General features: G+C 40.1%; 1 protein-coding gene across 5 annotated transcripts; it reads left to right on the forward strand.

Annotated features, from left to right (window-relative positions):
* Nucleotides 1–14998: 14998 nt before the first annotated feature.
* Nucleotides 14999–60383, forward strand: ZNF507 (zinc finger protein 507). 5 transcript variants are annotated; one of them, XR_003791205.1, is made up of 8 exons: nucleotides 15017–15172; nucleotides 16652–16745; nucleotides 22527–24661; nucleotides 26306–26423; nucleotides 30040–30154; nucleotides 31752–31849; nucleotides 57939–58073; nucleotides 58210–58446. XR_003791205.1 is itself a non-coding variant. In XM_029206226.1 (7 exons), the coding sequence occupies exons 3-7, from the start codon at nucleotides 22529–22531 to the stop codon at nucleotides 58574–58576; spliced, it is 2868 nt and encodes a 955-aa protein (XP_029062059.1). In that variant the 5' UTR covers nucleotides 15017–15172; nucleotides 16652–16745; nucleotides 22527–22528; the 3' UTR covers nucleotides 58577–58772. The 5 variants fall into 5 exon arrangements, 4 of the variants coding, with proteins under 4 accessions (XP_029062067.1, XP_029062059.1, XP_029062087.1 ...); XM_029206226.1 differs by lacking the exon at nucleotides 31752–31849 and having other exon boundaries at nucleotides 58210–58772; XM_029206234.1 differs by lacking the exons at nucleotides 16652–16745; nucleotides 31752–31849 and having other exon boundaries at nucleotides 14999–15172; nucleotides 58210–60383.
* Nucleotides 60384–60948: the final 565 nt, after the last annotated feature.

A 60948-nucleotide genomic window follows, 5' to 3' on the forward strand; every position in this document is an offset into this window, starting at 1 on the left:
GCCACCTCAAGGTCACTCACTGAAAATGAGACGGTTCACTTCGGTCTAATGCACTAAAGCACGTAAGTAACTGAGGGCTTTATGGATGAAAATATCACATTGTGGTCACGTCACAGTAAATGTAAACTTTTATTTGCAATGAAACAATGGGTTTTATATTCAATTTGCAATGAAAACATACTCCAGTAATGCTAGGACGGCATAGTGAGTACCAGGTCTGTTAGAAGAAAGGCTCTTATATCACAGTCCAGGGGAAGAAATGTCAATCCATCAAACTAAAGAGCCATCTGTGCATAACTGGCATATTGACAGGGCATAATCCAGATACAGTGGTTTCTTTAGAAAAAGAAACAGTCCCTGAGTTTATTTTTCTTTCATAAAGCTCACTTGGCTCTTTTCCTCTCCTTCTTAAATCTTTCCCAGTTGGTGACCTCTCTGAACCTGACTCTCTTCCAAATGGATTTATCGAAACTACCCTTAACACGAACGAACAGTTTACAGAGAAGGAAATGCCAAGGAGCCGACTCACTCAAAGAGTTACATGTTTTGCCTAACAGATTGTCAAAGATCAACTTCTGATCCCACTGGTTTGGCAAGGTGGTACTGTAAATTAGAAAAGAGGGAAATGTGGTGATATTTTTCAAATTTTAAAATGCATATACCCTCTGACCAGCTATCTCATATCTAAAGATTTGTTTTTCAGATATATACATACAAGTGCACCAAATGTCTGTACAGGGAAATTCATTACAGCCAAAGATTGGAAACAAACTAAATGTCCATCAACAGAAGACTTGTAAATTACAGTAAGTGCATAAAATGGAATACTGTGCAGCCTTTGAAATCAACAAGGCAGCTTTCTACGAACCAATATGGCACAATCTCCAAGATCATGTGGGGAAGTAGGGAAAAAAAAGCAATGTGCAAAACAGTGTATATAGTATGCTTTGTATGTATGTATTTGCATAGAATCTCTTTGCAAAAATTACAATAAACCATTAACAATGGTTCCTTTGTAGAAGAACTGGGGGACTAGCAATCTAGGTGGGGGAGACAGTTTTCCCTGCATAACCACTTTTGTCTTGAATTTTATACTGTATGTATGTGTTAACTACTTGAAATGTGTAAATAAAAATAAAACATTAGACTGTAATTCAAGGGGAAAGCCAAAATTATGAAGAGATAAAGAAGTTCCTGAGGGGGGAAGGGAGGAGGGACAGAGGAGGAAGGGTAGTCAAGGGAAGGTGCTAGAGGCACACCTCCCCCTGGATGCTTCCTCTGCTCTGATCCAGCCTGAGCTTGTATTTCTTTTCTGGTCTCCACATTCCTTTCATTCTCCTCTGACTCTTTCCCTCGCTGTCAATTATCATTTCAATTCCTCTGCAACTCCTTGTGTTCCGTCTCTCCCTCTAGGGATCCTCAATCCCCATAGTCCCCAGTGTGAGGAGGACGAGAGCCAGCCCTCCTGTTCCTGGTGCCAGCACGTGGCCAGGCTAGCCAGGGACACGCCGAGTGCACTCTGGACATACACAGCATGGCGGTGGACATCCCCATCGGCCATCGGCCATCTGCCCTCGACTGGAACTCAAAGTTCCTCAGAGATGGTGTGCATTTCGCTTCTTCTCTAAGCCTAGATACCACAAGGATGACCACTAGATCTGCGCACTGAACAGCACTAGCCAGGATGCAGAAAAATACACTTGGAACAGAATCTAGAAACCTGGAGCTATTCGCAGTTTGGGAGAAGGCGAGGGGTGAGCAGTCCTCCCACCATTTCTCAGAAATGGACCAGGGTCACCGGGCACTCATTGGCTGCCTGTGCGGAATACCTCAGTAGGGGTGGTGAGGGGCACCCAGCAGAGAGAAAAGGTAGGTGAAGAGAGGAAATGGATGCTTCCAGCTGCCCATCTTCATTGGTTTACTGGATTTCATTTGAATTTCTGCTTTCACCTTTTATTAAAACAAATCTTTTGCTATTTTTATAGCTCTTTCAATGACACATCATTAACAGCGAAGCCAAAATTCTGTATGACATTGCTTAATAGTTCAAATTCCATCAAACATCCACCAAAATACTAAGCCACGGATAGGCAGCATTTTAAAAGCACATGCATTTTGAAACTTTTGAAAACTGTAAAGCACTACAGAATTTAAAGAATCTTTCATTCAATAAAAAAATTTTAATAAAAAAATAAAAAATGGGAAATAAAAGCACATGCATTTCCCACTGAACCCACACTTGGGCTGGTTAGTTTCCTCTTGGTTATTAATTTGAAATGTTACGGCTGAAAAGATTGAGTGTTCCTGCACTGACCCAGGGAATTTTACAAACTTTGTCCATTTGGAAAACAGACACCATCATTTTTATTATATTTGGAGGTCATGGAAAAAGTCAGAGGCAAAACAATAAATTGGGACTATTTAGTCTTAGAGGGATACCTTTGTAGATTTCTGACGTATGTAAACTCCTCTCCCTTTTTCTCATAGAAAGGCACCAAGGGAAGGTAACGTGCTAAGCCCTGCCTCACCATGTGAGGGGGACCCCCCAGAAGGGAGGGTGGTGCAGAAACTGGGCACACGGCAGGACTGCTGAGTCCCTGCCTCTGCTCTCCGGGCCCCTCGGTCGCACAACCTCACTGATCTTCCCATTCCCTAAGATCCTTCCAGCCTTAAAATCCTATGACATTCATTCTGAGATAAACAGTGAAGGAAGAGAAAGAAGGTAAAAATGGGAAGCAACGAAAATGGAGTTTGGAAAACTTAAATCAAGCCTTGCACCTAGCCAGAGTCAGGCAATAAGCTTCCATTGTCCTTCCTCCCCCTACCCAGGGTTTTACACAGATATAAGTTAAGATAGATTATATTACCGAGTACTTCTGCTCCCAGGTCCCTTCTTCTACCTTCTGTGTAATTACCTGCAATCATCCCAAACATATAAATAGACACATTTAAAAATACCCCCACCTCGTTAGGTGTTCCCAACTTGGTTTTGAAATGGCAGCCTAGAAATCCAAGATCTCCTGAAACACTAGGCCTGCCACGAGTTGAGGAGGAAAAGGGCCAGATCAGGTCTCTGAAGTAGTGGCTGGAGCCTCAGAAATCCAAGCCCTTAACCAAACAAGCCAACATGGTGGCTGCAGAATAATGGCCCACAGGAGAAGGGAAAGGCCCCTAAAGACAGAACTTGGGGCTGGGGGAAGGAATTCTCTAGAAGAGAGGCACTGAAGACAAGGACTCCATGGTGAGGTTCTGACCTCGTCAGCAGAGATGTTGAGGTGAGGCTCGCCGTGAATAATACCCGTGATCACAGATGTGATGGGTGGTTTCCCGCTAACTACATCCCAGCATTGTACAAAAGTGGGTTGGGCAGGATTAATTACTACAATTGTTGACGTTATAGAGTTTCAAGGATTTTTATTTTGCATTTAAAAGATTTACAGGAAATCTCCAAGCAGTTAAGGCAAGGGGCTGAGCTTGTCTCTCAGCTGGCTTGAAGCCAATCATTCGGAGGGTAACTTTAATTCCTGGGATAGGAGTCATACAGTCAGGAAGCAGCCCTGACCCCTGTAAGGTCAGTGTCGTGGCCAACTACCCCGGGCTCAATTTAGAGACATAACTATGGCAACAACTGTGCCCAATCGGTTATTAGAGGAGATTTATTGACGGATATGCTTGAATAGCAGAGCCATTAATTGCAATTACCAGACAAGACACTTTGTTCATCTCGGGGAACTAGATGCCAAAATGCCCTAACAACTTTAAAATCCCATTTGCTCTTGAGCTCCCGGCTGGCCTCACTGCACCTGCCTCAGCTTCCCAGTACTGGGAGGGAGAGGAGAAGGGGTTCAGCTTGACCTGGCACCAGCCGCAGAAAATGGCAAGTGCTGGGCTATGGGGCACAAGCTATAGGAACCTCACAGAGTCCCAACACCCTTCACAACAGTGAGGGCGGAATAAGCAGCACTTCTCCTGCTGGTGCCCCTTCTCTGGGTCCCACCAACAGAATAGAGAAATGCCTTCCTCCTTCACTCCCCTGGTCCCTGCCCATCATTTTCTTCAAGACTCTCTGGGTCGCCTCTTGGCCTTCCTGTGCCTGGTGTAGCTCAGCCCAGGCTCTGTCAACCTTGTGGTCCCCCGAGCCTGAAATAATCAATTCCCAGATTTCATCCTTCTGGTCTACCTCCAGGCAGCCTCTCCTGAACACTCCATTTCTCTACAACAGCGACTGACTCTCACCTCCTCCTGTACTTTCTAGCCTCTCATTTGCTCTTGTTTCTTCATAGATTGCAGTCATGCTATTTATTGGTCTGCCTGTTTACATGTTTATTTCTATCTTCCCTCACTAGATCCTAAGGTCCACGAGGGCAGAGATTTGGTCTGTTCTTTCCCCCGCAGTACTCCTCGTGCCTAGAATAACACCTGGCATACAGTAGGTGCTCAAGAAATATTTGTTGACTGAATAAATGGATTCGGTACATTCTGCAATTGTGCTTATAGGGCTCTTCTCTCTCCAACTAGGTCATAACTTTCCTGAAAGCAGGGATGCTCCCTATAGCATCTTATTTAGCACCGCACATACCTTAGGTGCTTTAAAACAAAGCAAGTGGATGAGAGAGGTTGCAAACCACAAATTCTGTCCGTGCATTGAAATAGGCAAAAGCACATCTCCCTCCACTTCTCATGGAAGAATAATAGCTAAGGCTGAAATATGCTTTCTACAGGGGCATGCTCGAAGCACTCTCTAGAGTATTCAGTCATAAAACCCACATGATACGACTGACTGTGAGATCTGGAATGTTATTCTCTGCATGTTAAAAGCAAGGAATTAGGATACAATGAAGCAAAGTGATGTGCCCAAGATTATACAGCTGGTGAGTGATGGAGCCAGGAAATAAACCCAGGCATGGCCCAGAATCTGTGCCCTTAACCTCTGTGCTTGCCATTTTTCTTGACTTAGAAATCTAGGATAAATGCAAAAACAATTAGAAAATGCCCCAAGAAAAGCCTTTGGGCGCTAACACTACGTCCCCTTGAGTTTACTCCTATTTTTTTCAAAGTAGATTATAAGCAACAAATCTCTGCTCCAAATTAAGATGTTGCCTGATCATCTTTCCCTTATAAATAAAACATCAAGACTCTATCTACCTGAGCTTAGTGAGGCAAAGGATTTTTAGAAAATTCTTTCCAAGAGAGAGTGGAATGTATTATAGTTCTTCCCTAGAGCTGTGAGAATGCAACTCCCATTCTTGGACTCTGCCTGGGTTTGGATCACAAGAATTCTCAGCTAACATAGATGAACTTCATCAATGCAAAACTGGCCATACCAGGTGCCTCTTTATTCTACAGCATCTCAGTGTTAATAAGCAGGAGGACCTTTGATCAATGAGGCTACTCAAGTAATTGGAATTTTCTATACTCAACACTGAGACCCCATGATGTGAAGTATTCATTTAAATCAAATTTTCCTCAGTGGGTCTTAGAACTCACATAAATTTAACCCATATTGTCTATCATCTAGTTCTCTATTTTGCACAACCAAATGGAGTGCTATAGACTGAATATAATGTTCCCCCAACATTCATATGCTGAAACCTATCCCCAGTGTGATGGTATTTGGAGGTGGGATTCTTGGGAGGTACTTAGATTATGTGGGTGGAACCCTCATGAATGGAATTAGTGCTCTTATAAAAGAGACCCCAGAGAGCTCCCTCGACCCTTCTGCAGTGTGAGGACACAGCAAGAAGGTGGCTGTCTATGAACCAGGAAGTGGGTGCTCACTAGATACCAAATCTGCTGGCACCTTGATCTTTGACCTCCCAGCGTCTAGAACTGTGAGAAATCAATATCTATTGTTTATAAGTCCCCAGTCTATGGTTTTCTGTGATAATAGCCCGGATGGACTAAATCAGAGTGATTTGATATTGGACTGATGAATCTGAAGCACTACAAGAATCTCAGTCACTCAAGACAAACTCCACCATGTTTATCATTCATTCATTCATTCATTCAATGTTTGTTTCTTCATCAGCATCTACTAGTCCCAGGCACTACACTAACACAACATGTTGGCTGACATCACAACATCCACCGTTTATGAAGGGCGGTTGACATGGATGCTATAACCATACAGATAAACTACAGCGATGGCAAGAGCTGTGACCAAAGGCTCTAAGAAAGGGTAAAGGGATTTAACCTGGTCGTGAAAGTCAGGGAGGGACTCCCTGAGAAGACAGTACTTTGCTGAGACCTAAGGAAGAGTAAGAGATAATCACGTGGAGAGGAGTGGGAGGAGGTAGGAGGACACCAGGCTCGGTGCAGCTGGGAAACAGAAAAAAACACACCTAAGGGTGGGCGGTTGTGATGGGGTCGATGCTGGGGCAGTGGCCAGGGACATCAGGCCAGACATCGAAGGCTGGGTAAAGGTCTGGATCTTTATTAGAAGCGTTGGAGATTTTTAAGCACCACCAGAAAGGGAAAGATTTGAGGATTATTTGGAAGGTGAAACTGACAGCCTGGTGATGCATTGGTTCTATACACTCAGCTTGCTATGGCAGAAAACTGGACAAAGAGAGAAAAGGCAAGGGTTGGAACAAAAGGATTTCCAGGCCCATCTTAAGATAATCGAAAAGCTAAACGATCAGGGTGTGCATTCCCAGAGTGGTACACTTGGGCCAGGTCTCCCAACACTCAGCTCATTCTGCACAGTTCTGCAAACCAGAAACGAGCCTCACAGCTTGATAACGCTGAGGGTCAACTCATACTCACCGATGGGGATGAGTCCTATTTTGCATTGCTCTCACTAGAACATAAAAAAAAAAAAATTCTGTAATTCTTGTGCTGCTGCCGACATCATTATGCACCAGTATAACAGAGTACTAATTTTAATCTGCACAAAAATCAGAGAATTTTCATGCTGTGAGGAACCTTAAACATTATCTGAATATTTGTGAATTTTTGCAGTATGTTCATAGATGTTTTCATGTATAATTTATTTCCTATTAACATGTATGTTTGGTGTCCTCTAAATAAACAATGTTTTTCATAGACTTACCAGGTGTATTGCCTCTGGGGCCCCTATCAATCCCACCTGAACCCCATGGGACACACACACACACACACACACACACACACACACACACACACACACACAATGCGCACATGCACATAGATAGGACTGTACCCAGAAGATGCTCAGTCACCACTGTTAGTTGACTATCTGACAACAGACCAAAAGCTCCCTCTGAGTCTGACGGTCAAAGCCGCAAAGTCAAGAGAATGGTCCATTTAAAAGAATCTGGTAAAATCATGGGGTAGAGAAGAGGTGAACAGTCAGACTCCCTCCACTGGCTCATCAAAGAATGGAAAAACCTGGAAGGAGCTAGAACCTTGGTCCCAGCCCTTCTCCATGCAGGGAAGACAGTTCTGTCACCCATAGGAAGAGTGGTTGAGGCTCAAACAGGAGAGCTGAGAAGGATGCCATATCGCTGGTTAAAAAGTCGGGGGGGAAATGAGTATATTCAGCAAACTGAGAAGTGCTGCAATTTTAGAAGGAAAGTCGCTTTCTTAGATGACAGCAGAAGTTACTTCCAGCCTTTTCCTTACTTTGATCCATCAGTGTTGCCCTGGCCACCGACCAAGTTCACATGGTCCAGACATTTTAAGTGGAATCAATGTGTTAGCACCCCTATTTTTCAAAACGTAGAGGACATATATCTAAGATTAAACCTGTACAAATCAACCCCTAGATGTCATTGTTGCTGCTAAAATATCAAATCTTGAGTCTTTGAAATTCTAAATCTGAAGAGATAGCAGTGTTAATCTGAATAAACCACTTAAATAATGCAAATTCAATTCACTTTCAATTTTTCAAAGCCAAGTCCAAAGTCTTCTGGACTTCTTAACCAAAATGTAACTAAATCTTAGGGTGTTAGCACGCATTCTGATGCCAAAAAAATCCACGTTTAGGAAAAATAGGCTGGAAACGCACATAGTCATATGTAACGTGACTAACTGGGCTCACATCAAATTCCACGACTGATGAGCTGATTGTAGCGTAGCTGGGTGATCCTGGCCTCTTCTTTTCTGTGTGTCCTCTGACTTCTGTGCTTGCCTCTGCCATTGGTGTTGGAGCCCAGAGCTGTCTGTCCTTCCCACCCAGGACACACTGAAATAACAGAGGTGCTCATTGGCTCTCCACTGCACACCCTAGTTCCAATTAGCCTCAAATGCTACTTGTTCTCTGATCACAGTCTCACCTCCATCTCTTCCTTCCATTTCATATCATTCCAGTCTGAACCTTTGCAATAATAATACTTGTTGTTTATCGATCGGGCATATCAGTGCTTCCTATACATTATGTCCTTTAAATTTTTCAGTAGCCCTGCAAGATAGGTATCACTATCCCCATTTTACAGATGAAGTAGCAGAGGCACAGAGAGGTTAAGTACCTTGCCCCAGATCACATAGCCAGTGAGTGCTAATAGGTTTTGAAGCTCAGGGTGAGACCCAGTCCACAGCCTGGATTCTTAGAGCCTCTCTGAAGTCAACTCCCAGGTCCCTAACCGGACACCGTCTTTATTCTCTCTCCCAAGCCCCCAGCTCTCAATCAAATTGCTGCGATTCCCCAAAATGGTTTTCAAGTAGCTCCTCAAATAAAGCCCAGATCTGGGAGCATGTCTGCTGAATGAAATCACTTCTTCATTCAATCAACGAGTGTTTACTGAGTGTAACTGCATTCGGGGTCCTATTCTAGGCCAGGGGGAATACTGATGCACAAAACTGCCAAGCTCCCTGGGCTCTTAGAGCTCGTTCTCTGCCAGGGTAGACAGTTGCTGAGGCAGGGATTACACACATAATTAATGACTGCAGAGCCGAGTCCACAAAGATGTGTGAAACAAGATAAGCAGAGCCCCTAACACAGGGCCCTACACCACGAGGGCCCCCAGTAGATGCTTGCTGCCTGTCTCTGCTCGGCCAGCCTCAGCCCCAGTGTGCCTTTCAGGGCAAAGCTCTCCCTACTCCCCACTCCAAGCCCTCCATGCCAGGCAGAAGCATCTTCACACTCCAGACAAATGCCTTGTGTTCACTCTCACCGCACACTTCCATTCATGTTGGTCCATATTCTTCCACATACCAAGCTGATTTATTCAAGACCTTAGCTCAGGCTTCTCCCCTCCCATCAGCTGGGCACAGGGTTCTCCCTCCATGGGGCCCAGAGGTGTGAGCTGAGGGAGAGGTGCTAGTGCTAGAGGGGTAGATGACATGGGAGCCTGGCCCCCTGCTCATGAAGCTCACATGTGCCCTGCAGCAGGCCCACGCATGCCTGATTCTGGATATACCACTTCCATCTCACAATAGACCTAAGCTGGATCCTCCCAATCTTATGTCTTGCTGGAGCCAGTGAAGACTAGTTTCGGCCTCATGACCAGAAAAGGCATGACAATTACAGTACAGACCGTCTCTGGGTGTCATATGCATTTTCCCTTCCCTTTCTCACTCATGTCTCTTTCTCAATGAAAGAAACACCCCAGAAGATCAAACAATGTTCCTCATGCCTGGTCTTCCATAGTATATGAAGAGCTCAGACTGGAGGACCTTAGAAGGTAGTCTACTTACTGTCTGTGGTTATCCATTTACTGATGTCTTAAGGAGGCAAGAGGTGGAACTCCCAGCCGGCTGACGATGCTAGCAGCTTCTCCTAGTCTATCACCTCAAGAGGAGCTGTCAAAATAACAAACGACACATTTGGAGGTCACAGGATTACCCTTTAGCCAGGCCCTCTTGGTTTGATTAGCAGTGACTTTTCCTCTTAGTGTTTTTCTTCATCTTCTCCTTCTTCTTTTCATTTTCTTCCTCTGCCCCTTCTCATCAATAAAGGTCACTGCGTTAAGGAAACCGTTTCTGTGAGAAGAATTTAACGGTACCCTATTAGAATCACACTGTCTTGTTCAGAAGCAGGTGGTATTACCTGTCAACAGGATTTTGGACATAGCAAATAGCCGACACCCAACTCAGCTGAGGCTCCTGGGCAGATAAAGTGGCCCAAGGAGACAGCCCTCTGGCGGCCTCAAAATCTCATTTTCATTGCCCTAGTAGAAAAGAGACTGACTTTATTGACAAAGACGACTGAAAATTGCTTGAGCGCTCCAGTAACCAGTCTGCGTTGAAGCAGAGAGACAGTCTGGCGGAGACCAGCTCCCTGCTCCCCCGTGCAGCTCTGCCCAGCCCTGAGTCTGTGGCACATGCAGACCAGACTGAAGGGAGCCTGCTGACACCCTCACGGGCAGCCCCACTCCACCTCCACACCCAGCCTGCTGGTGCCTTTCTTGGACCCCAACCATAAATCAACGTGAATTCAGGACAGCTCTGCCAGAAAGCAAACTCTTAGACTGATTCAGGGACCCGGGGGTCAGGCCTGAGTTAGCTGGAGAAGGCAAATGTCCTGCTTCCCACTGGAGTGTTCTGTGGCTTGACTGCACATCCCAGGTCGGCCACTAGATGTCACCACCATTGATTCTTGTCCTTACTCCCAGGTGCTGGTATAAGACAGAGTCCAGGGACCAAGGGAACTCTACAGAATTCCATCACCGCCAGGACTGCAGGGCTGCTTTAGGTCCTCTGACAGTCTGAGCTCCTCGTGGGCCTCTCCTAAACCAATTAGCAGCTCAGACCCAAAACAGCTGAGCTGAAAGTTAAGCAAACCCCAACTCTGAGAATAGACACCCCCTGCTCTTTCTCCAATTCTTCCTGGTCACTATCAGTTGTGTATCCTTCTAGTTTATTCTGGCCCTCAATAAGAAACAAATTAATATGTGTGCCTCGTAGTACCAGAGATTTTAGATGTCAATGTGCTGCTGAAATGATGTAGGTCTGTGGCTTTTAGCAGAGAATGAATGACAAATGGATAATTTATGATGATTCTTGAGACCTGAACTATAATTATGAAGTATTTCTAGGTGTACATTCAGATGCAAAGTGTAAGGAACCTAGCGCTAATATTAATTTATTACTGACAGCAGTATATATAATAATATATCATGTCTTTTAATCTTACATTCCTTCTAACTTACATCAAGCAATCTTTTCATTCATTAATAAAATCAAGCCTTGCCATTATTCTTAATGATGAAGTCCCCTTTTGAACCCAGAGGACTCCTATAATTAAACTCTGTACTTCCATGTACCAGACATTTGAAGCTAAAAAAAGAGGATAAACTGAACTTCTTGTCTTACAGGCAGGATGAAAACGTCAGAAAGATGCAGCCTAACTGCCCACAGTCCCACAGGAGCTAAATAGAAAGTCAGGGAAAATTTTTGTGTTTATCTTCTCCACTCACACCACCACATCCTTTTCTTTTCCCCTTTTAGTCCCCTGCCTTCTCTGACCCTTCCACAATCTTTCCTTTCTTGTGTGCTTTTTTTTAATTGAAGTATAGTTGATTTACAACGTCATGTTAGTCTCAGGTGTACAGCACAGTGATTCAGTTATACATATATACATACATATATTCTTTTTCAGATTCTTTTCCCTTATAAGTTATTACAAAATATTGAGTATAGTTTGCTGTGCTATACAGTAGGTCCTTGATGGTTATCTACTTTATATATAGTAGTGAGTATATGTTAATCCCATCCTCCTGATTTATCTCTCCCCTCCCCCCTTCTTCTTTGGGAACTATAAGTTTGTTTTCTATGTCTGTGGGTGTATTAATCTTTCCTTTTTTGAGGCAGCATATCCAAAGAATATTTTTTAAAGGTCACGATAAAAATTACAACTAAAAGAAATGCAGGTTAACACGTCTCCTCCAATTCTCTGTGCTGTGCCAAAAACCTACATGATTAGTCCCTTCAAAAGAAATCTAACCTAATCCTATTACACCAAAGACGAGGTGTCCTTCACGAGTATCATGTCCGGGAACAAGTTGGTCTTCTCCACAAGTTTCAACAGGTTAATGTCTCATTCAGTTTATAACCAGTCATTGCCTTGGCAACTTATTCACTGCACTGTACTGAATGTTCCCCAAATTTAAACAGTGCTATGGTTTAAGTTGTCAAGCACACACCATGTATTATCAGGCAACCTGGTCACTTTAGAAGATACAGACCCGTGACACTTGTAGAAGTGAAACCTTTAAGCTCATCAGCTAATTACTGATCCCAAAATAGAATAATGAGATGTGTGGAGATAAGCATTCAGTTATCTGGGTCATCTCTCATCTGGAGACAAAATCTGATTCCACTGAGTAGGTACTGGATAACTGAGTAAGCAAGTTTCCTACCTATAATGCTAAATCTTAATATGATTGGTTAATGAAATCATGACAAATGACATTCTGTGGCAAGTGGAAGGTGCTTAAAAGAGATTCGGTGAGATATCCACAAGTTCAGTGGAACTATACCTGAATGTCTTTGTATTCCCCTGACCTGAAAACGTTTACTGCAATTTTCTGGAGACCTTCTGTGTAGGAAAGAGAAATACTGAAGTTTTGCTCCACTGGCTTTTTGAAGTTGCCTAGGTTTTTCTATTGGATTCTGTGTCTTATACCTTCTCTGTCTTCAGGAATGAAGGTCTTAATTCTTTTATTAACATTCCTATCTGCCTGTAGTGGTTTCTTCTTATTGATTCTGTCTCTTCCAGTTACTTCAGTGTAGGGAAGAGGAGTGTCAGTCAGCAGTGGTTATGTCATGGTGCGGTAACAAACAGCTCCAAAACCTCAGTGAGGTTTACATATATTCATTGTGGGTCAGCTAGGGGCTCAGCTCATCACCACCACTCTAAAATGTGGGCTGACAGGGTGGCCACCATTTCAAACATTGCTGGTTATCAAGCCAGCAGGGAAAGGGCACTCTGGAGGGCACTGCCCTGGCAAATAACCGTTCCAGGATGGAAGTGGCACCCCTCACTTCTTCACACAATTCATTAGCCAACACCAGTCAGAGGCCACACCTCTGAGCCAGGAAGAGGGCCAGGAAGTTTTGTCTAACCTTGTGCTGGAAGAGGTACATTGCAAAATAGCTGGTGAATATTAGAAAAGACAACCACAGGAAGTTCAGACAGAGATATACTTAACCTCTCACTTGTTTTAGAACTCCCTTATTTTCCCTAGATTATAGTTTCTCCACTTTGTTTTTGCACTCTGCTCTGGTAAAATAATTCTCTGATTCCTGTTCTGTCAACTTTCATATACATGGACATTACAGTTAAGACAGTACTAAAGAAAAGCCTCTCTTCAGGTAGCTTTAAACAAGGATTGTTTGTGTCAGTAGCTCAAGAAGAAAAAAGAAATTTGCACATTAATTGTTTGTTCTCACATTCTTCCTTTTATGTATTTCTGGTTTTCCTCAATTTTTTTCCTTCCACCCTTCCATGCTAGTCTCCTGCTCAATCTCTTTTATTGAAAAAAATTATTCAACCCTTTATTTTTCCTTCTTCTTAGCTATTTGGTCCAATTGGCAAAGAATTCTGTGGAATAGCAGAATTCTAAATTTGCTGGTTTCCCAACCCCCCAAATTCAGGTGAATTTGTATCCTGAGATATTTACTGTATCTCAGGAATTACTGACCTCTCTGAACAATGACAAGGTTTTGTTGGATCTTTCTCCCACTTGATAATTGAGAGTCCAGCCTGCTGCAAAGGTCTCTAAGGACACCTGGAAGTCCCCGAGAGATACAGGCATAACTCATTTTATTGTGCTTCAGTTTTTCTTCTTAATGAACCTTGCAGATATTGCATTTTTTGCAAATTGAAGGTTTGTGACAACCCTGCATCAAGCCAGTCTATCAGTGCCATTTTTTTCAACAGCATTTGCTCATTTCACGTCTCTGCATCCCATTTTGGTAGTTCTCAAAATATTTCAAACCTTTTCATTATTATTATGTTCGTTATAGTGACCTATGACCTTTGATGTTATTCTTGCAAAAAGATTATGAATGTGAAGGCTCAGGTGATGGTTAGCATATTTTAGCAATGAAGTATTTTTTAATTAAGGCATGTATGCTGTTTTTTAGACATAATGCTATTACACACTTAAGAGATTACAGTAGGGTGTAAACAAAACTTTTATATGCACTGGGTAACCAACTGATGTCAAATTCATGTGACTCGCTTTATGGCAGTGGTCGAGAACCAAATCCACAATCTCTCCCAGGTATGCCCGTATCTCAATGAACAAGTCCATTACTATGACTGGAATCTTCAGTTTTACTCCCTTCCTACTGTTCACGGCCCACATGCTCAGTCCGGATCCAAGCACCCTGCTGTGTAGTTCCCAATACACCAAACCTGTCCAGCATTCCTGAAGTTGGGTGGAACGCTTAACTAACATTGCATTTTACTCTGTCAGCAGAGGGATGGAAACAGGACTGCTTATAAAGCTGGCATGTATGTCATAAAACAGATCCAAATAACCAACACCATGGTGACCTCAGAGGACTGAGGTTGTGCTACCAGGTGAAGCAAGCTACCAAGTCTGGTCCTACAACTCTCAGGATGACTTCTTTCCCTCAAAATCCTCAATCTCTCCAGCAAATAGATTTCCCAGGGCCAGCTCTGCCCCTCACCAGGCACACTTGAAGTCCAGCCATGAACCTAGGTAGCACCTCTACATTTTAGCCAAGAACCCCACAAAAAAGTATAGCCCAACCAAAAGCTGTAACAAATTCAGAAGCATAGGGCTGTAAAGAATGTCAACGCCCACTGCTGAGAGCCAATGAGGGAAAGGAAACCTAGCCCACAGCAGGTTTGGGCGACGTGGGGAGACTCCAAAGTGAGCACTCACTGACTTCTAGACCCAACGACCACTCAGAAGGCCACGCTTGGGCCGTGGCAGCCCAACAACCCGCGCCTTAACCTCACCCAGGAGCCGGGGATTGCAGTGAGCTGGCAGGGTATCCTCTTTGCGCCCGCCCAGCCGGCGTCCCGAGATGCCCATGGGCGGGGCCTGAGCATCGCCCCGCCCCCTCCGCCCGCCACTCGGGTCACCTGACCTACCCGCGGCTCACGTGATCCGTCCCAAGCGCCGCCATTTTGGAGCTCCGGATGAGGAGGGAAAAGCGGGGGTAAAGAAGGAAAAGAGCAGGGAGAAAGGTGGGCGAGGACGAGGGTGAGGGCACGGCTGGGCTCCTAGCCGGCCAAAAGAGGCTCGCGGAAGCAGCAGCCGCCGCCCGACCGCAGGTACCGCGCCCCGGGGCCGCCCCTCCGCCCGCTGTTAGCGCCGCCGCCGGCCATGTGCGTCCTCCCCTCAGGCCTCTACCGGCGCCGGCTTCCTCCTCAGCCGGCAAACACCCGCCCGATGCTGGCCACATGCCCCAAGTTCCTTGTCCCTTTTCAGTCCTCTGTGCCGCCCACAGCAAGGCCTGTGGAGACCCCGGGCTTGCCCTGCACCTTGGGGGTGGGGGGGAACCCGCGTACTGCACCTTGGGGGTGGGGGGGGAACCCGCGTACTCACCAGCCTGGCCCGCAGGCAGGCCCGCCGGGTGTCGCTTCCCTCCCCTTTGCACGTGTGAAACCGCTTAGGCCTGTTGGGATGGAGCGAACGACGGTGTCCTCACCGCGTCTGTTGATTACTTTTCTCAACCCGCATCTCCCAAGCCACTGATGGGTGTAGGAAAAGCTAGTACATAGACGCTGTTCTGGTGTTCTGCACCTATTTCGAACCTCCTCCATGAAGTGGTCTCCCCAGAGATCACGGAGATCATTGGGAAAAGCTCCCACCGTGTAAGACCTGGGGGCATCCGTAGTGAATGGGTTTGTGTGTGGAAGGCCTGGACGATTAATTAGGCAGAGGCCACCATCCCACCCCGTAGGCGATCTTTTTAGTACTGCAGTGGGCTGTAATTTGCTGCCAGTCTGCATCTCTCCTATCCGGCAATTACTGGATTTATCAGTAATTGAATTTGTTCTTTGAGTTTGTACTTTCTTCAGTACTCTGCTCTGATTCAGTGTATGGGTTGCATTACTGATTAAAAGAGAAAGCCTGGCCCTTCATTTCTTTACTTCACTAACTCGTTTAAAATTAATTTCAGGGGAAAGCCAAATACGTGCTTTCTGCCCTGGCAGTAAACTATTTACTTAACCATAATCGATAAAGCTGCATTCTAGGTGAAATGAATACCATTCTTTGATCTTTTAGATTCATTCTAGGTAGTATAAGAAACAGTAGCAAAGAAATGTAGGACCAGGGCAGGAAAGTGCCTTAGAAGATACATAGGTCAGTCCACTGTGCTTTATCTTTCATGATGCCGTTCAGTTGTAGAACTGCTGGAAGTTTGCAGTCACCCTTTAGATTGTAGTTCTGGTTAAGATTAAAATGGCAATATACAATTTATTGTTTCTTATTTATTAGAAAGTGTTATCAGTAAAACCAATAGTATTTTGAGTTAATTAGATAAATTCTGAGCCAAAACATAAAATGCACAATTATTGGAGAAGTTTCCAGAGCTATTTTTTCTAACTGGTGCAAAATCCTGAAATCTGCTTGTTAGGTAAATTATGTAAATTTGCGTCACGTAATGGGTTGCATGGACATTCCTCTGAATTTCTTTTTGACATGCAATATTGGGCAGTTTTTCACTGTCAGAAAAAAAAATCATTACTTTGTTTCACCAAGAAAGAGAAACGTTTGATACTATATACTTTCGTTCTTGGCCACAGCTGGATTTTGAAGATCGATCCAGGGGACTGTATCAATTTCAGGAATTGACTTGAAAGACACAGGCTCTGCCACTTAACAGCCATGTAACCTTGGGTAAGTCACTTAAACTGCACTGAGTGTTTCCTTATTTGTAGAATTGTGTAACACCCACCTAGCCTGTCCCAAAGACTTAATGAAGCTCAAACATACATGTTTGATACTGCCTAGCTGTAAGAGGCTGTTGCTCTCTTCATTATTTATACTTTATACATTTTTTTGTTCACACTGAGAATTAAGAGGAGAATTGGTGTATTGAGAAAGGATGGATTTAGAATCAGATAGGCTTGGATTCCAGTTCTTAAACTAGCTATTACTTTGCATCTGTGAACCTCAGATTCCTTATCTGCAAATAAAGAGGCCAGTATTACCAGGAATTTCATGAGTAATACACAGAATCTACACTGGCACTACTCTCTGGTCTGTGAGCACCTCAAGGGCAAGGGTTCCCTCTTATTTTGGTAGTCTCCCGCACATTGCTTGGCACGTTATAGGTGCTCAGTAAATGTTAAATCTGAATATTGGTTAACATTAGTTAGACCTTGTGTCTTAATTGCAGCTGTGAAATTCAAATATTCTCTCAGGCTAGATGCCAGCTAAGAAATTTTATACTATGAAATTCATATACTTTGATATTTGCACTTGGTTTTTTCCTGGTGGGCAATTAATAATTAAGCTAAGGAGATTTTAATTCAAGTAAATTACAGCTGATGTTAGTAAGATAAATCTATAAATAACGTGTAAGCAGTTTCAAGGTAACTTTTTATAGACAGTTTATAGGACAGGAACATGAAAGTTCATCCAGCACAACTCTTGTTTTACATCTGTAGAATGTAAAACGCTCAGAAACAGTGACTTGCCTAAGGTCACACAGCTGAGGTTCCTCTAGGAGAGGGACCCATGAGCTATGTCCCCTGCCTTCTTTTGGCTGGAGCAAAATGAACATTTTATATTTTACAATTACGATAATATGGAGGAATGAGGAATTGGCCGTTACTTCTATAACACAATTTTTTTCTAATTGGAAAGAACAAATTCTTAGTCTGAAAGAAAAGGTTCTTTATATAACATACTGAACTGTCTTTGTACGTTCACAGAAAATTACGGCCTTTCTCTAGTTCTACCCAAGCCCCCATGAATTGTTTAACTTGATTTTACATATGATAACCATACTGCTGTAACTGAAAGGAACTAATTAGATGTACAAATAAACCAAATAGCAAATTGTAAGGAAATAAAGACAGCTGAAATAATTTGGCTCTATTTTTGGGAAAGACATTAATTATAAGCTTTTGCCTATGGGATTCCGTTGTTTAGGGAAGACTTGAGACTCAGTGGAGAAGGTTGTAGAACTTTTCTGGCTTGGGATACAACTTTTATTTATTTATAACAATTTGATATATTTGGTCGAATGTTATGTCTAAAGATTCCAAACGAGAAAACCTGTGTTTTGCTGATGCCTATAGTCTTTCCTCATCCTAGTAAACCTTATTGTTCAGCCATACTGATCTTTTCACTAATCCCTAGATAGCATGCTTATTCTCGCTTCTGAAAATCTAATGTTATGGCTGCTTTCTTGTCAGCAAATTCCAAGAAAGCAAAATGGCACTCTCAGATTAGGATAATTCAGAGAGGATGTATTTACAAAGATACTTATAAAGGTGTAGGATTTGTATAGGCAAACCACAGGAATAATTCTGTCATCTGGAGCTAGCAGCATCAGGAGAAGGGAGAGTCCTGTAGAATAGCCTGCCTGGAGAGAATGGCCTTTTGTTGAGGAACACAGCCACTTCAAGGTGACCTAGAGGGAGGAAACCAGGGAAATGAATGTCTTGATCTCCCTTTGCTGCCTTCGTATCTCCTGTCACGGCTCCCCATTGGCATAACTCAACCAGAGGGCATGGGAGCCTAATGATGTAATCCCTCCTGGGATAGAGAGCAGAGTGGAAAAGAGGAGACAGCCCAGAGGGGCAAACGGGTGACGTCCAGCATGCTCTTCTTTTGGAATACAGTGTGCATCTTACCTCTTCAAAAAGCCTTTTCTTCCCTCCCTAGACCAAAATGAGCTCTTCAGTCTCTGTTAGGATTTGGTCATTGGATGTTGCCTTCTGACTATTTTACCTTGTGTACAGCTGGGTTATTTTAAAACTGTTAATTCTTTTTAACTTCTAAATATGTTAGTCTTATCCACTTAACTCAGTTTTAAACTCTGTGAGTATTATAAATTTAAAATTTTTTCAATTCTTCTTGGTACTTGGCTTGATGCCTTGTACAAAATGTTTTTTTTTAATAAATTTATTTGGGCTTCCCTGGTGGCGCAGTGGTTGAGAGTCCGCCTGCCGATGCAGGGGACATGGGTTCGTGCCCTAGTCCGGGAAGATCCCACATGCCGCAGAGCGGCTGGGCCTGTGAGCCATGGCCGCTGAGCCTGCGCGTCCGGAGCCTGTGCTTCGCAATGGGAGAGGCCACAACAGTGAAAGGATCGCGTACCGCAAAAAATAATAATAATAATTAATAAATAAATTTATTTGTTTATTTTTGGCTGCGTTGGTTCTTCGTTGATGCACGGGGGCATTCTCTAGTTGCAGCGAGCAGGGGCTACTCTTCATTGCGGTGCACAGACTTCTCATCGCGGTGGCTTCCCTTGTTGTGGAGCATGGGCTCTAGGCGCACGAGCTTCAGTGGTTGTGGCACGCAGACTCAGCAGTTGTGGCTCGCGGGCTCAGTAGCTGTGGCGCATGGGCTTAGTTGCTCTGCAGCATGTGGGATCTTCCCGGACCAGGGATCAAACCCATGTCCCCTGCATTGGCAGGCAGATTCTTAAGCACTGTGCCACAAGGGAAGTCCTTTAACTTTTTATTTTAAAAATTTTTAAACATTTACACAAGTAGAAAGAATAATATAATGAACTCCTAGATGCTCATGATTCCAGCTAGAAAATTTGCTGTTCTTATTTTATATCCTCAACCTGTTCACTCGCCCCCACTCCCCCTTGGTAATTTTTTTTTTTTTTTTTAGGTTTCATTCACCTTGATCTCTTCTTGGAGGGCATGGATAGTATGCAGATTATCATAATCCAGGTTGTCGGCAATCTTGAGCCACTAGGATTGAATCTGTACTCCTTATTTTTATCTCTTTTATTATTCAAATTTTACTTCACAGCATGTAATCCCATATGTATTCAACACACACACACATACACGCACACGCACGTTGGTGGCCTAAGTGAAATTTTGGTGAAAAATTTGAGTTGGCCAATATTCAACTTAACTTCCTCTCTGTGTATACTTTATTATGAGCTGTTTATCTAACCTTTTTTAACAAAGCCTTTTGTTTTAATGAGACTTGTGCATTGACTTTGCCATGTGGACCCCAAATGGTTTTTCAGGTGTTTCTTGATGTATTTTATGTTGTCATATCTGTTTTATAGGTGCCGTTTCCGTACTTATCCTCAAATGTATGCAGCCTCTAAAATGAGATACTTACATAAATGTTCAGGGAAAATTGGAGCATCTGCTGCAGATTTCCATTAGCTCTTAATGCCTGAGCAGACACAGCTTTAAAATCTGAATGTTTTGTCAGATTCTTTTGTATTAGTCTTTTTCTTGAGATAAGATGAACTCCTCTTCTTCATTTTGCTTTCTTTTTAAGGTACACACTGAAATATCCACGGGGAGCAAATTTGCACTGCTCTGACTCCCTCCTATTATGTCATTAAATAGAAGAAGGATAATGAGTCACCTTTGTAACCCTGTGGGTGTGCAAAGTCTGTTGAGCAAATATTCACTGGTTAACCTCCAGATTATCAGTCAGCCTACGTGGATGTCACATTTCATGGGAAGGAGACCTTCCATCTATAGTAGTGCACCAAATCTTATGTAAGAAATTAAATGTTCAGGGATTCCTATTAGCTATTAAATATTTAAGAAATTTGCATTTAACAATTGAAAGAAATAAAGCCTTAAGTGAATGACCCTAGAGGGAAATCAGTAATCACAAGAAGAGCCAAAGCTTCCCTTGGCCTAAAAATGTGGAATTCTCGGGCAGTAAGGTGACTTATGAAGTCACAAAGGGTTTTTCTAAAGAAACAAATTGTTTCCCCCGCTGGTCCCTTCTTTAGTAACTTAAGGTTGAGTGTAGAGATTTAAAAACATTTCTGTACTTCCTACTTGAGGAAGGTGTATTGAGGTAATGCCATCAGGTTGTTTAGGGGAGACAGTGGCTAAAGGGCCACTGGCCTTGGGGAGCTGGCATAGCTGTCATTGTTGTAATGGCTGTGGAATGCATTCCCTGCTGGGAGTGCAGCTACAAGTGGAAGAGAAAAAAGCTGATCGCACAGAGCAGGGTATCAGGACAGAGGGAAGAAGTAGTACTAAAGAAGCTGAGAGTAAAACGTTTACCTTTTTGCATGACATGGATCTGGGTATAGAAAAGTTAGTGTGCCACAAAGAGTAGAAAATAAGAGAGGAAAATCCATAACTGCTCTCAGTTGATGTGGGAGAACTGGGCCTGCAGCTAGCCAGAGCACTGGTGAGGTCTTGCAGGAGTTTAGGTATGATCTTGGCAGTGGCTAAAGGGCCCCTATATGTTGATTCAGCCATTTGAGGGAAGAGGAGCCATGATTCGCCTCCTGAAGAGAATTCCGAGCCAGTGACTGAGGTTTAAGAACAGTATGATCTTTGGTCTATAGCTGGTGCCACTAGAAATTTTGCTGGCATTTATTGAATGTTGTGAGTAAGATTCCAGAATGCACCTAAAATGTGGAAAAACAAAACTTGTTGCTGGAAAAAAGCCTAAACTTAAAAACGTGATCCAGGTCAACAAATTAATCTCACTTTAAGCCAAAGGAAATGTTTGAAATGAAAGTACTGCCAAGAGATAGAGTGTTCAAGATTTAGGCTGAAAGATAAGCATTTTATGTTAATGACTTCCTCAGCCGTAACACATTACTACAACCTACAGATAACCTGTAGGAAATGACTTTTTTAAGGCCTCTGTGCTTTTTTAGACCTATAGCACGACTAGGATATCAATTTTTTCCTTCTCCGAAACCCCTTTCCCTTTCAGAAAAAAAAAATGTATGTGTGTATGAGTAATAGTTGACCACTAATGTGACCTCTAGAAAAAACCACAGCATAGTTTGTGGTTTATCTTCAGGAAAATAAATCAAAGGAAGTAAAAGAAGGAACTGGATCATTGCTTTTATTTAGTTTCATTTGCATAATACGTCTCAAAATACACTGTTCCCTTTACAATAGGTTACATGCCCATATTTTCACAATTCCAAAGATCTAGGGAGAAAAAAAAAACATGCTTTTAGTAATAAAACCACAATTATATTTGGTGCAAGAAGTTGTCTCCCAAGAATTGTATCAGTCATGTGTTGGCTTTACAGAATAATATTTCATAATAACTTGAGGTGGTTCCACATGCCCTGGGAATGGCTGTATTCCTTTGATAATGGAATAGCAGTCTTTTTTTTTTTCTTTTCTGGCATTGTGCAAAAGAGAAGGAGTACTGATTAGGTCCAGCTAGACGTCTAGGGGAAAGAAAGTGAAGAAAAAAGGAGATGTAGATTGTTAAAAGTCATTTCCAAAGAAAGAAATGAAGGATGGAAACACCTCAATCATCAGTCTTGATAGGGGACAGCATTCCAAAGAAAAATTGTAAGCAATTTAAGTCTCTGTTGAGGATAGCCAGGTGTATTGATATGGAACTCCCAGGTTAGAAAATACTTAGATTAGCTTAAATCTAAGAGTAGTTTAGATTTCCTGAATTATATGCCTGTAATGATACTGTAACCTGGTGATTCTTTCTGTCATATATTCTCCTTTTTAGATATGGAAGAAAGCAGCAGTGTCGCCATGTTGGTGCCAGGTATTGGGAAACAGGAAGCTATGTTGACTGCCAGAACTGTCATCAGTTCATCACTGGAAGTTGATGAAAAAAGAAAAGCTAAAACAGATCCATTAATCCATGTTATTCAGAAGTTAAGCAAGATAGTGGAACATGAAAAGTCACAAAAATGTCTTTTAATTGGCAAAAAACGGTCACGTTCAAGTGCTGCAACACACTCTCTTGAAAGTCAAGAATCTTGTGAGATTCCAGCTAAAGTAACCCAGTCACCTGCTGCTGATAATAGAAGGGCTGAGATGTCACAAATACATTTTACCCCTGACTCTCTTGCCCAGAACGATGGGAAGGCTATGTCTTACCAGTGTAGCCTTTGTAAGTTTCTGTCATCATCTTTTTCTGTGTTAAAAGATCATATCAAGCAGCACGGTCAGCAGAATGAAGTGATACTAATGTGCGCAGAGTGCCATATTACATCTAAAAGCCAAGAGGAACTTGAAGCTCATGTGGTAAATGACCACGAAAACGATGCCAACAGTCACACTCAATCCAAAGCCCAGCAATGCGTAAGCCCCACCAACTCTTTGTGTCAGAGAACCTCAGGAAGAAATAATGAAACCATTCCTGACATCCCAGTCAGTGTGGACAGCCCACAGACTCATACCATCCAAACGGCATCTGTGGCAGAAATGGGTAGGAGGAAGTGGTATGCCTATGAACAGTATGGCATGTATCGATGCTTGTTTTGTAGTTACACTTGTGGCCAGCAGAGAATGTTGAAAACACATGCTTGGAAACATGCTGGGGAGGTTGATTGCTCCTATCCAATATTTGAAAATGAAAATGAGCCCCTAGGCTTGCTGGATTCTTCAGTGGCCGCTGCACCTGGTGGGGTCCACGCAGTAGTCATTGCAATTGGAGACAATGAACTGAGTATCCACAACGGGCCGACAGTACAAGTGCAGATTTGCAGCTCAGAGTCATTATCATCTTCATCTCCTTTAGAACAGAGTGTGGAAGGGGGTGTTCATCTAAGTCCGTCAGTTACCCTTGACCCTAATGAGGAAGAAATGCTGGAGGTGATTTCGGACGCAGAGGAGAACCTGGTTGCTGATAGCCTACTTTCGTCAGCACAGAAAATCATTAGCAGTAGCCCAAATAAGAAAGGTCATGTTAACGTGATAGTGGAGCGTCTGCCAAGTGCTGAAGAGACTCTTCCGCAGAAACATTTCCTCATGAATGCTGAAATTGAAGAGGGGAAAAACCTGAGCCAGACAGAAGCCAAGATTGCATGTGAAGGAAGAGATGAAGTCTATCATGCTGATAAATGCACTGTCGATATTGGGGGGCTGATCATAGGCTGGAGCAATACAGAGAAGAAAGACAGTGAGTTAATAAATAAAGGACTGGCTACTGATGAGAATGCCCCACCAGGCCGAAGAAGGACAAATTCTGAGTCTCTCAGACTACACTCATTAGCTGCGGAAGCCCTGGTCACCATGCCTATAAGAGCTGCAGAGCTAACACGAGCCAACCTTGGGCACTACGGGAACATAAAGCTTTTAGATCCAGACACTGGACAAAGGCAAGTAGATGGTACATTGGCAGCGTATTCTAAAATGATGTCACCACTTAAAAGCTCTTCGGAGGGATTGACTAGTTTCAACCAAAGCAACTCTACCTTAGTAGCACTCCCAGAGGGTAGGCAGGAATTGTCAGATGGGCAAGTTAAGACAGGCATCAGCATGTCCTTACTCACCGTGATTGAAAAATTAAGGGAAAGGACAGACCAAAACGCTTCCGATGATGACATTTTGAAAGAATTGCAGGATAATGCCCAGTGCCAACCCAGCAGTGATACAAGTTTGTCAGGAAGCAACGTCGTGGAGTACATCCCAAACGCTGACCGGCCCTACCGCTGCCGCCTGTGTCACTACGCCAGCGGTAACAAGGGCTACATCAAGCAGCACTTGCGAGTCCATCGACAGAGACAGCCCTATCAGTGTCCTATCTGTGAGCACATAGCTGACAACAGCAAAGACCTGGAGAGCCACATGATCAACCACTGTAAAACAAGAATATACCAGTGCAAGCAGTGTGAAGAATCCTTCCATTATAAGGTAAGCATTGGTTCATGAAATCATTCGGAGAACCTTAGAATTTTAGAGCATGGAGGGAGCTTTGTAGACACAGTCCACCCACCTCATTTTATAGGTAAGGAAACTGAGCCCCAGAAAAGTTTGGTAATCTGCCCATGGGATCCCAACTAATTAGTATTAAAGTTGGGACTGAAGGCTGGGTTGTCTGGTGTAGGACTTTTTCCCCCTGCCTGCCGCCTCCTTAACAGGCCCTGTTTTTATTGGTTTAGTGTTTCCAAGTGTATATCTTTTTTAAAGTGTGTTGATTTTAAAGTGCAAGGGAATTACAAGGGATGTACAGTGGAGGAACATTGTACACTCATTTGACTTACACAAATTTAACCCTATGTGATCGATGCAAAAAAATACCTATTTTTCATCTTACGTGGCCCCAGAATGCAAGTCATTCACTTCAGCTGCTACACAACCAACCAACAGTGATTTGTATCCTTGCACAAGCAAAAATGGACTGTATGGGACTTAATGAAAGACAGCACAGTGGAAATAGAGCCATGTATGTTATATTTTATGGGAAGTTTACAGTACCTTCAAGTACCGTGATTTTCATTTTAAGTGCTACCTAAAACCAACAACCAGTATGAAAATACTGTTTTTGTAAAGGCAGCTTGTGTTCATTGAATCATTGGTTTAGAACTTTTCTTCAATATGCCAGTTGACTGTTTGCGGGGGAAAAAAAGTGTATTGTAAAGGGCTAACTGGGATGTCGACTTTTTTCTCAGTTTAGCCAGAGTTGGGGTCCAGCTGGTAGTAAACAGGTAAGCAGGTATTAAAAAGCCTTTGATTCTGAGATTCACTGCCTCTTGGATTGCTCTCATGAAATTCTGGCCACTGGACAAGTAGCCATTCAAATGGGCTGCAAAGGCAAGTTCTAGGAGCTGCTTTTGCTGCTGCACTCTTTTTTTTTTTTTTTTTTTTTGCAGTACGCAGGCCTCTCACTGTTGTGGCCTCTCCCGTTGCGGAGCACAGGCTCCAGACGCGCAGGCTCAGCGGCTATGGCTCACGGGCCCAGCCGCCCTGCGGCATGTGGGATCTTCCTGGACCGGGGCACGAACCCATGTCTCCTGCATCGGCAGGCAGACTCTCAACCACTGCGCCACCAGGGAAGCCCGCTGCTGCACTCTTGATTCATGGGGGTGAGCGTAAGGGGGAAGATGTCCTTGGAGTCGCAGTTCCAACTAAGTTTCTTTTACAAATTTCGTTGATATTTAAAGGCAGAAATCAGCTGAAGTGCAGAAGTTAACTGATTGGATTTATTTTTGTGAAAGTACTGAGTTATTCTGAACACTCTGCTCTTTCCTCTGGGCTCACCAGTGTTTCAGGAAGCATACACATGCCATGCATAAGCACTCCCTAAGACAGTGGTGGCTGCCTTTCAGAGGATGTGAAAAGAGGAACTGCCTTTTTGATAAGATTGTGTTTTCCTTAGTGTATTTCTTTCCATAAGCTGTCAAATGTTTCAAGTAATCTTTTAACACGTTTGATTTTTAAATATTGGTAGTGTGTTCTAGGTACTAGGCGACAAAAGCAGTTAACTCCTACAGCCTCCTAGTAACTGTGTAAATATGTTTATTGAAAATTACATATTAATTTCTCTCAATTTTTTAGAGTCAACTGAGGAACCATGAGAGAGAGCAACACAGTCTTCCAGATACCTTGTCAATAGCAACTTCTAATGAGTCAAGAATTTCCAGTGATAAAACTGATGGAAAATGTGTTCAGGAAGGTATCTGCATTTTCTTGTATAGACGATATTGATTAGCACATGAAGTAAAAAATGCCCTTCGTTGTCATGTGGGTTATTTTCAGGACTAAAGCTCCATCTATTTGCCTCTATTTTTAAGCTGTGTGAGTGAATTTTATCTCTGAGTACTAAATGAAATACTGTATTAGTAAGTACTCAGCCTCAACTGTATAGGTAGATATACTCTGCAATGTATGCTGTCCTATAAGAGCCAAGTACAGCAGAAACCCTGAGATGACATGCCAGCAAGCCAGGGAAGCTGCAGCACAGAAAGAAAGTCCTTTCCCTTTCCTTTACTCAGTACCAGCTGACCCACTGAGAACGTAGTTTTTGCAGATGGTAGGCCCCCACCTCAATCTTTAACTGAGGCTTCCTGCCGTGATCTTATTCTTATCCAAGCCAGATTTCATCTGCATTATTTAAAAAAACAACACAGGCTGTTTTTATGTACTGGTTAGGTACCAGTCGGCCGAGTTTCTGCTAATAGGAATATTAGAATCAAAAGATTTAATTAGAGTTCCATGAAAAGGCGGTTGCCACATCTGGAGAATTAAAGTGTAATAAGCTGTGCTTCCTTGCATCATCTCACTTAAATTGATATACTTTAAATGTCTCAAGTGTAGTACATAGTGTTTATGGGAAGTAAAATATACTGGAGTGACTTTCCTTTTTAGATTTCCTAAGAATTAAAGTTAGGAACAACTGCGGAGTAAAGTGTTTTACCATAATGTTTCATTAAACTGACCCCAGAAAGCAAAACTGGTTCTAGAATGTGTCTGAAAGAACTGATTTTGATACCGCTGCAGCACCAAAATTCCCTTGTCAAACAGATGTCATCCCTGTAAAACTATCCAAAACAAAAGGAGTTTATGACATAGCATCTGTTCCTGCCATAGATGGCTGAGCTAAAACTGTTTTGTTTCCTTTTTACACAATAGCCCTAAATGCCTCCTTCTATTTTAATTCATTATGTTTCCATATCCCCTTTAAGGGAGACATTAAAACATTTGATATCTTTGGGCCATAAATCCCTAATGAAGGAATAAAGTAAGTACTACTCACTCAGTGGCACCAACTGTGGTTACTACCAGCGGTAGAATATGTCTTTTCTAGCACCGTCTCTAAAAACAATAATTTTAAACTGGCCAAATGGGTTAACAAATTAAAACGCACAATTTGAATTTAAAATATTGAAATGTCAGCTCAAAATTAAAATAACCAATTTGAGCTTCATGGCATTAGCGTCTATCCACCACATTCCATTTTGCAGCCTCTCTGTGGCACATGCTCTGTTTCTTAGGGCTACACGTATGGATTTTAAATTGCTTGCCATGCCTCTCCTCCCCACCCCCACACCTCCACTTGGCTCTATTTGCTGTTCTCTATCATGGTAGTGTAACAATTCAGACGGCTGATAACCTCCAGCGTACTTACATCTATACTGATACTTTATTGATTCGGTATTAGATCTCTCAAAATCTGGTTTTCAGGCCAAAGAACAAGTTTTTAGCTCACAAAGAAGATAAAAATAATTCATGTTTATCAAAACTTTTTTAACCCTTTAATAAACTAATTAAACAAGAGGGGAGATGCTTGCTTCTGTGGCTTCCAGTCTTCATCCATCACAATAGCACAGATAACTTGTGGCACGTTTTTGACTCAGAGATCCAATGTAATAGTACCTCAGACATTTGTTCTGCCAGAAGGCGTGGAGTGCCCATCCTGAGCTGGATACTGTGCTAGGTGCTTGGAGTGCGGTGGAGGTGTCACTGCCTTCGAGGTACCCAGCCCAGTGAGGAACCCAAAACTGTACTGACAGGTATGTCAGCAAACACCACAGGTGCTCTGAGAGCTCTGGGCAAAGCACTTTCATATGATGTTTCTTCATGAAATTTAATTAAATTGTTCTTTATTGTAAATCTGTAATTTGCCAAGTCCTGGGGATTCTGTGTAAGCAAAACAGGCAGATCCCTACCCTCAGGGAGTCTCCAGCTAGTGATGGGTCAGACTTGACCCAGACATGCAGGTAACGTACAGACTGCGGTGAAGGAGGAGTACAACATGCTCCTGGGCTTACCAAACCATGCTGGGAGGTTCCAGTATTTCTGTTTTGTAGATGAATAAACTGAGTCCTTAAGAGGTGAAATAATTTGCCCATGATCACATTGGTAATAAGTGGCAGAGCAGAGACTAAGCCCAAGTTTTTGAAATTTAAATCCAATATTCTTTCCATTGGAAACAGTTGCTTGAAGTAGCACAGGCTCTCATTCTGTGCTATATTAAGTTTTTCCATCTGTCATTTTTATTAGTTGTCATTGATCTGTAGTATTTCTCACACAAAACCATTATCCAATATTTCACACTTCAGTTTTTCAGAGTTTGTTTTTTTTTAACTGTATCTGGAGCAGTGCCACTTATCAAGTCCAAGTTTTTAACCTACCAATTAAGAGCAATACTTAGATTATAATTATGATTAGTGTGTGTATTAATGTTATAGATTTATACCAGGAAATCAGGACATTTTGTTCTGCCTGGCAAAAATAGTTACTAGCAAAAGAAATTTTAATTTTAGAAAGCTTAAATTTAACCTAAGGATTTTCTTTGTTTTGCTAAAATTTCCATGTGGGTTTTCTTTTGTATCACCACTTTTACTTTTATGCAGTGTGTGCTGTGTTCTACCTAAGCTTTCTTCCTGTCGTGTCTTGTTCTTCAGCTTCTATGCTTGCTTTGTTTCTGAATATAAAGCAGTCAGGCTATGAATAGGCTGTGGACTTTGTGCTGACAGAAGCGTAAATAAATCACTGCATATCTTCAGGAACAGTTTCCTATGACCAACTCATTCTGCTTGTATTGCCTCAAGCTTACCCTGATTTGAATTCCCCAGCCCTGTTGTTGCAGAGTGAGTTTAGTGACAAGGCCTGTTCCCATGGATCCATGTTTACTGGATTTCGGAGAGCTGCATATTCATGTTAGTCCTTGTAAGCTGTCAGCTTACTATGTATAATTATACTACATTAAATAGCACTTAATACTTTGCCATTGCTTTCCCTTCTGTTGTTGCTTTGATAGCTGACAGTTATAAACAAAGGAAACCTACAGAGTGAAAAAGCTTTGGGCTTTTTATATTGAGTTTGTTAGATATGCTTTGTAGCCATACTTTATAATGTTGTATTATAGTATTAAATTACAGCTTGTTGGCAAATCAATGTTTCCTTAAGACAATATATCCAATATTGATTAGACTAACACCTTTCAAATTAACAGTGTATCTCTGGTTAATTCACCTGCTACACAATCAGCAGGGCAGCTGGCATCAGGTTCATTATATTTTAGAATTTTGTACAAGGTTATGTAGAAGCTAACCCAATGTATCTGTGTTTACAGATCAGATGATATTCACTTTATATCCACGGATAGTGCAGATGTAGGAGAACCTGTAAAGCTACATTCAAACTTGTTAACTTTATTAAACAGTGAGAAAGCCTTCATTGAAATGTTAGTACTGTGTGGTATAAATACTCATTTACAGTGGAATGTAAATGCTGTCATTTTAATCTAATCAAAGCACGTCACTAAAACTGTGAAATACTTTGTCCAGGGAATAAGTCGTCGGTCCAGAAACAGTATAGATGTGATGTATGTGATTATACAAGTACAACGTACGTTGGTGTCAGAAACCACAGACGAATCCATAATTCTGATAAGCCTTATAGGTAAGTGTGATGATCCTAGAGTTTTAATACTTGTGTTACAATACTCTATAGTAAAGAAAAAATTAGAAGTAATTAAAAATTCATAGCAGTTGTTTAAACATAGGTTAAGCACGAAGAAACTTTCACTTCCTGGTTTCATGAGTATTGCTGACTTTGTTAAAGAATGTGAATTTTAAGCTTGAGTCTTAGGATGATAGGCTTTTTTTTTTTTGCGGTACGCAGGCCTCTCACTGTTGCGGCCTCTCCCGTTGCGGAGCACAGGCTCCAGACGCGCAGGCTCCGCAGCATGTGGGATCTTCCCGGACCGGGGCACGAACCCGTGTCACCTGCATTGGCAGGCGGACTTTCAACCACTGCGCCACTAGGGAAGCCCTAGGCTTATTTTTGACTAGATTTTGTCTAGTTGCAATATGAGAAGATGTCTATATCTGTCAGTTTCATGTGGATATAAACTCATAGCAGTTTTCAGTGCTTAGAGTACATTTCAGTAATTTGGCAGTTAAGTACTCAGTATTCCAGCAAAAGATTCTTAAAACTTAAAAGTAATAAAATTCCCTATGAAAGATTCTGTTTTTGAAAATAAATCTATCGTGTAGAGTAAGGTCATTTAATTTTGTCACTTGATTTTTTACAAAAGCCAATTCTAATACGTATTCAGAAAATACAGGCATTCTCAGTTGATCAAGATAGGCTGATAAATAGAAATAATTACTTCTTAAATAAACTTTGCCCCTTGAGAATAAACTGCTTGTTGTTTAAGTATAGTAAAGATGCAGATATTTTTGCATAGTTTGTCCAGCTGTCACAGAGCAATTTGTTCTACTTGCAGCTGTGAGGGAACATCAAGCTTCCACTCAGAGTTAAGCCAGTCACCATAACCAATAGTGAGTGCTAGGCAGTGGCATGAGCTCTTTTAACCCCTTAACAAAACTTGATTCGTGTTTTAACACTCTCCCCAGGTTTTATAGGTATGACACAGGTCACTGTGGGAAAGTTACTGTATTAATATCTAAATGAAAACCTGACAGACTATGCCTTAAAATGCCATTGTTTGATCCCATAGTGTGGCTCTCTCTCTATATATATGTATACGGTTTTAAATATTTAATACACACTTAATTTGCTAACCAGCAGACTTATTTATAATCACTTTGCAGGCAGTGTATCTCTTTGCAAAAAGTTTTGTAGCTCCATGGAAGCTGTTTGATGTTGTGTCATTGTCTCTGTTTTTATTTCAAATATTTTTAAAACTGGGATTGCTGAGAAAGATTTTTCCCGAGTATTATTAAGGCCATTAACCATTATTAACAATAGCTCAATGCCATACATTGTAGATGAAGCATGCTAGGTAGTATTTAACATGTATCATTTATCATTTACACTAGGAAATATTTAGGAGAGCGTGATGGAAATGGAGGACACTAGTTCATCTGATATGAGGAGAAAGCCTTATCTTTATATTTCAGGTGTCTGTTCTTAAATTTAATGACATACCATGTAATCCAGGCAAGAATAAGATAACATTCTCTGGGTCTAGAACTAGACTGTTCGTTGAAATTCACTGAGAAATATTTATTGAGCAAATATTATGTTCCAGGGGCTGTGTTAGACTCTTAGACTGTTGTCACAATAAAAAGGTATCATCCCATCCTGATGGTGGCCCAGATTTCACAGAGGACAAAAAGGAAAAAAAAGGTATCATCCCTGCCATCTTGAAGCTTTAGACAATGAACAAGTAAACTCTCAAATATACAATTATGATAGATTTATGAAAGAGGTTAATGATTGATTCTGGTTCTGTAGAAGAGAGTTTCACATCCACCTGAATAGATTAGTCTTAAGCTAAAAGACTCATTTTGATAGCTTTTGCTATTTTCGGGATTATGTTTTCTCATGTTCTTAAAATACTCACACTCATAGGATTGGTTGCAAGTTGTCCTAGGGACTTCCTTCCAGTGGGCAACATCCTGTGAGAATCTTCTTCCTGTTACATCAGAGAAGTCTCAGTATGTTATTTTCCAGATTTGTTCACACCGTCTCACTGGGTTTGGCCTGAGTGCCTTAGAAAAAATGTTGTCATACCAACCCCTCCATGTAATTATTACCTTTCACGTAAGACTTATTTTCCAACTTTCCAATCTTGTGACTCTTCTTTTAACCTTCTTTAAATACTTATCCTTCTTTGTCTTCGTGGGATTTGCCGTCTACAGAGCATTATGGATTAACATGTTCTATTCCAGTATGTTTCTGGGACTTTCTCTTCATTGTCACATACTGTTTGCCTTAAGCTTAGCTAGGAAGCACAGCCTTCTTGATATCTAATTTAATCCCAGTAGTTTTTCTGGCTTATTTCATTTGTGCTTCATTCAGTTCTGCTGCCTAGTACACTTATGGTCAGAGTTGAGACTTGTTTTCTCAGGGTGCCTACCCTGTGCATTTCTCATTCCCTACTTTTTGTAAAGAAACGTGCTCACAAGTAGCAGTGATAAATTTCTTATAGAGTGAGAGTGCATCGCTACACCACATGTAGTCTTTGCATGAGGGCAGAACAGGTTGATTGTGTGTGTTTAATGTGCCTGTTATATGTGCCTGTTTCTGCAGTATTGATAACTATTCTTTTCCCTTGCCTTTGCTTCTATGTTGCCATACTGGTCCTTCACTGAGCCCATTCGTGTGATCTGGGCAGTATAGCTTCATGTATCAGAGCCCTGGCTCTGGGAGCACATAGTCCTGGGACTGAATCTGAGCTCTCTGACTTATGGCATTTGTCCCCTTGGGCAAACTATCTCACTTCTCTATGCTTGGCCTTGTCATTTCTAAAATGAGGATAATTAAGACACCTGCTTTACAGGACTGTTTTAAGGACTAAATTAAATACCATATGTAAGATCCTGGCACATCATAAGCACCCCATAAATGGTAGCTGTCTAATAGTTATTGGGCCCAGTTTTTATCCTTATCCCTTCTCACTGATTCATTGTCTAACCATATACACAAAAAAACGTTGACCTCTCATCATTTGGGAAACAGAGTAATTCTGTTCGTGGACAGGAAGCTTATTAGTTTTTTTTTTTGTTTTTTTTAACAAGAGAGATGCTGTACCCAGGCAGAAATACTGTCACAGCTGAGGTCCCCATGCTGTGTTGACTGCCTTGGAGACGACTCAGTGTCTTGGGGAGCACTCGTGCTCTAGTCTCAGGCCTGGACCATACACCGCCTCTGCCCAACCGGGTGACCCTGGGGATGTTATTCTAAGCTAACCCTCCTTTCCCATATGAACCTGGTGAGAATATTGCCCAGCTCATAAATTTTGGGGAGGATTGAATGAGATTATATGTATTAAGCACCGATCGTGTTACTTGGAGCATTGAAGGGCCTGGTTCCTTTCTTCTGCTCATCAAGTCATGAGGTCATCTCAGAAACCCTGTCCTCATTGCAGAAGGAAGAGAGCTGTTTTTCATTCCCATGTTAGGACAGGGAAAGATGAAAAAAGCATCATCCCATCCCAGTCCTACCAAATGCAGCAGACTTTGTTTTTCAGTGCTTTATTAAGGAACATTCTGAGTAAACCACATACCAGTTATTGTTATACTTGATATTCATAACACTGACCCCAAAAGTTACTAAAAGGTCCATTCAGAATTTTCAGGTATTGGATTGTCTTCAGCTTAGTTTAATATTGCAGTACTAGAGTTCCCCTGCTTTCCTTCCCCCAATACCACCTTTGTGAATGACTAGCTAGAGATGGAAGATGGGATAACAAAACGTCTTCCTCAGGTTCCCAAGTTTCCTCCTGACTATGTGGCATTGAACCCATTTTCCCTTAGAAACATAATTGTATTGGTACTTAGGTTCCAAAACTACATGGCAAGGCGGAGGGTAGGAGGGACAACATGACAGAGGGAAGTACATGGTCTTTGGACTGAAGTACTCAGTACACTCCCTGGCACATAGTAGGTACCCAGTAAATGACTGGTAATTATGTGTATACCTCAGTTTTTTTAATCTATAAAATGGCTCTGGTTGTATAAGTTTATTATATTTTGAAATTAGTAATATTAATAGTAATATTCTTCCTTAAGTAGAAGAGCTACCCAGATATGTATGTTGATTTTTTAATACAAATCTTATTTTAATACTCAGCCCCAAAATACCCAATATTTCCTTAAATGTTTCAAAAGTATCCTTTTAGAGTTATTTTGTTTATATTAGGAGGTCTAAACGTTGCATTTGATTGATAAGTCTCTGTCTCTTTAAAATTTTGAAATAGACTTTATAACTTACAGCAGTATATATCATGAAAATTGCATAAGTTAAAAACATACAGTTTGATGCATAAATTAAAAGCATACAGCTTGATGAATGGTCACAAAGTAAACCCATCCTTGTAACTCCTCAGACCAGGAAATAAACCATTGCCAATTCCTCAGCAGCACCCTCTTCTTGGCCCTTCCACTCACTAACTTCCCCCTATTCCCCACCAGGTAATCACCATCTTGACTTCTAACATCATAAATTAGTTTTGCCTGTTTGTGAACTTAATATAAATGAAACCATACAGTACATATTCTTTTATGTCTACCTTCTTTTTTTTTATGAATTTATTTTTGGCTACATTGGGTCTTCATTGATGCGTGCAGGCTCTCTCTAGTTGCGGTGAGCAGGGGCTACTCATTGCGGTGGCTTCTCTTTTGGCGGAGCACGGGTTCTAGGCGAGTGGGCTTCAGTAGTTGTGGCACGTGTGCTCAGTAGTTGTGGCTCGCGGGCTTCAGTAGTTGCCGCATGTGGGCTCAGTAGTTGTAGCACATGGGCTTAGTTGCTCTGTGACATGTGGGATCTTCCCGGACCAGGGATCGAACCCGTGTCCCCCGCATTGGCAGGCGGATTCTTAACCACTGCTCTACCAGGCAAGTCCCTATTTCTACCTTCTTTCACTCAACATCATTGTGTGTAATTCAGTGTAGAACTAATGCATTCCTTTTTATTACTGTATAGTATTCCATTGTAAGATTATACCACAATTTATTTTTTTATTGTACTACTGATGGATATTTGGATTATTGCCAGATGTTCCCCCATTGTGAGTAACACCATTTTGAATACTCTTTTACATATGTTTTGGTGCATATATGAAATGGTTCCTTTTCCATTGGTTTATACCTAGGAGTGTAATATGTGGGTAATAAGGGTGTGCTATGTTCAGGTTTGGTGGATATTGTCAACGGTTATCCAAAATGGTTATACCAGTTTACAGTGGTTGTACCAGTTCATACCCTCATCAACACTTTGTATTATCAGTCTTGAATTTTGATCATTCTGGTAGGTGTGTATGTTGTTGTGGTTCTCATTTGCATTTCCTGATGATTTATGAGGTTGAGCATCTTTTCATTTGTTAATTGCACATTTCTTTATTGGGTGGTCTGCCTTTTACTGACTGATTTGCAGCGGTTCTTTATGTGTTCTGAATACAAGTTTTTTTGTCTATTATGTATATTGCACATATCTTCTAAACCGTGGCTTGCCTTTCTACTCTCAGTGGTGTCTTTTGAAGAACACAGATTTCTAGTTTTAATGTAATCAAATTTATTAATCTTTTTCTTTGTAGTTAGGGCTTCTATGTCTTTATACTCTGAAGTTGATGCTGTTTTTTCTGAATAGCCTTGTGAGTAAGGTAGACGATGAAGGGAGGGGTAAAAATGTGTGCTTATAAAATAATGACCCTGATTTTCAGGGATTCACATCAACTGGGTCAAAAAACCTGTGTGCTTATGTGTTAATGACTCTGATTTTCTAATATGACACAAAAAGTAAAAGAAAAATCTTAAAAAAAAAAAAAAAATCCAGGGACTTCCCTGGTGGTCCAGTGGTTAAGACTTTGCCTTCCAGTGCAGGGGGTGTGGGTTCGAGCCCTGGTCGGGGAACTAAGATCCCACATGCCTCGCAGCCAAAAAGCAAAACATAAAACAGAAGCAATATTGTAACAGATTCAATAAAGACTTTAAAAAATGGTCCACATCAAAAGAAAAAAAAAATCCAGAAAGGTTTTAAGCAATGGAAATGACATTTGGAATGACAGGGTTGCCTCCTGTGTGTGGTCAGTCATTATAAAAAGTCTGGTCTTTATATAAATATAAACATATTACAAACAGTAATAATAATAGCTAACTTTTTTTTAGAACATTTTTCATGGACCAGGCAATGTGCTAAGTACTCAATATGTGTCAGCTCACTTAATCCTCATGACAGCCCAGTACTTAGGAATATTACTACCCCAGTGTTGTAGATATGGAAACAGAGGCTGGAAGGACTGAACAATTTTCCATTGTTTCAGAAGTGGCAGAGCCAGGGCTTGAACCCTTGCTCCTGTCAGCTATGCCGTTCTGCCTGTACCTGCTTGGCCAGAGAGAACTCTTCGTGAGCCGTACTGCCGCAGCATGCCAAACCACCTCCAACTTAGTGGTGTGAAACAACAGCTCTTTTATTTTGCTCAGGGATTCTGTGGGTCAGGAATTCAGAAAGGGCACTATAGGGGTGGCTTGTGTCTGCTCCGTGAGGTCTGGGCTCGGGTGGGAAGGCTTGAAGGCTGGAGGTGACTGAGACAGCTGGGGTTGCAGGCATCTGAAGGCTCCCTCACCAGTCTGGGGGTTGATGCTGGCTGTCAGCTGGGGCCTCAGCTGGAACACGTACATGATTTCTCCACGTGGACTTTCCAGATGTGCTAGTTCCAAAAGTGAATGCTTAGGTAAGAAGTAGACAAAAGCTGTATTACCTTTTATGACCTACCCTTGGAAGTCACATACCATCACTTCCACCATACTTGCAGACTTCTTAAATCTCTTTTAATCTGAAGGCATGTTGAATCGTTAGTCAATTGTGTTGGCTTGGGGAAAATCTCAAGTCTTTGAAAAACTTCAGTTTGTTTTAAGGAAAACAGTTTAGCTGATAGTTTAATTTGGAGGGAAAATACATGTTTTGTTTGGAAGGAATGAACTAAAGGAGTTTGTTTTTCTCAGTGGCATAAAGAGTTCTTGGGTTCATCACAAAATTTGAAGTGGCTACTTCTCTGGGCCTTAGTTATTTATTCCTTTAAAAGCATAGAAAACTAATTGAATGTGGTAAGACAAACCCTATTGCAGAATTTCTCCTGCAGTCTTTTCATGTATGTTCAAGTCACACCTCGAATATTGCAGGACATCCACATTCTGCTTTCTCTGCCTAACCTCTCAAGACAGTTGTGTTCCTAATTGAATCAGACCTGGAGTAATGTCCAAGTAAGGCCCCAGGCCAAGGAAATAGGGTAGTTTAACCACATCCTTATCTCTGTGGGGTTCTGGGACTAAAGTAACTGACCCTTTATCGATGGGAGAAAGCCTGTAGAAAAATTCAGTCCGTTTTTTAGCCAGATTGAGAAACCTTGGGTTTTCCAATGTCAGATGTTTTCCACACCACCAAGCAACTCAATTCTCAGCAGATATTAGCTGAGTGTTCTGGAAATTTAATTCAACTCTGACACTTTTCTACCTGGAGATAGTATCAGATCGCACCAGTTAAGGGCCCAGTCCCACAAGACTGCCATTACTTCAGGTGCCAATCACAAGTCTAGGTTGTTACCTGTGCTTCTGACTGGCTGACTGTAAATCAGGTTTTAAATCAACTGTAAATGAGGTTCTCGTGACTCCCTCCTCAGGTTTGATTAATTTGCTGGAGAGGATATTATAAGGGATACAGATGTACAGCCGGATGAAGACGTACAGAGGGCAGACTCTGGAGAGGTGGAACTTCCATGCCCTCTCTGGACATGCCACTCTGCCAGCCCTTCCATGTGTTCACCAACCCGGAAGCTCTCTGAACCATCCTTTAGGTTTTTATGGAGACTTCATTACATAAGCACCATTGATGAAATCATTGGCCTTGATGGCTGAACTCAATCTCCAGTCTCTCCTCTGGACTGAAAGTTCCTACCCTCTAATCACATGGTTGGTTCCTCTGGCAGTCAGCCCCAATCCTTAGTTTACCTAGGAGCTTTCCAAAAGTCACCTCATTAACATAACGAAAGACTTCACTGCTCTCAGCACTTAGGCGATTCCAAGGGTTATAGGAGCCCTGTGCCAAGAACTGGGACTAAGACTAAATACATATTGTTATAAATCACAATATCACAGGTTTCTACATTGTTCTTTTTCTGACTCAACAAAACACGTGGTCATGGAATTTACACCTTCATAAAAGAATATAGATAATAAAAAAGTAAACTATACTTTTAGAAAATAAGTGCAGCGAAGTGAATAAAACAAGGTAGTAGTATAATAGTGGTTGGTTCTAATTTTTTTTTAACGAAGAGAATTTGGTTTGCTCCATGGAATTGTATAGGAAAAGTGGAGAAGGAATGAAAATGTGAAAATAATATTTTAGCTAACGGAAATATATTCTTAAGGGAGTAAAAATATATTTTAAGCCACCTTTACATAACTTCGAAGTTGAGGTTCTCTTATAGTATCCCTTCTCTAATCAGTTAAAAATCATTTTAGTAAATGCTTACCCTTATCAGATTGTTCCTACTTTTTTTTTTTCATACTTAGATCTTTTAATGAATATTCACCATTATAAGTGTCCCTTCAGAATAACCTTTGTAACCAGGCTAAGGTAGGTACTCATAGAATTAGGACTTAGTTGTTCAGCACACTGCTCTTGCTTTATCTCTCCTTTCCTCTCCTTAAAAAAAAATTTTAAGGACTTCATATTAAGGGATATTGATTAACAGCAAATTTTACAGAAATAAGTCTTTGTCCAACAAAATGAGAGAGAGAAACTTGGAAAGTAAAAAGCTTCATCTATATGCATTGTTTACTTAGGAAAGCTAATGAAAGTGGTAGATTCTAGGTTAGCTCATAGATTACATTGAATTGTTAGAAAAGAGCATTTCTGACCATGCATAATATTTCACTGTAAATTTTAGCTTTTCTCAAACTTTAAGGTGTACTTGTCCTCCACACACTATTCTAAAAATAATTTGAGTGTTTACTTCTGGAATACGTGATTCACGACTTCTATAAATATCCATTATTTATTTATTTATTTTAATTTTTATTTTTGGCCATGCCACACAGCTTGCGGGATCTTAGTTCCCCAACCAGGATTGAACCCGTGCCCCCTGCAGTGGAAAGCGCAGAGTCCTAACCACTGGACCACCAGGGAATTCCCTCCATTATTAATTTAAATGTGCTTATTTCATCATAACTCGTGTCTCCCTAATGTAGTAAATGCTGACAGGTCAAAAGCCTTAAAAATGGCAATGTCCCACAGTTCAGGAACATTCTTCCCTCTCGGAAAGTAAGAGGGGCAATCAATATGGGGCACACAGGGAGTTTCAAAGGTATACTGGTAATATTCTACATCTTAACTATGAGTGTTCATTTTTTCTTTATTATTCTTAAAGATTATGGGGGTTGGGGGCATGGACTTTATCCTACAGAATAATCAGCAATATATATAGAACATATTTGTTACAAGATTGTTTATAATGTTTGAAAGATCAAAAACATTCTCCGTACTAATAGTAGAATGATTAAGTGATGACACTTTCATAGGGTGGAACATTAAACCCCGTTGAAAATGTATAACTTTTAACTTGAGAAAGTACTATGGAACACTGTCAAAAATAGGATTAAAAATCTGTAGTATATTTCCACTTTTGCTTCAGATCTATGTATGTACCTTAAAAAGATTGGGAAATTATGCAAGTGATTCTTTAGAATCTGTACTTAACTTGCCTGTATATTTTTTGTATAAGGGATATAGATTATATAATCAGGGAAATGTTTAAATAAAGACCGCATTTGCTGACCAGGTGAGTTAGGACAGAAATTGGCTTAGCAATTTTAACTAAACATCCAAAAGCAGGGGCTCCCGTTTTAGACAATATACCAAAGTAGATAAAGTGAACAACTCTCCCAATGACAATAACTAAAATGCTAGGTAAATATTTAAAACAGTGTTTATACGTATAGTTCATCTATCAGGGAAACTGAGAAACTGCAGAGGTAAAAATCAAAGTAAAGCAGGTAGCCTGTGAGGTAAATGAGCTATACTTATTAACATGAATGAATCTCAGAAACATTGAGCCAAGACAAAGAAGTCACACAAGAATACATAAAGTGTGATTCTATTTATATGCTCAAAAATATGTGAATAAACAATATGTTAGGGATACATATAGATAAAACTAAGAAAAAGTAAACAAATCATATAATACAAAATTCAGAGAAGTGATGCCTCTTTTGAGGAGGAACAGGTATAAGATGTTGAAGGAACCCGCAAAGAGCTCTTTAGAGGTAATGTTCTCCCTTAAGCAAGTATTATGAACCCAGTGTTTACATTTTTTTTAATTGCATATACACCTTATACCACTCTTTTACATGTTTCACCAAAAATCATTTTTTCAGTCATAAATGTAAAGTATTACAAATTCTGTGGGACAAATGCTGATAAGGATATGAAGTTAAGTATGTGGATTTTGTGGGTAGTTCAGTTTCTTGTTTGAGGTTTTGATTGGGTAATACATATGTGCACAGATGAACTTTAGAATCAGCTTGTCATAGTTTCCTCTTAAAATAATTCTGTTGCTGTTTGTATTGGGATCATGTTAAGCTTCTAGATTAATTTAGAAAGAATTAACAACTTTATACAAACAAGGTATGGGTTTTTCCATTTTTTCAGGTCATCTATTCTGTCCCTTTAAAGTTTTTTCCATGTATATTATTGTGTACATTTCTTGTTTTGCCTGTGTGTATATAGACACACACATATATGTATGTATTAAGTACACAGATAGTCCTCAGTTTGTGCAATAGCGTGGGACTTTAAAAATGACCGTGCAAGCTGGAACCATGCAAAGCCCTCTTAATTAATGGTGAAAATTACAATTGTTCGATTACCTTTAAACATTTTTCTTAAAACATTAAAAACTCTTTTCTGTCAGTTATATAGGGAAATTAAAAATACTAAAAGTAATATTAACCTAGTACACTGTAACTTAAAACTTAGAAACATTGAGAATTAAAGTGTTTTATTTCTTGTAAGAAACTTCTCAAGAGTAGTTTGCGCTGTGCTTGCCTTCTCATTGTAGGCCTTACAGCATGGGGTGAGTAGCTTTTCTGTGCATTGGCCAGTTGTCATACTCCTTTCTAAGTATGGATCAACTTTCAAAGACATTTTATCCTTTGCTCTTTAAATATCATGAAACATCTCCGAGAGTTTCTGTAATATGAAATTTTTCACTGGCATAACCTCCCTGGGGAAGAACTTTCCTTATTTATGTCGTTAAGTTCATCTTCATGGAGATCCTCTGGCTGCATATCCTGAGTTTCTTCAGTGGTGGCAGTGTCAGCATTCCTGTGGTCAGCTATTTGTTCTCTAACTCCATTTACATTTGAGTCTAATTTTACTTAACAGTGTTACCACTTTTCTGTTTCTTGCTCTATGTACTTCCATTTTGTTGGCCAGTTCTCTCTTTTGGATTATCCATTTTTGTAAAATGTTACATGGGTTTGTCACTGGGATACAAGGAGGCAACGTAACTACATACTTTGCTGTCTGTGAGTGAATTAATAGAAGTGAGTGACTAATCACTGACAGACTTTGAAAGAAACGACATAATTAGTCACTGATCATAAAGCACCTTTGTTTTCATAGTGGACCAAAGAGTTCCCGGTGAAGTTTGTACTCTACAGTTACTCACAGTTAATGTACTATGAAATTTGAACAGTGTTGTTAGGAGACTCATTTAACTAAGCCATAGTAACCAAAATCCATGCATATCAGAACCATACACAGCAAGGACTGCCTACATACACACAAGCACACACATACACACATACTTATTGCTAGGCTTATTCCTATGTATTTTTTTTTTTTCCATTGCTCTTATAACTTGGATCTTTTTCTTCCTTTCCTAGCTTTCAGTATTGTTACTTGGGAAAGCTGTTGATCTATACAGGATGTTAGCTTTACATGCTTATTGAATTATCTTATTACTTGTAAAAGTTTTTAATTCCTTTTGGATTGCCAGGTATATAATTGTATTATCTGCAAATAATTTTCTCAACCTTTCCTTTATGATATTTGTACCTCTTCTTTTATTACCTAATTGTACTGACTAGTAGCTCCACAACACTTAAGTAATAGTGGGGATAGTGACCATCCTTATCTTGTTCTTGGGCTTAATGGGAATGATTCTGGTGTTTCCTCATTAAACTTTATACTAGTTTTGGGGTTGAAAGAGATATATTTTTGAAGATAGATAGATAATTTGTAGAATTATTCACCTACTGTATTTTGGTGAGAAATTTTATTGAGTGTTAACTGGGTTTAACTGTTGTCAGCCTGATCCAAGTACCTCCTAAAATGTGGTAGGGTACACAGCTGTACCCATGAAGTATATTTGCAAAAAAAAAAAAATAGAAGTGAAAAAAACTAACCGTGAATCTAATGAAACCTCTACATCAGTAGTTCTCACCAGGTGAGACATTTGGCAGTGTCTGGAGACATTATTGGTTGTCGCAACAGGGAGAGAAGGTGCTAGTAGCCAGTGATGCTGCTAAAAACATCCTACAATGCCCAGAGCAGCCCCCACAATAAAGAATTATCTAGCCCAATGTCAAGTGCTAAGGTTTAGAACCCTTTTCTAGATCTCACTACCAGTTTACAAAAACTGTGGGGAATACAGGAACATAACACTAACAGAAAGTAATTAGTGCAGTTCATAATATGAGAAATTCTAGAAGGCAGATGACCTGGTTTCTTCAACATATGAATGGCATGAGGGGGATGGGGGAAAGGAAGAAGAATTATTACAGATTAAAAGAGACTTAAGATATATGCCAACCAAATGCAATATAGTACTACACCATTTTATATGAGGGACTTGAGCATCTCAGATTTCGGTATCTGTGGGAGGTCTTGGAACCAGTTCCCTGCAGATACCCAGGGACAGCTGTGTAGATCTTGTTTGGATCCTCATTCAAGTAACACATTTCTGCAAAAATCAGGGAAATTTAAGTTGGGGGAATACATGAAACAAGACTGGCAGAATGTCGATAATTATTGGAGCAGGGTGGTGGAGATTCATTATTCTTTGCTACTTTAGTTTTTTGCTTAAAGATTTCTGTAGTAAAACGTTAAGATGGATACTGAATTTCTTTAGATTAACTTTCAGTGACAACAGTGAAAATATGACTTTTCTCTTCTGATCCTTTCAAATAGTGAATTATAATAATACTTTTCCTAATATTAAATTCTCTGTATTCGTAAAATAAGTGTCCCTTCTTCATGGTATTATTATTGTTTTAATGTACTGGAAGATTCTGTTTGCCAGCATTTTATATCTGCATTGGTAGTCATAAGTGAGATTGATGTGTAGTTTTCTTTTTTCTGTTGCCCTTGCCAAATTTTAGTATCAGTGTTCTTCATAAAAAGACTTTGAAAGCCTTTTTTAACTCTGGAACTTTTAAAGGTTCAAGCTAATTTAAATACAAAGAAGCTGGCTACTCTATTGACTTCAGCCACTGGAATGGTAGGCCTTTAGAAAAAAAAAATTGGTTATCTCATTTCTTTTTCTTCTTTCTCTGTTTCTTAAAAGAATGAACATATACTGGTACAAACATCACAGCTTATGGGCTGTGTTCTCAGTGACTTTTTTTTTTTTTTTTTTTTTGGCCACACCACGAGGCATGCAGGATCTTAGTTCCCTGACCAGGGATCAAACCCTGCAGTGGAAGCGTGGAGTCTTAACCACTGGACCGCCAGGGAAGTCCCAACTGTCAACTCTTTTTAATAGGCTATTTTTTAGAGGCAATTTAGGTTCATTGCAGTATTGAGCAGAAGTACAAAGATTTCCTATATACTCTCTGCCCCACACATCCATAACCTCCCCCATTATCAGCATTCCCCACCAGAGTAGGCCATTTGTTAGAATTGATGAGCCAATATTGACACATCATGATCATCCTAAGTCTGTAGTTTGTATTAGGGTTCACTGTTGGTGCTGTACACTATATGCATTTGAACAAATTTATAATGACCTGTATCCTCCATTACAGTATTATAGTATCATACAGAGTAGTTTCACTGCCCTAAAAATTCCCTGAATCCCACCTTCATCCCCCCTCAGTGGCCCAAACCCTGGTGACCACTGATCTTTTACTGATCCCATGGATGTGTAGAGTCACACTGATCCCATGGATGTGTAGAGTCACACCTTCAACTTTGTCCTTCTCCTCCAATATTGTGTTGGCTATTCTGAATCTTTTGCCTATCCATATAAACTTTATATGGGAATCGTATTGAATCTATAGATCAAGTTGGGAAGAACTGACATCTTGACAATATTAAGTCTTCCTATCCATGAATATAGAATCTCTCCACATTTATAGTTCTTCTTTGATTTATCAGGGTTTTGTAGTTTTCCTCATATAGATGTTGTACATATTTTATTAGTTTTATACCCAAGTACTTTGTTTTCAGGACTGCTAATGTAAATGGTATTATGTTTTAATTTCAAATACCAAATTTCAAATTTCAAATACCACTTGTTCATGGCTGGAATATAGGAAAGCAGTTGACTTCTGTATATTAAGCTTGTGTCCTGCAACCCTGCTATAATCGCTTATTAGTTCCAGGAGTGTTTTGGTGTATTCTTTCAGATTTTCTGCATAGACAGTCATATCATCTGTGAACAAAAAAGTGTATATATATTTAGCTAAGACTTCAGTTATGATGTTGAAAAGGAATGGTGAGGGAGGACATCTGTGCTTCGTTCCTAAACTTACCAGGAAAGCTTCTAGTTTCTTATTAAGTATGATGTTACCTATAGATTTACTCTAGATATTCTTTGTCCATTTGAGGAAATTCCCTCTGTTCCTAGTTTGCTGACAGTTTCTGTCATGAACGAGTGTTGGATTTTGTCAGATGCTTTTTCTGCTTCTGTTGATGTGTTTAGTATGTTTTTTCTTTACCTGTTAATGTGATGATTTGTGTTGATTGATTTTCAAATGTTGAACCAGCATACCTGGGATAAATTACACTTGGTTATGGTATATAATTCTTTTTATGAATTGTTGGATTCAATTTACTGATATTTTGTTAAGGATTTTGCATCTATGCTCATGAAAGCTATTGGGCTATAGGTTTTTCTTTTTTTTCTTGTAATGTCTTTGTGTAGTTTTGGTATTAGAGTAATGCTGGCCTCATAGAATGAGTTAGGAAGTATTCCCTCTGCTCCTATATTCTGAAAGAAATTGTAGAGAATTGGTATAATTTATTCTTAAATGTCTGGTAGAATTCACCAGGGAACCCATCTGGATCTGGAACTTCCTGTTTTGGACCTGATTCAATTTCTTTAATAGATACAGCCCTCTTCAGATTGTCTGTTCTTTCTTGTGTGAGTTTTGGCAGATTGTGTCTTTCAAGGAATTGGTCCATTTCATGTAGGTTATCAAATTTGTGGGCGCAGACTTGTTCATATTATTCCTTGATTATCCTTTTAGTGTCTGTGGGGTTTATAGTGATGTCCCCACTTTCATCTCTGGTACTAGTAATTTTTGTCCCTCTTTTTTCTTAAGTATCCTGTTTACTTTCTGGCTTATTGATTTTATTGTTCTTTTCAAAGAACCAGATTTTGATTTTGTTGATATTCTCTATTGATTTCCTGATTTCGATTTCATTGATTTCTGCTCTAATTTTTATTATTTCTTTTCTTCTACTGACTTAGGATTTAATTTGCTCTTTTTTTCTATTTTACCAAAGTGGAAACTTAGATGATTGATTTTAGATCTTCTTTTCTAATACATGCATTTAATGCTATAAATTTCTCTCCAAGAAGAGAGAAAAGTACTGCTTTTACTGCATCCCACACATTTTGATAAGTTGTATTTTCATTAGTTTAAAATATTGTAAATTTTTTGTGTGATTTCTTCCTTGACCCATGTGTTATGTATAAGTGTGTTGTTTAATCTCCAAGTATTTTGAGATTCTCCAATTATCCTTCCGTTATGGATTTCTAGTTTCATTTTGGTCTGAGAGCACACACTACATGATTTCTATTCTTTTAAATCTGTTAAGGTGTGTTTTTTGGCCCAGAATGAGGTCTGTCTTGGTGAATATTTCATGTGTGTTTGAGAAGAATGTGTATTCTGCTGTTGTTGAATGAAGTAGTCTGTAGATGTCTATTATTGATTGATGGGGGTGAGTTCAGCTATGTCCTTACTGATTTTTCTGCCTGCTAGATCTGTCCATTCCTGATAGAGGGGTGTTTACTACTCCAAATACAATAGTAGTTCATTTATTTCTCCTTGCAGTTTTGTCAGTTTTTTGCCTTACATATTTTTACACTCTGTTGTTAGACACATTCATGCTAAGGATCATTATGCCTTCTTGGAGAAATGACCCCTTTGTCATTATGTAATGCACCTTTTTTCCCCTGATAATTTCCCTTATTCTCAAGTCTGCTCTGTCTGAAATGAATATAGCTATTCCTGCTTTCTTTTGAAGAGTGTTAATTTGGTATATCTATGTCAGTCCATTTACTTTTCATTGATATGTGTCTTTATAAAGTGGGTTTCTTATAGACAACATACAGTTGTGTCTTGTTCTTTATTCACTCTGACAATCTCCATCTTTTAATTGGTGTATTAAGACCATTGACGTTTAAAATGATTGATATAGTTGAATTTATAGCTACCATATTTATTACTGTTTTCTATTTGTTTTCTGTTGTTCTTTGTTCTATTTTTTTTTTTTACTCTTTTTCTGCCTTTTGTGGTTTTCACTGAGCATGTTATATGATTCCATTCTCTCCTTTCTTAGCATATCAGGTATACTTCATTTTTTACTTTTTATTAATGGTTTCCCTAGCATTTGGCATATACATTTAAAGCTAATCAAAATCCACCTTCAAGTAACAATATACTGGCTTCATGGGTAGTCCAGGTACATTATAATAAAATAACCTAATTCTTCTCTTCCATCCCTTGCATCACTTCTTTCATTCATTTCACTTATACATAAGCGTGTGTGTGTGCGTGCGCACATACATAATCATACATAAGTATACATAATCGGATACATTGTTGCCATTATTATTTTGAACAAACTGTTATCTCTCAGATCAATTAAAATAGGGACTTCCCTGGTGGTCCGGTGGTTAAGACTTCACCTTCCAATGCAAGGGGTGCAGGTTCAATCCCTGGTCGGGGAGCTAAGATGCCACATGCCTCCTGGCTAAAAAAACAAAACATAAAACAGAAGCAATATTGTAACAAGTTCAATAAAGACTTTAAAAATGGCCCACATTAAAAAAAAAAATCTGAAAGTAATGGGAGAGAGGAGCTTCAAGATGACAGAAGAGTAAGATGGGAGATCACCTTCCTCCCCACAAGTACATCAGAAATACATCTACACGTGGAACAACCCCTAGAGAACACCTACTGAACACTGGCAGAAGACCTCAGACCTCCCAAAAGGCAAGAAACTCCCCACGTACCTGGGTAGAGTAAAAGAAAAAGGAAAAAACAGAGGCAAAAGAATAGGGATGGGACCTGCACCAGTGTGAGGGAGCTGTGAAGGAGGAAAGGTTTCCACACACTAGGAATCCCCTTCGCAGGCAGAGACTGTGGGTGGCGGACGCAGGAAGCTTCAGAGCCACGGAGGAGAGCACAGCAACGGGTGTGGAGGGCAAAGCAGAAAGATTCCCGCACAGAGGATCAGTGCCGGCCAGCTCTCACCAGCCCGAGAGGCTTGTCTGCTCACCCACCAGGACGGGTGGGGGCTGGGAGCTGAGGCTCCAGCTTCAGAGGTCGGATCCCAGGGAGAGGACTGGGGTTGGCTGCGTGAACACAGCCTGAAGGGGGCTGGTGCGCCACAGCTAGCCAGAAGGGAGTCCGGGAAAAGGTCTGGAGCTGCCGAAGAGGCAAGAGACTTTTTCTTGCCTCTTTGTTTCCTGGTGCGCGACGAGAGGGGATTAGGAGCGCCACTTAAACGAGCTCCAGAGACGGGGGCGAGCCGTGGCTATCAGCGCGGACCCCAGAGACGGGCATGAGACAGTAAAGCTGCCGCTGCAGCCACCAAGAAGCCTGTGTGCGAGCACAGGTCACTATCCACACCTCCCCTCCCGGGAGCCTGTGCAGCCTGCCGCTGCCAGGGTCCCATGATCCAGGGACAACTTCCCCAGGAGAACACATGGTGCCTCAGGCTGTTGCAACGTCAGGCTGGCCTCTGCTGCCACAGGCTCACCCCATACTCTGTACCCCTCAGGCTCGCCCCGTACTCCGTACCCCTCCCTCCCCCGGCCTGAGTGAGCCAGAGCCCCCAAATCAGCTGCTCCTTTAACCCCGTCCTCTCTGAGTGGGAACAGATGCCCTCAGGCGACCTACACACAGAGGCAGGGCCAAATCCAAAGCTGAACCCCAGGAGCTGTGCGAACAAAGAAGAGAAAGGGAAATCTCTCCCAGCAGCCTCAGGAGCAGCGGATTAAATCTCCACAATCAACTTGATATACCTGGCATCTGTGGAATACCTGAATAGACAACAAATCATCCCAAATTGAGGCAGTGGACTTTGGGAGCAATGATATATTTTTTTTTCCCTTTTTCTCTTTTTGTGAGTGTGTATGTGTATGCTTCTGTGTGTGATTTTGTCTGTATAGCTTTGCTTTTACCATTTGCTGTACAGTTCTGTCTGTCCAGTTTTTTTTTTTTGTTTTATACTTTTTACTGCTTGTTATCATTGGTGAATTTGTTTTTTGGTTTGGTTGCTCTCCTCTTTCTTTCATTTTTTTTTTAAATTTTTAATATTTTTTTATTTTAATAACTTTATTTTATTTTATTTTATTCTTTCTTTCTTTTTTTTTCCTCCCTTTTATTCTGAACCGTGTGGATGACAGGGTCTTGGTGCTCCGGCCAAGCGTCAGGGCTGTGCCTCCAAGGCAGGAGAGCCAAGTTCAGGACATTGGTGCACCAGAGACCTCCCAGCTCCACATGATATCAGCCGGCAAAAATCTCCCAGAGATCTCCATCTCAATGCCAAGACCCAGCTCCACTCAGCGACCAGCAAGCTACAGTGCTGGACACCTTATGCCAAACAACCAGCAAGACAGGAACACAACCCCACCCATTAGCAGAGAGGCTGCCCAAAATCATAATAAGTCCACAGACACCCCAAAACACACCACTAAACATGGACCTGCCCACCAAAAAGACAAGATCCAGCCTCATCCACCAGAACACAGGCACTAGTCCCTTCCACCAGGAAGCCTACACAACCCACTGAACCAACCTTAGCCACTGGGGGCAGACTCCGAAAACAACGGGAACTACGAACCTGCAGCCTGCGAAAAGGAGACCCCAAACACAGTAAGTTAAGCAAAATGAGAAGACGGAGAAACACACAGCAGATGAAGGAGCAAGATAAAAACCCACCAGACCTAACAAATGAAGAGGAAATAGGCAGTCTACCTCAAAAAGAATACAGAATAATGATAGTAAAGATCCAGAATCTTGGAAATACAATGGAGAAAATACAAGAAACGTTTAATTAGGACCTAGAAGAACTAAAGAGCAAACAAACTGATGAACAGCACAATAAATTAAATTAAAAATTCTCTAGAAGGCATCAGTAGCAGAATAACTGAGGCAGAAGAACGGATAAGTGACCTGGAAGATAAAATAGTGGAAATAACTACTGCAGAGCAGAATAAAGAAAAAAGAATGAAAAGAATTGAGGACAGTCTCAGAGACCTCTGGGACAACATTAAATGAACCAACATTTGAATTATAGGGGTTCCAGAAAAAGAAGAGAAGAAAGGGACTGAGAAAATATTTGAAGAGATTATAGTTGAAAACTTCCTTAATATGGGAAAGGAAATAGTTAAGTCCAGGAAGCACAGAGTCCCATACAGGATAAATCCAAGGAGAAACACGCCAAGACACATATTAGTCAAACTATCAAAAATTAAACACAAAGAAAAAATATTAAAAGCAGCAAGGGAAAAACAACAAGTAACATACAAGGGAATCCCCATAAGGTTAACAGCTGATCTTTCAGCAGAAACTCTGCAAGCCAGAAGGGAGTGGCAGGACATATTTAAAGTGATGAAAGGGAAAAAAACTTACAACCAAGGTTATTCTACCCAGCAAGGATCTCATTCAGATTTGATGGAGAAATGAAAACCTTTACAGACAACCAAAGCTAAGAGAATTCAGCACCACCATACCAACTTTACAGCAAATACTAAAGGAACTTCTCTAGGTAGGAAACACAAGAGAAGGAAAAGACCTACAATAACAAACCCAGAACAATTAAGAAAATGGTAATAGGAACATACATACTGATAATAACCTTAAATGTAAATGGATTAAATGCTCCAGCCAAAAGACACAGACTGGCTGAATGGATACAAAAACAAGACCCGTATATATGCTGTCTACAAGAGACCCACTTCAGACCTAAGGAAACATGCAGACTGAAAGTGAGGAGATGGAAAAAGATATTCCATGCAAATGGAAATCAAAGCTGGAGGGGCTTCCCTGGTGACACAGTGGTAGAGAGTCCGCCTGCCGATGCAGGGGACACGGGTTCGTGGCCCGGTCCGGGAAGATTGCACAGGCCGCGGAGCGGCTAGGCCCATGAGCCATGGCCGCTAAGCCTGCGCGTCTGTAGCCTGTGCTCCGCAACGGGAGAGGCCACAACAGTGAGAGGCCCGCGAACCGCAAAAAAAAAAAAAAGCTGGAGGAGCACTTCTCATATCAGACAAAATAGACTTTAAAACAAAGACTATTACAGGAGACAAAGAAGGACACTACATAATGATCAAGGGATCAATCCATGAAGAAGATATAACAATTGTAAACATTTATGCACCCAACATAGGAGCACCTCAATGCATAAGGCAAATGCTAAGAGCCATAAAAGGGGAAATCGACAGTAACACAGTCAATAGTAGGGGACTTTAACAGCCCACTTTTACCAATGGACAGATCATCCAAAATGAAAATAAATAAGGAAACACAAGCTTTAAATGATACATTAAACAAGATGGACTTAATTAATATTTATAGGACATTCAATCCAAAAACAACAGAATATACTTTCTTCTCAAGTGCTCATGGAACATTCTCCAAGATAGATCATATCTTGGGTCACAAATCAAGCCTTGGTAAATTTAAGAAAATTGAAATCGTATCAAGTATCTTTTCCGGTCACAATGCTATGAGACTGGATATCAATTACAGGAAAAAAATCTGTAAACAAACAGATACACGGAGTCTAAACAATACACTACGTAATAACCAAGAGATCACTGAAGAGATCAAAGAGGAAATCGAAAAATACCTATAAACAAATGACAATGGAGACACAACAACCCAAAACCTATGGGATGCAGCAAAAGCAGTCCTAAGAGGGAAGTTTACAGCAATACAATCCTACCTTAAAAAACAAGAAACATCTCAAATAAACAACCTATCCTTACACCTAAAGCAATTAGAGAAAGAAGAACAAAAAAACCCCAAAGTTAGCAGAAGGAAAGAAATCATAAAGATCAGATCAGAAATAAATGAAAAAGAAATGAAGGAAACAATAGCAAAGATCAATAAAACTAAATGCTGGTTCTTTGAGAAGATAAACAAAATTGATAAACCATTAGCCAGACTCAGCAAGAAAAAAAGGGAGAAGACTCAAATCAATAGAATTAGAAATGAAAACGGAGAAGTAAAAACTGACACTGCAGAAATACAAAGGATCATGAGAGATTACTACAAGCAATTATATGCCAATAAAATGGACAACCTAGAAGAAATGGACAAATTCTTAGAAAAGCAAAACCTTCCAAGACTGAATCAGGAAGAAATAGAAAATATAAACAGACCAATCACAAGCACTGAAATTGAAACTGTGATTAAAAATCTTCCAACAAACCAAAGCCCGGGACCAGATGGCTTCACAGGCGAATTCTATCAAACATTTAGAGAAGAGCTTACACCTATCCTTCTCAAACTCTTTCAAAATATAGCAGGGGGAGGAATCCTCCCAAACTCATTCTACGAGGCCACCATCACCCTGATACCAAAACCAGACAAAGATGTCACAAAGAAAGAAAACTACAGGCCAATATCACTGATGAACATAGATGCAAAACTCCTCAACAATACTAGCAAAGAGACTCTAACAGCACATTAAAAGGACACTACACCATGATCAAGTGGGGTTTATCCCAAGAATGCAAGAATTCTTCAATATACGCAAATCAATCAATGTGATACACCATATTAACAAATTGAAGAATAAAAACCATATGATCATCTCAGTAGATGCAGAAAAAGCTTTGGACAAAATTCAACACCCATTTATGATAAAAACCCTCCAGAGAGTAGGCATAGAGGGAACTTACCTCAGCATGATAAATGCCATATATGATAAACCCATAGCCAACATCGTCCTCAGTGGTGAAAAACTGAAACCATTTCCACTAAGATAAGGAAAAAGACAAGGTTGCCCACTCTCACCACTGTTATTCAACATTGTTTTGGAAGTTTTAGCCACAGCAGGCAGAGGAGAAAAAGAAATAAAAGCAATCCAAATCAGAAAAGAAGTAAAGTAGTCACCATTTGCAGATGACATGATACTATACATAGACAATCCTAAAGATGCTACCAGAAAACTACTAGAGCTAATCAATGAATTTGGTAAAGTAGCAGGATACAAAATTAATGCACAGAAATCTCTTGCATTCCTATACACTAATGATGAAAAATCTGAAAGTGAAATTAAGGAAACACTCCCATTTACCACTGCAACAAAAAGAATGAAATACCTAGGAATAAACCTACCAAAGGAGACAAAAGACCTGTATGCAGAAAACTATAAGACACTGATGAAAGAAATTGAAGATGATACCAGTAGGTGGAGAGGTATACCATGATCTTGGATTGGAAGAATCAACACTGTGAAAATGACTATACTACCCAAATTAATCTACAGATTCAATGCAGTCCCTCTCAGACTACCACTGGCATTATTCACAGAACTAGAACAAAAAAATTCACAATTTGTGTGGAAACACGAAAGATCCTGAATAGCCAAAGCAATCTTGAGAAAGAAAAATGGAGCTGGAGGAATCAGGCTCCCTGACTTCAGACTATACTACAAAGCTACAGTAATCGAGACAGTATGGTACTGGCACCAAAACAGAAATATAAATCAATGGAAGAGGATAGAAAGCCCAGAGATAAACCCATGCACATATGGTCACCTTATCTTTGATAAAGGAGGCAAGAATATACAATGGAGAAAAGACAGCCTCTTTAATAAGTGGTGCTGGGAAAACTGGACAGCTACATGTGAAAGAATGAAATTAGAACACTCCCTAACACCATACACAAAAATAAACTCAAACTGAATTAAAGACCAAAATGTATGGCCAGACACTATCAAACTCTTAGAGGAAAATATAGGCAGAACATTCTATGACATAAATCACAGCAAGATCCTTCTTGACCCACCTCTTAGAGAAATGGAAATAAAAACAAAAGTAAACAAATGGGACCTAATGAAACTTCAAAGTTTTTGCACAGCAAAGAAAACTATAAGCAAAACAAAAAGACAACCCTCAGAATGGGAGGAAATATTTGCAAATGAAGCAACTGACAAGGGATTAATCTCCAAAATTTACAAGCAGCTCGTGCAACTCAACATCACAAAAACAAACAACCCAATCAAAAAAATGGGCAGAAGACTGAAATAGACATTTCTCCAGAGAAGATATACACATTGCCAACAAACACATGAAAGAATGCTCACCATCACTAATCATCAGAGAAATGCAAATCAAAACTACATTGAGGTATCACCTCACACCAGTCAGAATGGCCATCGTCAAAAAATCTACAAACAGTAAATGCTGGAGAGGGTGTAGAGAAAAAGGCACCCTCTTGCAGTGTTGGTGGGAATGTAAATTGATACAGCCACTATGGAGAACAGTATGGAGGTTCCTTAAAAACTAAAAATAGAATTACTGTACGACCCAGCAATCCCACTACTGGACATATACCCTGAGAAAACCATAATTCAAAAAGAGTCATGTACCACAATGTTCATTGCAGCTCTGTTTACAGTAGTCAGGACATGGAGCCAACCTAAGTGTCCATCAACAGATGAATGGATAAAGAAGATGTGGCACATATATACAATGGAATATTAGTCATAAAAAGAAACAATTGCATTATTTGTAGTGAGGTGGATGGACCTAGAGTCTGTCTTACAAAGTGAAATAAGTCAGAAAGAGAAAAACAAAGACTGTATGCTAACACATATATGTGGAATCTTTAAGAAATAAATAAATAATGGTCATGAAGAACCTAGGGCCAGGATGGCAGTAAAGATGCAGACCTACTAGAGAATGGACTTGAGGACACGGGGAGGGGGAAGGGTAAGCTGGGACAAAGTGAGAGAGTGGCATGGACATATATACACTACCAAATGTAAAATAGCTAGTGCGAAGCAGCCACATAGCACAGGGAGATCAGCTCCGTGCTTTGTGACCACCTAGAGGGGTGGGATAGGGAGGGTGGAAGGGAGGGAGATGCAAGAGGGAAGAGATACGGGCATATATGTATATGTATAGCTGATTCACTTTGTTATAAAGCCGAAACTAACATACCATTGTAAAACAATTATACTCCAATAAAGATGTTAAAATAAACTATAAATAAATATAAATAAAAGCTTTTATTTTATCCTTCTTATACCTTATCTGATGTTTTTCCTTTGTGTGGATCCAAGTTTCTTTTTTTAAAATTAGTTTATTTATTTTTGGCTGTGTTGGGTCTTCATTGCTGCGTGCGGACCTTCTCTAGTTGTGCGAGTGGGGGCTGCTCTTCGTTGCAGTATGTGGGCTTCTCGTTGCAGTGGCTTCTCTGTTGCCGAGCATGGGCTGGAGGTGTGCGGGCTTCAGTAGTTGTGGCTCACGGGCTTAGTTGCTCTGTGTTATGTGGGATCTTCCTGGACCAGAGATCAAACCCATGTCCCCTGCATTGGCAGGCGGATTCTTAACCACTGCGCCACCAAGGAAGTCCCCTAGTTTCTTGATCTATATCATTTACCTTCTCTCTAAAGAACTTCTTTAACATTTCTTACAAGACAGATCTATTAGCAACAAATTTCAATTTTTGTTTGTCTGAGAAGGTCTTTATTTCTGCTGTTTTTTTAATTTTTATTTATTTATATATTTATTTATTTGGTTGTGCCAGGTGTTAGTTGCAGCACGTGGGCTCCTTGTTGCAGCGTGCAGACTCTTAATTGTGTCCTGCATATGGAATCTAGTCGTTATTGTTTAAAGTATTTCTTCTGTTCCTTTCTCTCTTCTAGTATTCCCATTACACATAGATTACACCTTTTGTAATTGTCCCTTTTTTGGTTGTATGTTCTTTTCTGTTTTTTCCAGTCGTTTTTTTTTGTTTGCTTTCTAGTCTTGGAGGTTTCTAGCTATTGAGATATCCTCAAGCTTAGAGATTCTTTCCTCAGATGTATCCAGTTCACTAATAGGCCCCATGATAGGCACTCTTCATTTCTGTTATGTATTTTTTATCTCTTTTTGGTTCTGGTCTCTTTTGATTTCTTTTTGGTTCTTTCTTAGAATTTCCATCTCTCTGCTTTCATTGCTCATCTGTTTTCCCAGGCTGTGTATTTTATTCATTGGAGTTCTTAGGATATTAATCACAGTTGTTTTAAATCACCAGTCTGATAATTCCATCATCCTGCTATATCTGACTCTTGTTTCTTTGCTTGCTGTGTCTCTTCAGCTTTGGTTTTTGCCTTTTAGTATGTCTTGTAATTTTTTCTTGATAGTCAGGCATGGTGTACTGGGTAAAAGGCACTGCTGTAGATAGGCCTTTAGAAATGTGGTTGTTAAAAGTGGGGAGAGAAGAAATGTTCTGTAGTCCATAACTAGGACTCAGTTTTTTAGTAAGCCTGTGTCTCTGGGCTGTGAACTGTACTTTGCAATCCCCTCCCTCCCCAACCCTTGGTGGACAAGATAGCTGGAGTGGGCTGGAGTTGGCTGGAGTTGGGTATTTCCTTCCCTCTGGTCAGATATGCTCTGATAAAACTCCAGTAGGTTAGGCTCTGGTTAAATAATTTCTCCTGAGAACAGACCTTGCTAAGAACAGAATGTTCTGGGACTTTTGTGATGTCCAGCAGTGAAGACTCCATGCTTCCACTGCAGAGGGCACAGGTTCAATCCCTGGTGGGGGAACTAAGATCCCATATGCTTTGTGGTGTGCCCCCCGCCCCCACCAAAACAAACAAACAAACAAAAGAACAGAATTCTCTGGCATATCCCAAAGTGGTTCTTTTACCCCTCTGCTGACTGTCTTGTTGTGAAGAAGAGTTCAGGTAAGTTACCTGATTTTTGTTAAGTTTGTAATTAAATATTTAATAAAAATGTCTTTTTAAAAGTACGTTTTCATTTTCCTAAAAAGATAAACATAATTCTGCTCTTAGGTATTTACCTAAATGATGAAAACTTATACTCACACGAAAACTACACATGAATGTTTAATAGAAGCTTTATTCATAATTGCCAAAACTTAGAAGCAACTAGAAGATGTCCTTCAGTAGAGAAATGGATAAACAAACTGGTACATACATACAATGTAATGTTATTTAGCAATAGGAGGGAGAAAAAAGAGCTCTCAAGCCATGAAAAGACATGGAGGAACTTTAAATGTGAATGGAAAAGGGAAAGAAACCAGTCTGAAAAGGCTATATACTGTATGATTCCAACTATTATGTGACATTCTAGAAAAGGCAAAACTATGGAGACAGTAAAAGAATCAGTGATTCCCAGGGATTGGGGGAAGAGAGGGATGAATAGGTGGAGCACAGAGGATATCTAGGGTTGGGAAATTATTCAGCATGATATTATGATAGATTCATGGCATAATGCATTTATTAAAATACATAGAACTGTACAACACAGTGAGCCCTAATGTAAACTGTAGACTCTAGTTAATAATATATCAATATTGTTTCATCAAATGTAACATATTCCACACTGATGCAAGATGTTAATAATAGGAGGAACTGTATGCAGGGGAGAGAGTGGGTAAACCTTAAACATGCTCTAAAAAATAGTCCGTTACTTTTTTTTAACTACTTCATTCAGTTCAGATTTTACAAAGTATACCCAATTATGTGAAACAATTATTATTTTGAATAGAAACTTTAAGATTATTAATTATTTGTTTTACTTACGAAATCTAAATTGTTGAAGCATTTCAGGACTACTTACATTTTCTATGAATCTGTAAGTAAGCACAGAGTTCATGTTGAAAAGTACTTAATTCTTTTCTGCTTTCTTAAGAAGTAGAGCGGTATAGAGTACTGATTTTGTGTATTTGTGTATGTGGGTGTTGTTAAATAATATAGAGCAAAGATTTTTCATATTACTATATTAGAAATCTTTCGTAATAGCTAAAGTAATTTGGGATGTTTGTCCTGATTCTTATAAATTCTTTATAATGTAAAATACTTTATTTCATTGATTCTGAGATATCCACCCTAGGACATTTTAGCCTCTGAAATCAGTATGTCTCTTATAATCAGTGGCGTCTTAGATTCAGTGAAATGTGATGTCTAATAAGTCTTCAGGAGAATAAATTTAATAATTGTTACAGAATCATTGTAATTACTAAAAATGATATGGGATCATCTGATTTACTTCATATCTATCTTTCAGATGCTCTTTGTGTGGGTATGTATGCAGCCATCCTCCTTCTTTGAAGTCTCATATGTGGAAGCATGCCAGTGACCAAAATTATAACTATGAACAAGTAAACAAGGCTATTAATGATGCAATTTCACAAAGTGGCAGGTATTTGATCTTACTGTTATATATAAATAGGTTATTGTTTATAATTATATATGCATTATATATAAAGTTAGGATTAAATCTACTAGTCTGCATTATAACCAACTCAAGGTTTGATGTGTTTTCTTTTGTTTTTAAGAGTTCAGGGGAAATCCTCCGGAAAGACTGTGTTAAACAGCAGTGAAGAAGGAGCCGATTCTCTCACTGGAAGTTCAGAAAATTTGGTGTCATCCTCAGAGCTGATTTCCCAGGCTCCCAGTGAAGTCGTAGGTACCAACGAGAATGAGAAACTAAACCCTACAAGTAATACCTCATATAGTTTAGAAAAAAACTCCAGTCTGGCCCCTCCTGGCGTGGAGTATTGCGTTTTACTCTTCTGTTGTTGTATTTGTGGTTTTGAGTCTACCAGCAAAGAAAATCTTTTGGATCATATGAAGGAGCATGAGGGTGAAATTGTAAACATCATCCTAAATAAGGACCACAACACAACTCTAAACACAAATTAGGTGGAATAGTTATCTGAAGAGGAAAACAGCAGAAGAGGAAAACAGCAGAAGAGGAATCCTTTAAACCACAGTTTGCCCTTTGTGCTGTCCAGTAACTTACTAGGCACAGAAGAAACAGTTGGTGTGATTTTTGAAGAAATGACAGATGTGACTTTGGAACGAAATTTGTAATGTAATAAAAGGAATTCCAAATGGATAAGGGGTAATAATATTTAAGCATTTTGAGTGAGGAGAAGTGGGTTGAGGCAGCAAAGATGTACTCTTATAATAACCCTCTGTTACCTGTTAGTTTAAGTGTATTTATTATTAAAAGCTTGTTATAGTGTAGAAATGCAAGCAAAAGAGTTAAGAAAGGGCTTTTCAGGAACTATTCTAAAACTTACTGTTATGAAAGTGTCACAATCTTAAGCAGAGCTTAATTTTCTTCTCAATTTTGACATGAGTGACAACCCTCTTGTGAGAAATGGGAGGCACGTGTCTGAGGGTTTTTTGGTATCAACAAAGGAAAGAAAAAATCATTACAGGGCTTTGAGATGATCAACCTAAATCTTTATCCAGATTGATAGGAACAAATCATATACTCAATCTGAGATATATTACTTTACTGTTTAGAAAGAAAAAAGAAAAGAGACCTCTAAATCCAAATCTAGATTGTAAATAGGCGTTTTACAAAGTAAATTATTGTCTTAAATTTACAGTGAATGTCTTGTGGGCAAAGGAGGAAAGAGGTGAATTCCCACCAGCCTCAAACCAAATCTCAAGGTTCATAAAAATGGTGACTGGTTGAGCACAGTGCACTTCTCAGAGGTTCTTTTCAGAGTGTTGATGGAACACCGCAGCTTCTCAATAGTTACATAGGCCTTCTTACCCACTCTTCTAAACTAGACCAAGCTTGTTGTCTAAAAACAACAAAGTAGGAAAAATTGCATTTGCTTATCAGACCTTGGAAGTAGTTTGAACTGTTAAATAAAAATCATTTGTGGGAAGAGGAATGAAATTCAAAAGCCCCTTAAAAGGAGAACTACTATTGAGATTTTACTTCCTGGAGCTTTTTATTTAGTTATACTTAGCATAAGAGATACAACCAAATGTGGCTAAAATGTAGTAAAAATTCAGGTTGTTTATAAAACGTTTAAAAACAAACAAAAACTATTTGGGTTTCTCCTATCCAGGAAATTGTATTTTGTTGGTGTGCAATAGGACACATGGGAAGCCAACTAAAACTTGCCATCAAATAGATGTAATCTTATCATTAATTACACATTTGTATTACAGTGTATTTCAAAGAGTGAAGAGAACTGGGTTTTTTGGGTTTGCTTTTGTAGTTCTGATCATTTACGTATGCATTGTTCTGTTAATGTCAGTTCTGCCTACAAGTCAAAAGGCGGCCGGTGCACCAGGAGGTGCACCATCTTCACGGTGCTGTTTCTGAACTTGACTCTAACATCTTCTAGAGCTGAGGCTGTGCCTCTCATAAAGCTTAGAAAACATCGAAAACAGAATTTCTTGAATAGGATATTCTGTAGACACATTTTAGGAAAAGAATTCTCTTCCCAAAGTCCAGGTATGAATCGAATGAATTAACATTTTTCAGATAGCATTAGGAACTATTTAAGCGGGGCCAGGTAACCTGAAATACTGTCTGATTTGCGTGTTTTTGTTTTGTTTTTTTGATTTGCTTTTTAAAATCTAATCTGATGTTATTTGAACAGAGTTGATTGTAACTTTGCAACTCTTTTAATTTACATAGCTTTAGTTTATTTGTGAAAGTTAATCCATTTCTGATATCTGGTTTTTAAAAGAGAAAATGAATTCATATATACTAAACTATATTCCGCAAATCCACATGCAGTGGGTTTTCTCATTTTCTCCTGTTTTCAGAATTAAAACAGTTATATTTCATTTCAAATTCAAAAATAAACTAAAATATTTTAAATGGTTCCATTATTACTATATTGTTCCCACTTAGTTTTTTCATTACTGGTAGTTCTGACTCGGTGTTCCTTTATAAAAATCTATTATTCTGAAAATTAACAACCTTAGAAGAGTTTTTGTTTTATAAATTTTCCTTGGCTTTAATTTTATATCATCATTTGGAAAATACTAATAACCAAAAAACATTCCCAAAATTTCAACAGTGTATTTTTAAATTAACTTTCTTCATTTCCTTAAACTACTTCCATTGATTGTTAAATTTGCCATTTGGAATCATGAATTTAAAATTTCCCTAGCTCATGGGAAAAAGTTAACCCAGAAGTTCAAAAGTCTTTAAATATTCATCTGCTCCCAGCCTAAAATATCTTCAAAAGCTTTCTCTTGGCCTATAGGAGGAACCATATACCAAGGATGTTGTGTACCTTCCCGTTATGGTT

Source organism: Monodon monoceros, unplaced genomic scaffold, assembly GCF_005190385.1.
Source record: "Monodon monoceros isolate NGI ecotype Baffin Bay Population unplaced genomic scaffold, NGI_Narwhal_1 Super_Scaffold_10, whole genome shotgun sequence".
Taxonomy (NCBI): Eukaryota; Metazoa; Chordata; class Mammalia; order Artiodactyla; family Monodontidae; genus Monodon; species Monodon monoceros.

Excerpts from the sequence above, each read along its gene's own strand:
- ZNF507 (XM_029206234.1), top strand. The coding sequence starts at position 22,529 with ATGGAAGAAAGCAGCAGTGTCGCCATGTTGGTGCCAGGTATTGGGAAA. Across the intron at positions 30,155-57,938 it reads AATTCTGATAAGCCTTATAG|ATGCTCTTTGTGTGGGTATG; the intron begins GTAAGTGTGATG and ends TCTATCTTTCAG. Across the intron at positions 58,074-58,209 it reads GCAATTTCACAAAGTGGCAG|AGTTCAGGGGAAATCCTCCG; the intron begins GTATTTGATCTT and ends TTTGTTTTTAAG.